Source organism: Diadema antillarum, unplaced genomic scaffold (assembly GCF_040938485.1).
Source record: "Diadema antillarum isolate AM-2024a unplaced genomic scaffold, OU_Dant_1.0 seq00000003_RagTag, whole genome shotgun sequence".
NCBI classification, from domain to species: domain Eukaryota; kingdom Metazoa; phylum Echinodermata; class Echinoidea; order Diadematoida; family Diadematidae; genus Diadema; species Diadema antillarum.
In genome coordinates this window covers 466,819-538,907 of record NW_027271125.1, presented here as the reverse complement: position 1 = coordinate 538,907, position 72,089 = coordinate 466,819, and the positions used below count along the sequence as shown (strand labels likewise).

The 72,089-nt window shown below is 38.7% G+C and overlaps 1 pseudogene; it reads left to right on the top strand.

The window, feature by feature from the left end:
- Nucleotides 1-23,633: 23,633 nt before the first annotated feature.
- LOC139724908 (calpain-5-like) lies at nt 23,634-50,528 on the top strand (annotated as a pseudogene).
- Nucleotides 50,529-72,089: the final 21,561 nt, after the last annotated feature.

Below are 72,089 nucleotides of genomic sequence, written 5' to 3'. Positions count from 1 at the left end.
GCATTATGTGACTGGGGCCTTACGTAGACACACGAACGCTCACACACAACACACATACGTAGGGCCTACGTAGCCCACGAACACAAACCCCTCAGATACTCATGCAGGCACAAAACTGCGCCTGTTGCGACACGGGTTGTCGCCCCTTCACGGATTGTCGCCCCCGTCACGGATTGTCGTCTGGCGACAATCCGTGACGCTTGTGCAGTTCCCAGTTTTTGACCTCGAAGGCGACAATCCATGATGGCAAAAAGATTGTTGCGACACGGATTGTCGCCCCGTCAAGGATTGTCGCCCCGGGCTTGGGGTGGTTCCTCCGGTGTTAATCTTCGATGGGATGGGTATGACTGGTAAGTTATGCGTATGTGTGTGTGTGTGTGTGTGTGTGTGTGTGTGTGTTTGGAGTATACTAATGCAATATTTTATGTAGAAACTGTGCATGTGTGGTGGTTGTATAGTGGCAGTGGTTTGTTTGTCTGTGTGTATACGTGTGCCTGTATGCTTACGTGTGTATGTGGTATATAGTGGTGTATAAGGGTATGTGATGGTGCGCGTTTGTGGGCGCAGTTTTGTGCCTGCATGAGTATCTGAGGGGTTTGGTGTTCGTGGACTACGTAGGCCCTATGCGTATGTGTGTTGTGTGTGAGCGTTCGTGTGTCTACGTAAGGCCCCAGTCACATAATGCTCTGCGTCCGGCGTTACGTACAAATAAGTCATTTTTTTTTCTGCGGCACCCAGGGATCTCTTGCTGTCACCAAAGCATTTTTACAAAACATACGGGAAAAAATATGCGGGCGATACGGAGAGATACGACCAAATGCGGATACTTGCGTCCACTTGCGGGTAGTCTTACGAATTGGCACGTAATTGTATTCTTTCAACTTGCATAAACTTCCGAATAGTTCGGAACACTTGCGGAGAGTTGCGACTATTTACGGAGAGTTGCGGATATTTTCGGATAGTTACAGATTGTTATGAATAATTATGTACAATATGACGATCCCTGCCAAGTCAATGTATTATGATAGCAAATTTGTCACATATTGGACTGTTTTACATTGTACACTGGGGGAAACTGAAATTGAATTTACGTAAAAGTTGTGAAAAGTTTTCTCATTTCTTTAATTTGCTTTGAACTTGAAGTTTGAATTTTATTTGTGCAGCTCAAATATGGACAAATATCATAAATGTAAAGACTACATAACATAATTATACCACAAATAGAATACTATCTAGATCGATAAGTTAAACAGAGTAAGAAATATTACTTACAGTCATGGAATAGACAAACTGTTGTTACGCTGTCATTGTGCAGCGATATTCATGACTTTCTGGGTTATGTTAAGGAGATTGTTATAATAAAGCAAAGCCTATCACATTTCCAGACAAAAAAAAAAAAAATCATTAGGACATTCGGACACCCCTCCCACACCCAATTACAATATTAAAAAAAAAAATGTAATATCCATGGAGAGTAAAGTGGGTAAGACTATAGGGAAATACTAAATTCGTTCTCATTTTATATCGTTTATCGCTGTCCCACACCTTCCCGGCCAGAAAAGTGAAAACAATGCTGTCACCTCATCCCCAACCACAAAATTGCTTTCCGAGATTCGAAAAATATACATTCAAATAGTTCAAGGAAAAAATGTTCAGCACCAATGGTCAAGCGATGTCATGCGTATATGGGTGCCACCTAAAATGACCATATGTGGGAGAAATTTAGTAACGACTGTGCGGTTCTGCCTCTCCACCGCTCGAGTGTGTTGTAGCATTCCTTCGGGTAAATGCGCTGCAGCTTGGAAACACGAGTTGTGTGGCTTCCCACGCGTCTCTGTGCTCCCATGCAAGTTGAAAACAGAAAACGTCGAAGGACTCAATCGTGTACAGCATCCGTAACTCTCCGCAAATATCCGTAAGCGGACGAAAGTGTTGTGATACGTTAACTTGCGGTTGATTTCGAATACTTACGGTGGACGTAAACGAACGCAAACGGAAGGGAGATAAAATGTTTTGCGGATGGTCTGCGTTCAAGCTATGGAGAGTTACGTCCAGTTGCGGGTGTTACGTTTGGTTACGGTTAAGTCTGCGTCCATGGAGTCCCTCTGCGAAATTTGAACATTTCAAAATTTCGCAGGTTTGCCGCCTTCATTTTACGTTTCTTTACAGACGAGTTACGGACAGTTACGTCTACATACGTCCCTGCGGATGCCTGCGTCCACTCATCTGCATCTATCCGCGGCGTACGTAACCCATCGTAAAGCGCTGTGTGACTGTTGCATTAGCACGCAGGAGATAATAGGGACGAAACATTTAAGCGACACAATTCCCACAACACGCGCAGCGCTCCATCACACACACACACACACGCACGCGCGCGCGCACAAACGGACACTTAATTATCATGTGCACGCGCACATACACACTTCCTTGAAACCTCACCATGACTTTTTACATGGCATGTTTGCATGGATGTAGCCATGTAAGTTATATGTTAGTATTTCAATGACTATGTCCAGAACGATATTACCCAGCAAAATGTGCTTCGAGGGCGGCGACAATCCGTGCCGCCAGCCCTCGTCACGGATTGTCGCCAGACGACAATCCGTGACGGGGGCGACAATCCGGGCCGCCAACGCCCGTCACGGATTGTCGCCCCGAGAAGGAGGCGACAATCCGTGTAGGGGCGACAATCCGTGTCGCAACATGCGCCCACAAACACGCACCATCACATACCCTTTGATATACACATACGCAGTGGCGGATCCAGAGGGGGGCGCAACCGGCGCACGCCCCCCCCCCCTTTATTTCTCGTCAAAAACAAAAGAAATAAAAAGAAAAAAATGAAATAAAACCCGGAAGTGCCACCAGAAATATTAGTCACGCCCCCCCCCCCCCCCTTTACAGAATTCCTGGATCCGCCCCTGCATACGCCACTATATACCACATACACACGTAAGCATACAGGCACACGTATACACACAGACAAACAAACCACTACCACTATACAACCACCACACATGCACAGTTTCTACATATTGTACTATTATATTCCAAACACACACACACACACACACACATACAACAGTACGGAAACCCATACACAAGTCACTTATTGTACGCACCTACAAATCATACACATCACATATCATGCAGCTCACAATAAATACACACACACACACGCACACACATACGCATAATACCAGTCATACCCATCCCACCAAAGCTTAACACCGGATGTTGCGACACGGATTGTCGCCCCTACACGGATAGTCGCCCCCGTCACGGATTGTCGTCTGGCGACAATCCGTGACGAGGGCTGGCGGCACGGATTGTCGCCCGCCCTCGAAGCACATTTTGCTGGGTAATATCGTTCTGGACATAGTCACTGAAATACTAAAGGGGGTTTCACACCGGGCTTTGCGTAGGGTTACGTAGTGTTACGTAGTGTTGCATAGTGACTACGCAATACTACGCCACTATACGCTGTAAAGGGGGTTTCACACCGGACTTTGCGTACAGTTGCGTAGAGTTGCGTAGCGTCTACGCCGAAATTACCTGCGTACTCATGAAAAATAATCGTGATGCTACGCGTAGGACTGGCGTAGTCCCGGCGTAGTCCCGGCGTAGAGTTACGTATGGTTGCGTAGGAAGCACGTATCCGCGTAGCGTATTTTGCGTATAGCGGGCGTACAGTTGCGTATATATACGTAGGACGGGCGTACAGACCGCGTAGAGTTGCTTGCAGTTGCGTAAAGTTGCGTACCGCCGATTTATTTATTTGATTTTGTTTGATAGGCCTAGATACTTTATTTTCTGCAAATCTATATACATAAGTAAATTTAAAACACAGTCGTTTGACTTGCATTCTGATAACAACGATATGATAGGAAATTAATGATACAATATACAGTACGCATGTCTATGCTGCAGGGATTACAATAACAATTGTAATTAAGAAGCGATTATAACAATTGTAATTAAGAAGCGATTTATTAACAAATTAATGAAACTGCGGAGCTACTTCAGCACATTTAGCCTTCTGCTTTTTAGTTCACTCTTGCATGCTGTTCGAACACGTAGCACAATATCATGGGGGAGGTTATATCCTTTGATAATATCTTTAATTCTTCAGCATTTTGGACGCCCTACAGATTCGCATCGCAGAATGCGAACGTTTTCAAGAACGGAAAAAGAGAAGAAAACGAGCTGTTGCAACAATGAGAAGGAGAGTGTGGGTCAAATCTTGGATCCGGCGTTGATCCATACATCCGCAATATGAACAACTGATGAAAGAACTGCATGCCGAGGATTTTTCTTCATTAAATAATCAATTTTATGCGGATGGCGCCACAGGTCTTCAATTAACTCCTGACACGAATTGCACTGAGAATTACAAAACAAGATGCCAACTTCTGGAATCTTTGGAACCTGAAACCTGCCGTAACTTTAAGGTTTACAATACCTACAAGACCCTACAATATGGATTTCGATTTGCTTATAAACATGTTGTCATCAAGAAACCTGCAAAGACCTGAAATTTGTTTTATAACTTCAAAGGTTTCTTCTCGATTAAAAGGGATGGCTAGTAACTGATCAGTGGGAATCAGTGGGAATGCTGGGGGATGATTGTTCAAATCCTTGTGGGATTCGTTTAAGAGAACATTATATATCTATTGTTGTGTGAAAATTATTATAATATTTCCAGGTTAGCATGCCTGTACAGTATCGGGGCGATCGCCCCGTGTTCAACCAGAGCCCTTTCAAGACAGCCATTAAGCCATCAAACTGAACCTCCCTGCAGCAGACCCCTGCCCCATGATGACCATGCAGCCATTTGACTACTTCCTTGTGGGAGATGCTCTTGCGCTGAGGACTTGGCTGATGAAGCCTCTGTCGTTTTGTGACATGACTCACCAGCAGCGAGTCTACAAGTATAGGCTTTCACGAACCAGATGGGTTGAAGAGAATGCGTTTGGGTCTACTAGTGATGGCGAATTGTCTGCATTTTGATCACTAGAGGCATGTATAACGAGCAGGAGAATTCTTGTTCCTACCACACCTTTTGTTCTTCCTTTTCGGCATTTTACAATTATTACGCCTACAGAAAGAATAGTGAAGTACAAGTCTCGAAGAGCACAGGTAAGTAGGCTATACATTCACCAGCAATTCAGAGTCCAATGGAATGAATGATTTCAAGCAGTTTTCTAACATGGGTCAGGCATTTGAATGCCAAATCTGCACCTATAATAATAGGCTACGCAACTGTAAGCCACACTACGCAAATGTATGCTAGGCCTACGCAAGTCTACGAAAATGTACGCCAAGTCAACGCAAGTTTACGCAAATGTCTACGTAAAAGTACGCAACACTACGCCACGTCATACGCGAGCACAAAAAGTGCTCTTGTGTGAAAGGGGTTCGGTGGCGTACTGTTGCGTATAGATGGCGCACAGTTGCGTAGTGTTGCGTAGACTTGCGTAAATCCTGCGTATCAGAGCTCTACGCGGAGGGTACGCGAAAAAATTAAACATGTTTAATTTTTTGCGTACATCTTGCGTACCTATTTTGCGTCCCTCGGCGTCCTCTTACGTAGAGTTGCGTTCTCACAGCGTATAGTGGCGTAGTGTTGCGTAGTCACTACGCAACACTACGTAACACTACGTTACTCTACGTAAAGCTTGGTGTGAAACCCCCTTAAGAACGCAACTCTTCGTATGAGAACGCCGAGGGACGCAAGATAAGTACGCGTGATGTACGTTAAAAATTAAACATGTTTAATTTTTTCTCGTACCCTCCGCGTAGAGCTCTGATACGCATTCTGCATTGCGCCCTCAGAGGCTGCATACACACTTCTTATGGGCTCCTGGTTAGGTTGTGGAATTTTGCTACAAAACCGTCTTTATAGGAGGAAACCGTGATTTGTGTTGTTTCACGTATGTAAGGACTCCATTCCAGGACATTTTGAGCAAGAATCAACGCTATTTGGGTGAAATGTAAGTAAGTCACTGACTGGTATGTTATTCGCGTGATTGAACTTGCCTCCGTACCATAGTACATTATCATACAATACAGCACAGTGACCTCACAGTGTATACCGGATACAATGACGTCACTTATTCGTTATACCATTCACGCCCTAAGGCAATTTGGAAAAGTGACAACAAAACCACTTCTTCCAAACGAAACATAGAACTTATTGAAAGACCTAAACATTGCTAAGGTCACGAAAAGAGGATGCAGGGCCGGGATACATAAGCAACGACCTATCTGTCCAATTCTGACTAGAAGAACGGCCATGTTTGCTCCTACACGAACGTCCAATCCTGCAAACCTTGTCACCATAGAAACCACAGTGACAAAGGGAAACTCAAACGAACAAAAGCAGCGAAAAAATCTGCCAGCCGTGCTGTTGTGTAACCCCCGGTCTTTGAACAATAAGCTAGATGAGCTCAGTGTGGTGCTAGAAAACAACGCTATAGACGTAGCTGCAATCTGTGAAACCTGGTTTTCACCTGACATGCCAACTGATCTGATTAGCGTTCCTGGCTATGACATGTTTTCCCGACCGAGTGCAGATCGCCGTGGCGGAGGTGTCGCTTTGTTTGCAAAACAATGCCTCAATGCAAAGGTGGTTGATTGTGTCAAAGTTCCCGATGAAGTTGAAGGATTATGGGTCACACTCCGTCCCCTTCGACTTCCGCGAAGAACGTCGAATATCACAGTTGGAGTATTCTACTACCCCCAAACAGCCCCAATGCCGCCACCTTAGTTGCACACATCAATACCACAATCGACAGCCTCCTTACAATTCAGCCCAACACGGGAGTGATCATTCTTGGTGACTTCAATAGACTGGATTTGCAAGAAATTGTCTCAAACTCATTTGTGCAAATCGTGAAACAGCCTACACGAGACAACGCAATCCTTGACAAAATCATCACCAACATCTCGGACATGTATGACAACCCTCAAATTATTTCACCAATCGGCCTGAGCGATCACCGCTGTGTGATGATCAAACCTCACAACCACGTTCCGATTGGAAACACAACACGAAAACGAGTAGTACGCCCGATGCCAGACAGTAAGATCAGGGAATGCGGGTCATGGATTCTGAACCATGATTGGTCAGAAGTTTACACCGCCGACGATGTATCTGAAAAATGCACTGCCCTCTACGACACGCTCCACCACACACTCCACAGGTTTTTCCCCTCCCGCACAGTCAAAATGCATCAAGGGGATAAAGCCTGGATTACTCCTTGCATCAAGCACCTCGTTGCCAAAAGACAGAGAGCATTCTCAGACAATAAGCGCTGCCTTTGGGCTCAGCTGCGAAACAAAGTCAAAGGAGAAATCAGAGCTGCAAAAGAACATCACTACGTCGATAGCATTCGACATCTGAAAAAGGACAACCCAAGTAAGTGGTTCCAACAAATTCGGGTGATGTCGGGGAAAATCCCTCACTGACAAACATCAGCGTTGATAACATCGATGCGACTGACCACGAGGAAATTGCAAACGCTATCAATGATCACTAATCTCCATTGCAGACGACATGGAGCCCCTTGACAACAGTGCGTTGATGACGTACCTCCCGTCTCTCCCCATTCGCACTATTCAACCATGGGAGGTATTCAATGAACTGAAGAAAATCAAAACAAAGAAAGCAAGCGGCCCAGGCGAAATCCCATCAAGATTCATCAGCCTATTTGCTTTAGAACTTAGCCAGCCCCTCACAGATGTCATTAATGCATCATTCGCACAAGCAACGGTCCCCATGCCGTGGAAGCAGGCGAATGTGACTCCTGTGCCAAAGTCATCTCCAGCCACCATTCACAATCTCCGCCCCGTGGCCCTCACAGACCACTTCGCGAAAATCGCAGAACACTTCATCGCTAAGGACGTACTACGCTCTATGATCAGTCGATTAGACCCAGCCCAGTACGGGAACCTAAAAGGAGCCTCAACTTCACATTACCTTGTCGACGTTATGCATATGCTCCACAGCCATGCAGATAAACCCGCCACAGCATCAACGATACTCATGACTGACTTTTCGAAGGCCTTCGATCGTGTAGACCACACGACAGTTATCGCCAAACTGCTGGACATGAATGTGCATCACGGATACGTGGAATGGATAGCAGACTTCCTGTCGTGTCGTCGTCAAAGGGTGAAATACAAAGGAAAGATGTCTCAGTGGCGTGAGACCATAGCCGGTGTACCGCAAGGAACCAAATTGGGCCCTCTTCTATTCATGGCCCTTGTCAACGATGCTGCAGCCGACATCGACGAAAACGACAACCTCGGCAGACATGTCCGACGTTTCAAGTATGTGAATGACCTCACCCTAGTAGAAACACGTGCAGCAAACGCCGAATCGCACCTCTCTTCAGCACTCCAAACATTGCAAGAGTGGTCTGCAACAAATCTGATGCGATTTAACCCCTAAAAATGTGTCACCATGGATGTGTGCTTTGGAAGGAGCAGCTGTGAGCCAAACACCCTCATGTTAGACGATGTAACGCTGCGCAATAGCAAGACAGTCAAACTCCTCGGAGTCTTCGTACAAGCCGACCTTTAGTGGGATACTCATGTGGAGTACATGGTGAAAAGAGCAAATAGCCGTTTGTATGTCCTACGCACGCTGAAGCATCACGGTATCCCTGTCTGTGACCTCGTTACGGTATACGCCACTTTTGTGAGACCAGTGTTGGAGTACGCCGTGCCAGTGTGGTCTAGTGGTCTCACAGAGCGGTAACGCCAGGTGATCGAGCAAATCCAAAAGCGAGCATGTCGCATATTTCTTGGGAACACATATACCCGATATTCTGAATCGTTGGCAAAGTGCACCCTGTCATCCTTGGCCGACCGCAGACAGCAGCTGTGTACGACTTTTGCCAATTCATTGCAACGCCCAACATCCAAACTGCATCATCTCCTGCCACCCATCAAAACTCATGATCACAACACTAGGAGCGGCACCCAACGCTCAGAGCCCCGGTGTAGAACAAGCAGATTCAGAAACAGTCCGATACCACACTTCACACGCATTTTGAATTCAGCAAGAGTTTTTATGCGTAAGATTATACATGTATATGTTATGTTATGGATTTCACAGGAGGGCTACCCATACCAACAATATTAATTAATCTTTTTGGTTATTTAGTGATTTCAGATTATTCAGGGTATAATAATGCTTTGATTCTATATATTTTTCCCTTATTTTTTCCCGTCTTTTCCCTCTTTTTTTCCTTTCTTTCTCCTTTTTGTTCTTCCTTTTTGATCACGGCAAATCTTTTGTATGACTACAATTACAGTGAATTTTGTTTATCAGTTTTGTATGATTGTATATTGTATTGTATTGTATTGTATTTTGTGTCTGTTTAAAAGAATATGTTGTATCCTATATGAATTCGACGATATCATAGGATATTGAAGGAGAATAGAGGTCAATACCTAGCATTTTTTTTAATGTATACTGTGCTTTTTTGTGTAACTGATAGATATAAAGATATACACGGGTTAAGGCATCATTTTGTACACATGTAATAGTGGTATCCTTGGTTTTTTATCATTTCACACTTTTGGGTCCTTGTCACTGATTTTGATAATGGCTTGTGTATCTTTTGAAATATCCAAAGTTATAAGATATCTATGATAATGTATATAATATAGAAAATATTTTTTATTGTTATATCAAATGTAAGTATTAGAAGAATTACCATATTGGCTGATATTGAATGATTTTAATTTGATATGAATATTGAGTTATTTATAGAGAGAGAGAGGGAGGGAGAGAGAGGGAGATGAGAGGAGAGGGAGAGAGGGAGAAAAGGAGGGAAACACAGACACAGTGAAACATACCTAGGAAAGAGGGATAGGGAGGGAGTGAGGGAGAAAGACAGAAAGAGAGAAAGAGAGAAATGGGAAGTAAGATAACAAAAAGATTGATAATTTTTCGCAATCTGAAATGTATATCATGATATTGTGCAATATTAATCTCGCGATTCTTTTTTCAACTGTAATATTTTATATTTTATAGAATAAGTCGTACACTTCATTCGAGTTTGTTATGGATATTTATGTGTATAGTTCATCTGTTTGTACATGTATTCCTCTTTTGAGCTTTTTTATGTATTCGTTTATATCATTTGCTGTAAAGGATCACAATTCGGCCTTTGGCTGCGACGATGTTGATATCAATAAAGCATTTCAATTCAAATCCATTTCAATTCAATTCAAAAAAGTCTACGCAACACTACCCAACTGTGCTCCATCTATACGCAACAGTACGCCACTGGGCCCCTTTCACACCATAGCAATTTTGGTGCTCGCGTATGACATGGCGTAGTGTTGCGTACTGTTACGTAGACATTTGCGTAGACTTGCGTTGATCTGGCGTACATTTTCGTAGACTTGCGTAGACATGGCATACATTTGCGTAGCGTCGCTTACAGTTGCGTAGCCTTTTATTATAGGTGCAGATTTGGCATTCAAATGCCTGACCCATGCTGGAAAACTGCTTGATATCATTCATGGGATCCCATTGAACTCTGAATTGCTGGTGAATGTATAGCCTACTTAAATGTGCTCTTCAAGACTTGTACTTAAAGGACAAGTTCACCTTCATAGACATGTGGGTTGAGTGAATGCAGCAATGTTAGTAGAGCACATCAATGAGAGTTTGGGGAAAATCGGACAATCCATTCAAAAGTTAAGAATTTTTGAAGTTTCTGCTTAGTCACGGCTGGATGAGAAGACTACTATAGCTTGTGATGTCATATGAGTACAACTACAGAGACTCCAACTCTCCCGTTTTCGACGGGAGATCTCCCGCCGAAAACCCATTTATGCAAAATCTCCCGTTCTCCCGCTTATGGTTCAATTTCTCCCGCCCTGGCTCCGTGTCTTCCGTTGGAAAGGATTTCTTACTTATTGCTATCGTATGTTGAAAAAATAAGCCTTAGATAGCACCAGAGAGCATCTAGAACCCTGGGAATTTCGCGCTTCGCACACATCAACTTGGAATCTCCCGTTTGCTAGGGGTTGCAGGCGGGAGAATCTCCAGATCAGAAGGTGCTTTGGGTTGGAGTCTGTGCAACTATATAAAGAAAGTATAAAGAAAATTCAAGATATTTTCACTTTTCTCACATAATAAAAGGACACTCGACTTCTCTCTTTCAGAAAGCAGGGGAAATAATATTACCCCTAACATAAGTCAGTAATATGTCGAAGAAATGTGCACTTTATTCAAAAAGTCAAGTTTTGTGAAATTCTCTTTTTATTTTCCTTACATTGTTGTACGCATGTGACATCATACACTGTAGTAGTCTTCTCCTCCAGCAGTGATTGCACAGATACTTTAAAAGTTCATAATTTTTGAACGGATTGTCGGATTTTCACCAAACTTTCACTGATGTGTTCTACTAATATTGTTGCTTTCACTCAAACCACATGTATATGAAGGTGAACTTGTCCTTTAACTATTTCTTCTGTAGGCCTAATAATTGTAAAATGCCGAAAATGAAGAACAAAAGGTGTGATAGGAGCAAGAATTCTCTTGCTCGTTATACATGCCTCTAGTGATCAAGATGCAGACAATTCGTCAGCACTAGTAGACCTAAACGCATTTTCTTCAACCCGTCTGGCTCGTGAAAGTCTATACTTGTAGACTCGCTGCTGGTGCGTCATGTCACAAAGTGACAGAGGCTTCATTAGCCAAGTCCTCAGCGCAAGAGCGTCACCTCCCACGAGGAAGTAGTCAAGTGGCTGTATGGTCATCATGGGGCAGAGAGTCTGCTGCAGGGAGGTTCAGCTTGATGGCTTAATGGCTGTCTTGAAAGGGCTCTGGTTGAACACGGGACGATCGTTAACGGCCGTTAACGATCGCCCCGCCACTGTACAGGCATGCTAACCTGGAAATATCAAACTGCACATTACTTGAATATGAGACCATTCTGAAGCAAATAATTTTCACACAACAATAGATATATAATGTACTCTTGAATGAATCCCACAAAGATTTGAACAATCATCCCCCAGCATTCCCACTGATTCCCACTTATCAGTTACTAGCCATCCCTTTTAATCGAGAAGAAACCTTTGAAGTTATAACACAAATTTCAGGTCTTTGCAGGTATTTTTATGACAACATGTTTATAAGGAAATCGAAATACATATTGTAGGGTCTTGTAGTTATTGTCAGTGGCCAGAAATCTTGAAGTTACGGCAGGTTTCAGGTTCCAAAGATTCCAGAAGTTGGCATTTTGTGTTGTAATTTTAAGTGCAATTAGTGTCAGGAGTTAATTGAATACTTGTGGCGCCATCCGCATAAAATTAATCATTTTAATGAAGAACAAGGAAAAGTAGAAATTACGCGGTGCGTAATATATGTCCCCGCCAGAAGTAGCATTTTGTAGCAAAATGTACAGTATAGGTCAAAAATCAAGGTCAAAGGTCAAAGAAGTCAAAGGTCAAAATTCTGTGTAGAAGTTTTGAAGCCCTCACCTAGTGCCATCACATAATGCAAACGGAATCGAAATCGGGTTAGAAATGGCGAAGGAGTAGCATTTTGTAGCAAAATGTGCAATATGCATAGGTCAAAGGTCAAGGTCAAAGGTCACAATTGAAATTCTGTGTAGAGGTTTCAAAGCTCCCATGTAGTGCTATCATATAAAGCAAACAGAATCAAAATTGGCTCATAAATGACAGAGAAGTAGCAAATTGAAGATTGTGATCACACACGGACGCACACACAGACGGACAGACGGACACACGGACACACGGACACACACACGTACGGAGCCCGTTTCATAGTCCCCTGCTCGAACTCGTTCGGCGGGGACAAAAATCTTCGGCATGCACTTCTTTCATCAGTTGTTCATATTGCCGATGTATTGGTCAACGCCGGATCCAAGGTTTGACCCACACTCTCCTTCTCATTGTTGCAACATCTCGTTTTCTTCTCTTTTTCCGTTCTGGTAAACGTTCGCATTCTGCGATGCGAATCTGTAGGGCGTCCAAAATACTGAGGAATTAAAGATAGTAGCAAAGGATTTTACCTCCCTCATGATATTTTGCTACGTGTTCGAATAGCAGGCAAGAGTGAACTAAAAAGCAGAAGGCTAAATATGCTGAAGTAGCTCCGTAGTTTCAGTAATTTGTTAATAAATCGGCGGTACGCAACTTTACGCAACTGCAAGCAACTCTACGCGGTCTGTACGCCCGATCTACGTATATGTACGCAACTGTACGCCCGCTTTACGCAAAATACGCTACGTGGATACGTGCTTCCTACGCAACTATACGTAACTCTACGCCTGGACTACGCCGAGACTACGCCAGTCCTACGCGTAGCATCACGATTATTTTTCATGGGTACGCAGGTAATTTCGGCGTAGACGCTACGCAACTCTACGCAACTGTACGCAAAGCCCGGTGTGAAACCCCCTTAACACATAACTTACATGGCTACATCCATGCAAACATGGACAAACATTTCAGAAATGAAAAAGGGATTCTAAAGACACACCTAATCACACTATTCTACCAAAAATGTTCGAGATAAACTGCTAAAAAAACACTTTCCTGCCCGTTTTATGATACCAAATTTTAGCATAATGTAAAAGAAGACTCTCTCTTTCAGAAAATATGAAAAAGTCAAGTTCGGCTAGATTGACCCACTTCACTTATTTTCAGTTCTCACGCAAAATGAGTGTGTGCGACTTTATGTTCGTTTTGAGGTGCACGGTCACATGTTATGTTTTTTTCTTTACAAATAATTATGTACATTTTTCGTTTACCGTTTTTTTTTCTATTTCTTTATTGCGTGACCAACTGTGCGGGCTGTATGAATAATTGTCTCTTTTAACATGGCTCAATGGATATTATCTACGCAGCGATATGACATTTCTTATTTTACAGTCGTATATTTGCTAAAGTAGGCCTACTGATAACAATTGCTATGCTTTTTTCATAACAAAGAACTACTTTTATTTAACAATGAACATTTGGGGAAAGTACGTCACTTGCAAAAGAACAACGTTTACAAGGTCTGTTTTTTTGTGTGTATGTGTGTGTATTACGCTTTTCCATCACTGTATTTACTTTTCAATGTCAATTCCGCAAAGCATTCATTGCTTTTCTTATACTTGTACATTCGCACATAAATTTTGTACTGTACTTGATAGCTTGTACGTCTGTATTTCTTTGCTTGATGTAGTTTGCATTATGCACCATTCGATGAAAAATATGTTATTGAATATTATTGACTTGCAATGAATTGAATTTGTTTGAATTGGAAGAAGATTAAATCAGAAAAAAAAAGATAGTTTAGAGACTGTGATACTTAAGTCCATCCCCTCCCCCCCCCCCCTCCCCTCCCCCCTCACTCCAGGTGGTTTTCAATTAACAAATAAAAATGTTAGGACCTTATGCTGTCACCCGGTGATGTTGTTGTTTTTGCTGTTAATGAAAAGATATAAATGGGGCCCTATGGAAAAAACGATTTGCCGAAGACAATGGTAAGACCAAATCAGGCGATGTTCTAAACAGCTCAACTATTATCATTATTACATGTATACAGTACTACAGTAATTTAATGTCTGCACGAGAGACCCCATAATACCAAATGTCTCATAACGATGTAGAATTATTGTAAACAAAGGTATACAGTTTGATTCGAGGAAAAAAAACACAAGGCGTTTTATAGCACTGAAGTGCATTGTAGAATTTTTGAGTTGGCTTGAAAGAAACGCTACTCAGAAGATTTTAATGCACCTGCCAAACTTAATGAAAATCTGTCGAGGAGATTTGATAAAAAAAAAACGACAATGGTGAATGATTCACGGTCAGTTTTAACACAAACTTTATTTATTATCTATACGTAATATTGTTGCCCCACCAGCATTTTTTTTTTTTTTGCATGAAACATAGGAATAATATAGGGTCTAACAACTTGGGCACGACCCCCCCCCCCCCCCTTTTTTTTTTCCCAGGACGTAACATCGAGAAAAAAAAAAGGATGTGGTTAACCTTTCTTGTTTGCTTCAACAGTTATGAAGTGAACGATTTGAAGATGCGTTAGCACATTTCCCATCGAAACCGAACGCTTACACAGTCCAATACATTTCACCGTTAATGCAGTTTTTGTTGTTTTGCAGATTTCCTGGAAAGACGTTTGCATTTTTTTTCCGGTTTTTTGCACACTTCTAAGATCTACGCTGGTCTTACTGAAAGTGTTTTGGTGATTTACTTTTTTCTTCTTCTTTCTTTTTTTTTACGTACAGCAGCTGTAGCTGAGCAGATCACCAACATGCCTGAAACCACTCTTCCTGCTGGAACATCAATATCTATTCCATGTGGATATAATGGTACCGTATCTTCCGTTGACTGGCAGAAGGGGGAACGAGGAAGTTTGGAAGCAGACGGGTGCCTGGAGCTGAACGATCTGCTCCTGGCAAGAGAACTTATTTCCTGGACCGTTTCAACATCACGGATGATTACGCGCTGACTATAAACTAGATGATGTTAGCTTGAAGGACGAGGGACGATACTTCTGCACAGTTTAGAGTGATGCCAGCGGAAAGTCTCGTACCAGTATCAAAACAGATGTCCTTATAGAAAGTAAGTGTTTTGGCTGTTTAATTACCAGGTAAACAGTGTTTGAGGCTTACTATCATCGAAGGTAACCTAAAATCAGGAGAAATTCGCTATGCGAGTTTCTTGAAAAAAATAATGCATCAAAATATATGAAACGATCAATTTTATCTTTCTTGTATTAAACTTTCAAAATTTTGTGGGAGTCATCCTACAGGCCCGAGACCTACGAGTCATACGGCCCACGACTTCGACGTTGTGTCGGACTGATGAGATTTTGTTTACTATCGTGTCGAGCTCATGGAACCCATGTCTCATGGACTGTATGACTCGTGGATGGCGAAATCGTAACGTGCACCAAGTAATCAATTTGCTGTAGATGTAAAATAATGTACATCCGGCGTGTGCATGGATTATCTTGGATTTACCCTCTAGTATTTCATGGTATAAGCCCTCCTGTAACATTGGTACTCAACACACACACACACACACACACACACACACACACACATACACACAAATTATGTAAGAACAAAACACTGAGACATAAAATGTTGGGCATGTTAAGTCTGTGCCCCAAAACCCTGCATGGCTCCCAACTTTTTGAACAGACCCATAAACAAAAATTTCAAACTTTGTTGCAATAATGTGCCAGTGCTATGCTGCATCTACATGTAAAGCAGTACAAACTGTATGTACTGTAGGCCTACAGCCATTTTTGATGTCTTGTTTGTGATACAACATGTTTTTTATTGAATCTGCAAAATCAAGCAGTGATGGTCTGTGTGCCAGTTTATTATAGATTCCGGTACTGGGAAGCTACATTGTACACAATTCAATTGTACGGCTGCTGAGCAAACTATTAAAATCAACATGTTTGGAGAATGTAGACTATAGATTTTAATAATAATAATAATAATAACAATAGTGGCTACTTGTATAGCGCACAGGTCCACTTTTCAGTGTTCATGGCGCTTCAAAAATGAAAAGATATCATATATTTACATGCATATACATATTCAAACATTTCAACAAAGAAGAAAATGGTAAACAAAAACAAATATATACCAAATAAAGAATACAACAAATACCAATTAAAAATACAATATTGATCCAATATTAATGGCATACAGCAATTACAGTCCTCAGTATGAAAGGAACAAATAAGTTTTAAGATTGGATTTGAATGACTCTGTAGATGACAGTTCCCTTAACTGAAGAGGTAACTGATTCCACAATTTTGGTCCCATAACGGAAAAAGCACGATCACCATACCCATACATGTTTTACTCTGGGTGTTTGGAGTAAGAATGTATCTGATGATGAACGTAGCCTTCGTGTGGGATTGTATTTTTGAACAGAATTACTTATGTATATGGGGGGAAAAGAATGAACTGAATGATGTACTAATAACAGAATCTTGAAAATAATCCTTTTTTTCTACAGGTAACCAGTTTTATTTTACTATAGATAGGTATGCTGTGTTCATCCCTGTACACACATAAACAATGTACACAAACACCCACTTGTTGCACACACACATCAAGAACTCCATATGATTTTCAAACTTTGCAATGGAACATTTATAAATTGGTCATACTGGGTACTGAGTTACAGAATTAGTGACTGTGATAGGGCATAAAAATACAGTGGTCACTGCTTCGGGAATGGTCAGGAGACAAATCCTACTCCCGTTAAAATGTTGCTACCGCTTTTAAGTGGTGGGTAGTATAGGCTTCTGCAAACCACACAACATGAAACCTTGTATACACGTACTAGGTTATAATTTAGGTCATGTTTACCTTTGGGAATAGTGATTTAAAAATGTTCAAGATATCACATTTGATGCATATGTGTAGGTCTGTTGTATCACAAAATCCTACCATATACATTTGTTTACAATAAAACCTAAAATATAAGAAGATATCAGTATTTTTCTCAATAAACCATAACTGCAGACGGTTTAGTCTGGAAACATTTTTATCATAATTATTGTTAACATTTTGTGTACGGTATTTATCAATACTTAACATTGATTATACGGATTCAAATTTTTACAGTGGTTGTTTCTATCCCTAACTCACATTTTAGAACTAGTTTAAAGCACTTATGCTGGGGTTTTGTTTCATCTGCAAATGGTGAATTATGCCTTTAAGAACAGTTATTAAAACCCAATGGGGTAAGGGGGTGTTAAAGTTAGAGTCCCAGTACATGTAGTGTTTCCAAAATTCCGCTAAGATACTGTTACAACATACAGTTGTACATAATTACAAGCTGAGGACAGGCTATGTTACATTTTATCATTTATCTTATTGATGTTGTACAGCTGTAGTCACTGCAGTTGGTTCACATTGATGTAGATCTGTACATATATTTTCTGTCAGTCTAACAATGCTTTAAAAGGAATAGAAGTTATTTAGATTTAAACTCTACTTTTGTTAAAGTGGAAATTTGTGTGGTATTGAAATCTATAATGCACTTCTGCAACTACGTACGTAAAAACTGGAAAGAAAATACAAAAGCTTTTGGATATTTTTACTTGTAATCTTTCACCATCTAATATTGTGATTGTGTGTAATTCAAATCATGCCGAATGCATTATACATGTGCGTATCCACATGTACTCAAACCTTTTGGTTTGTAACAAACATCATCGGAAATCTCTGTGATATCGCATGTTAGTCGAGTAGAAACTTTTTAGACCTGGAAAAGTTTTTACGTACAAGTTTTTTGTTATTGTTGATGTTGTTGTTGATTCGTGTTCTACAAAGGGTATTGGAGTAAATTTAGCTTGGTTGCCGCCTTGGCAACCTCGGGCAACTTTTTTATTAGCCTAAATAGCATAATTACGTAATTAGCATATATAAAATATGCAATATATTGTTAATCTTAATACAGGAAACCTGAAAATGGGAAATGGGAAATACAACTTTTTAAGGGTTTTCTATACGAAGGAATCCATTCATGATATTTAATTTTCAATTTCAAATGATGTTAGTGTTTTAAATATCGTAATTTATGCACAATGAGCGTATTTGCATAGATACAAAAGTGAAGCAGATGGTAATATAATTACACCATGTATAGATTATGACCTGAAAATGTTAAGCAGAAGGTTTTATTGTTGTGGTTGAATCATATCTAAGATGGGTATCGAGGTAAATTGAGCCTGCTCGGTACCATGGCAACCTTACGCAATCATTGCTATCAGTCTCATAATAGCACATTCAGCCAATCAGTGCAATGTGTAATACATTGTATTGTTAATTTCATTGCAGAATGTCTGGAAACACAGTTATAACAGATTGTTCAAGGGCATTCTTTATGACAATGGAATTTATTCATAATACCAGTTTGTTCTTTCAAACGATGAAAGTATCTTGAATATATTAATAAGCATGATGAGATAATTATCATATTAGGTATTGCATAGTGATAGTCCAGTAGATGGTACCATTCGCCCCATGTACCGTATAACCTAGAAAAGTTGGTATAATTATGTCAAGGCTTTTGTAGATTGGTGTTTTAGATGAGTACTAACAGTGCAGTAGGCTACTAATCTAAGCCTGGTTTCCACCCTCTCAACCTTTGGCAATTATCTTTGATTAGCCTAATAAGTACACGTATAATGTTACCTAAATTACAATAATTATGTAATATGCATATTGCTACTGTTAATCCAGGAAGCCTGAAAACTCATATAATATGACTTTTCGAGGTTTTTGAAATTTGTATTCAAGGGTAGATAAGGCTTCGTTGCCACTTTTGCAACCTCAGGCAATTAAGATTTAGTAGCCTAATTCGTATCCGTATAATTACCATAAAGATCTGATTAGCTTTATATAGAATATGTTGTTTAAGCTTCATAATAAAGAAAGCTTGAAAAGAAGAATAGCACATTTCAAGGGTTTTCCATAAGTACAGGAATCCATTTGTGACACCAATTTTAATGGGGGTGGGAGGTGACTGAGGTGGGATGGCAAGGACATCCCCCTGCAAAACAAAATATATTTTTTCATTGTTGTATGATTAAAACATATATATTTTGTATGTAACAACTCGTCAATTAAGGTCACATTAAATGGTATCTAGTATCGTAAAATAGACTATGGTAAATAGGCAAATAACCTCATTGTGCCAATAGACACTTTGTACCATTTGCAAATATGTGAAAACCGATGTTAAAACGGATTCCTCTCCATCGACAACCCTTGAAAAGCTGTTCTTTTTTGTTTATGCGTTTCCTGCATTGAAATTAAAAACATATTACGTATAGTACTAATTAGCTGAATATGCTAATTAGGCTAATAGAAATAATTGCACTAGGTTGACAATGTGGTAACCAAGCTTAGTTTACTTCAATACTTGTCTAAAACAAATAAAGCAATAAAACGCCTTGTACTTAAAGTGAAAACAAAGTTCTGGTAAGGGCTTGAGAACCCGTCTGGCACCATTTCATAATTATTTGCTTGCAATATATCGAAAGAATCTACAAAGAAACTTACCTGGCTGACGCGGTTTGCCGGAATGATGAGTCGTTTTGGAGTATTTTGAGAAAAATAATAAAAGTAGGAAAACCGACTTCTATTCCAGAAGGCCCCAGACTACCTCGGTCTCAGGGAAAACTCGACCCTATTTCAGACCATTTACACGCAGTTCGTGATCGTCATAGCGAGGCCGAGTTATCCCCGAGTCCGAGTTTAGCCTGACCCCGTTCGGGTAAGTTCTGAGACGGAACCTTTTTGGTTAATATTTCGCATTTCCGTCGTTACCCATCGAATATCTTGTTATTACAGCGTTATTCCGCACATTTCTTAGGCAAACGTGAGCGAAATTTGACAACTTTTACAGGCTTACCAGAACTATGTTTTGGCTTTAACAACTTTTCGAGATCATACATATCAGCATGGTATATTTATGGTGCTATCTACTTTACTTTAGTACACATGCAAATTAGGTCATTACGCCAATTATGATATTTAAGACACTTGCGTCATTTGAAAGTGGGAACTGGTGTTACAAATGGATTCCTCGTTAAGGAAAACCCTGGTAACAAGCTATGTATTTCGTGTTTTCAGGCTTCCTGTATTAAAATTTGCAATATCAAGGCGTCCTGGATTAATATTAACAATATACGTATTATGCTAATTAGCTAGATATGTTTCTTAGGCCAATCAAAGATAATTGCCCAAGGTTGAGAGGGTGGCAACCCAGCTTAGTTTACTGCATTGTTAGTACCCATCTAAAACACCAATCTACAAAGACCTTGATATATACATACCTACTTTTCCCGGTCATGCAGTACATGGCATAATATGCCATGAAGTGGACTCTTGTAGAGTGCACATACATAATATGCTAATTATCTCATTATGCTAATTAAGATATATAGACACTTACATGGTTTGAAAGTACAAACCAGTGTTACAGATTCCTGGTCTTAAAAAAAAAAGAGCTGTGAAAAATCGTATTGTGTTTTCAAGTTTTCTGCGGTGAAATTAACAACATATTACATATTACGCTATTTTCAGCTGAATATGCTAATGAGACTAATAAAAATGATTGCTTATGGTTGCCAAGGTACCAAGCAAGCTCAGTTTACTTCATTACCCATCTTAAATTTGAATTAACCACAGTAGCAACGACAAAACCTGCTGAACAACATTTTCATGTCACATAGGCCTACGTGGCATATATTACTATCTACTTCACTATAATTGTACGTATTTTTTCATGCAAATACGCTCATTATGCTAATTACAATATGTAAGACACTTACATCATTTGAAATTGAAAATTAATGTTATCACTGGATTCCTTGATATAGAAAACCCTTAAAAAGTTGTATTTCCCATGTTTTCAGGTTTCCTGTATTAAATTACCGATATATTACATATTTTACATATGCTAATTACGTAATTAGGCTAATTAGGCTTATACAAAAAAAAAAAATTGTCCAAGGTTACGAAGGTGGCAACCAATCTAAGTTTACTCCAAAACCCTTCTAGAACACGAATCAACAAAAAACCTTTTACTTAAAAACTTTTCCAGGCCATATACATGGTCTATGACACCGTCTACTGAACTATGTGGCATGCCAACAAAATTATCAGGAGTGTGTGTATACAGGTATCTATACAGGTACAATGTCACAATCGTTTTGAGGAAATCATAGGAATTTTGATGCATGATACCTGATAGGAAATCTTATGAAAATCGATATAAAACGATCTTCAGATTTGTTCTCTCTGTTCAAATTTTCAAATTAGGCTTACAACATGGAAGTATTTTCTTTTACTTTATGAGAAGTAAAGCTACGGTCACAAGGGTTCATACGAACGGTGTGTTCGTACGAATGTCACTGTTTATACGAATTCTAGAGTTCGTAGAGATTCGTAGATGGGGCACATATTCTTGCGACCTTCTTACGAATTTCGTATGAACGCTGTTTACTTCGCAAGAACAACTTAAGACCTTTTAGAGAGACGAAATGATTTTCAGTTATACAATGGCCCTAGAATTCGTACGTTTTTCGTAAAAATGCCTTTAGTTATTCTTTCGTCAGATTAACGGCCATCTTACGATTTTTTTTTTTGTCGTAAGATGGTCGTACGTGCAACTTACGACACTCTCAAGTCATTCGTAAGAAGGTTTTGCGATTTTTTAAAATATTTTGTCGGGTTGTTAAAAAAGACGCTGCCGTGTCCTGTCGACAATTCTGTAACAGTTGAAAGTTTTATACTTCAAGATGGCAGTAGTGCCAAGGAGACTACAACTGCAGCTGCATCTGCAAGTAGAGGAGGGGGAGGAGGAAGAAGAAGATCGGGTCAACGAGATTTTGTTCTGTGGTGGCATCAAAGTCATATTTCTCCTTTTTGGGTTTTCCCGTTATCTCATCTTCATCACTATCACCCTGCCGTCTTGATGATCCTCCCTCCTCCTCCTCCTCCTCTTCCTCGTAATCTTCCTCCGCCTCCTTCCTGTCACTTTGGATGTCCACCATCTCTTGAGGTTGTTGATCCAACTCTCCCCCTCTCGCTCCTTCCTCCTCATCTATCTTCTTTCTTTTCTTCCCCTTCCCCTTTTCCCTTTGATTGCCTTCCATTTTGGTTCCATGCTTAACAGAAATGCTTTCTGGTCAAACACCTAGAACAGAGTGAGGATTTGAACTTCGCGCGTTTGGCTTTATACCCCCTAAAACTCAACAGTTGCACAAATTATGTACCTACGCCTTACGAGTCCCTTACGAACGGCTTACAAACTCGAAGAGTTGTTCGTAAGAACGCCGCACAAATTTCCGTTCGTAAGGCATTTTTACGAAAGACGAAAGAGCCCTCTATGAACGACTTAATGCGTTCTTACAATCATAGTAAGAATTTAAGGCTTCTAGAATTGTCTTTCGACCCTACAAAATCTTGCGTAGTTCTTACGATGTTCGTACGACGTTCGAACGGCCGCCTTACGAAGAGAGGGTTTCGTACGAAGTTAAAAAAAAAAAAGCGGACAAGACCATCGACCAGGCTACGAACTTACGGTCTACGAACGGTCTACAAACGCTGGTTTCATACGGCCTTCTTAAGAAGATCTCACGAAATTGTCTGCAAATCGTTCGTACGGCGTTCGTAGCAGTTCTTAATGGTATTTGTGACCGAGCCATTTATTTTCCATTTTGGGCCAACTGCATTAAACCCTGAATACAGTGTACCTATGTCACCCATTAAGAAATCTTGACTTGTCTACTGCATTTACGTGTACTTCCGTCCATATTTATTTTATAGTTGGGAGGAAAGGAGCATGCCTATATAGCTTCTGTGCGATGATAACAATTTATACAGGATATGCCTTGTCCTTGCTCTGCTACTGAATGGTGCATACAATGCGCTTTTCTATCGCCTTCTTTACCTTATTTACTCTATTTTTTTTTCAAAATTAACCAAATAATTTTTGCTTTCTTTGAATAGTCTTCCCTCATTTTTCCTTGAAATGTCTATTTTTATCATTGTCCATTATACAGTTATCACTGAATCATGGATCTCTTTGGCAACAATGTTGCGGCTTTCAAGGGCCAGAACTATGATCAGCTGCGAAAGACTGCCCAGTCTAGCGGGACCTTGTTTGAGGACCCAGAATTCCTGGCTGCTGACTCGTCCCTCTCCCAAAAGCGAATGTCACCTCGCCGCATCAAGTGGAAGCGACCTGGGGTAGGAAATTTTGTTTTGTAGTGCAAGGCTTAAAATGACAAATAGGCATATCCTTGCTTGCTCATTTATGCAAAGTTGACAATCAGGTCTGTATTAAATACAATTTGTACCTCTCGTTGAGCCATGAAGAATGAATAAAAACAGATAGGAAAGTATGGTATTTTCATCTTTCACATTCATGTGGATGAATATTGAACATAAAGACACTGTTATCATGGAAAGATAGACCTGCTTCATTAGTACCTCACCCCGATGCGGTTAGCTGTGCTTGCCAAGGCCAAGGATTTACAGAATGTGATAAAAACGATAACCAAATCAGGAAACATTATCTGCAAACTGCATAGCGGTGAACAAAAGATTTTACGCAACCCTGATGACTTGTTTGACATTTAAATCGACGATATTGATTACGGTGATTTCAAACTTCGTATTCTTGCCTATTAAGATTGCATTGACACTGTATCATACTAAGAATACACATAATACGTTGACATGGCCGATAGCCCTCCCAATGACTACGAAAATATCTTAATGTTAAATTGTACCGTCTAACTCCTAATAATATTGATAATGTTTTACAGGGACATATGGCTAAATATCAATGATTTTTGTCATGGCTACTGCTAAAACACTGATTAATCCAGTGCTTATTTACGTCGATGTGGGGCAATTTGTCAATCAGTTGGAATGAAAAGCTTATAGCTTATTATTGGCGACCGTTCTGTATGGTAATTCATAACACATGTATTGTAATTTTGTCTTCAATGTATTTGTAATCAAAATTGTTGAAATTGTTGAAACTAGCTATGATGAGTTTTATATTTGTATATCATTATGTTTGATTATGTTGAAAATAAAATGTAAATGTTGCCATACGGAGAATGAATAAATCAAATCAAATCGAATAAATCAAATCAAAAACATCTCAACGGAAAAATTCCATGAATTAGCATAATTACGCAGAATACCCGTTGCATGCTGTAAGGATTAGAACCAACACTGGCTGTCGGGCAGGGCTCGGTGGTCTGGTGGGGATGGCGCCTGTCCGGTGGTCGGGAGGTCGTAGGTTCGGGTCCTGCTCGAGTGTGTACGACCATATCTTTTTGTCATGGCTACTGCTAAAACACTGATCAATTCAGTGCTTATTTACGTCGATGTGGGGCAATTTGTCAATCAGTTGCAATGAAAAATATCTCGACGGAAGAATTTCATGAATTTGAATGTTCACGTTCACATTACCAAATGATGTCATCTTCAATATCAGAATATTTGTTTGACGTTTCATTACCTGGGGCATTTTGACATTTTACAGCTGTGATATTTCAGATCTTCTTCAAGAAACTACAACACTATTCATTAACAGAAAAAAGGAAGAAATAAGAAGATCAGTGTGATGAAATCATGTAAACATGGTACATCCCTAGCATGTACCATGAGTTACAGTAATTTCAGTCTAGATTTGTTCATAGAATCAGTATATGTGTATATGTTTGTTTCAAAAAGGATCAGACACATACATATATAAGTATATTACATTCTTGTATAAAACAGTAGGGTACAATGTAGGCTACTTTTACTTGTGAGACCTCTATACGTGTACAGTGTACGTGTATATGACTGCATTTGCTTCGCTTTACATGCGTTTGATAATAACACTTCATGAAGAGTTTTACCGAAAATTAGAAAATTGGCTCAGTGTCGTTTCGAGCATTTTTTTAAAGTACAGTGTATAGGTCCTACAGATAAAGTCCCCCACTTTTTTTAACGCCGGAAGTGCGTAATTGGCCCAAGAAAGAAATAGAAACCTTGAAGTGTGAGAGTGGTATTAAAGGTTTTTTTTTTTTGTTTTTTTTTTGCTTGTCAGCTCAAAAAACCCGGAAGTTGAACGGAAGTGGCACCAGAAGTTGCGCTGAAGACCTTTTTTTAAATTTTTTTGCTTGTTAGCTCATGAAACCCGGAAGTGCCCCCCGGCCCCCACTTTCAAAAACGTTCCGCCGGCGGTGAGGTGTACTGTATATAGTATGTGTGGCAGATTTTAACATTTGTTTGTTTTAACATTTTTTTTTTGCTTTAACAATGCCAGATTGACATTTTTTATTTTGTATATCATGTACACTACATTGTAGGTGTTGATTTCACACTTCATTGTTTAGTGTTGTATTCAGAAATGTGTACCCCTTCTTTTGCATACTCGCATCTCATCTTCCTTGAATCTTATCCTGACAAAATGAACTTTCATCTTTGCAGGAATTGTGTGCCAACCCCCATCTCGTGCTGGATGGCACAAACAGTGGAGATGTAACCCAGGGTCAACTGGGAAACTGCTGGTTTGTTGCCGCAACTGCCAGTCTTGCTCAGGAGAAAGAGTTGTGGGACAAGGTATGTGCACATGGCTTAAAGGGTGTGTACAGTTCAGGTTGAGGTGAAGATTTAACTTTTAATGTTTTGCGAGATATTCAGAAACCACTCTATGAGATGTCAAAGAGCATGCAGTTCTAAGGGGTATCAAAAGTTTATTCGATGAAAATCGGTTTTGAAATGGCTGAGATATCTAAAAACAAGGTGAAACAAAGAGATCCTAATAAAGTTGTGGCATGTCGCCTTTTATCATTAGCACTTTTTTGGATATCTCAGCCATTTGAAAACCAATTTTCATCAAATAAACGTTGAATCTTTCTTAAAATTACATGCTCTTTCATATTTCATAGGAGTCTTTTCATTATCTCACTTAGGAAAGTTCAAAACATGAATCCCTACCTCAACCAGCACTGTACAGTCCCTTTAAATATTGCAAAGATCTACTTGTAGGTTTTCTTGTGACTACACTATATATCTCCATGGGTCATTTATAAACCTCTTAGGCAGACCACGGTGAAGAAAATTAATTCAAATATACAGTATGTGTACGCCTACTTGTACAATAACTTTGTGTGCACATGATATTGAAAAAAAGTACGTAATAATCTAATAAATATTTGTGTTTTCCATAGGGGCTATAGCCTTGATACTGCAACCAAGTTAAAGACTGATCATCATTCTTGCTTTCTTCCTAATATGATGACACATATGATTTGTTAATGCAAATTGCATTGCTTTGAAAATGGAAAATTCTAATTCTACATCAAAGAAGAACAAAAAAATTCTCGTGGATTTGAACTGACAAAGAACAGTGCGATAGGGTCCAGAGTCCTTCGGTAGCAATTACAGCTACGCGGAGTGGTTTTTAATATCTCTATGGCTGAAGAATGAGTTTTGATGTGAATGTGCAACTGTTAATAGCCTTGATATCAAAGCTGCACCCTCACTCATTAAGGGTGAACATACCCTGCCGGCAAGGTTGAAGGAAGTGATTTAGACGTGTGCCGAGCGTTTCAGTCTCTAAAAACTGTTGGTCAGTCGGGCCACTATCATCCGCTAACAAATTACTGTACAAAATCATATTGAGAGTAAATTCATTTAACCTATTTATTTACCAAGGACTCTGACCCTCCTTTGCCAAACACTTAGTACTCATAAAGAAAAAAGAAAAACAAGAATGACACATACAACACACACTTTTTTTTTTTTGGTTTTTCAGTAATCTTTACTTAGTTTCCATAATTTCACATAACAACAACATTCATCTCGATGTAAACACAATATGCAATCGGTTTAAATGTTTGGTTGAAGAGAATTTAAAAAATCAAATAAAATATACACACACACACACACACTAGATATTGATCATGAAATATATTGATTATGTAGGTCGTAGAAAAAGTGACATACAGCTGTACACACTTTTTTGGCATATTTCCTTGTAATGCTTTCTTTCAGTAATGTTTTTAAGTTCATAGACAGCATTATCAGTATAAAAAAACAGAATTCTTTCCTGACATCCCCTCCTCTTCTTAAAGGCTGAATTACAAACGTGGATCTATAAATCGTGTGGCAAATATTTTTTTTCTTTTTCACCCTTTGCATTTCTTTTTAGCAGATCAGATTATGTATGGAGGTGACTGTATCAAATGCCTTGAAAATTGCAACGTCTCTGCAGTTGGTGTAATAAAATGACATAGTATTTTACATACAGTGGTATTTACACATAAGTTTTAGTTTTACAGCCTCATAGAGCATTATTGTTAGTTATCTGTTATCTGTTAGTGTAAAAAATGTCAACCATTTGAAGTGATATAAGGATTCAAAACGACCAGCGTATCAGGAAAAAGAAAAGAGTCCCTATTCCACAATATGTGACAGTTGCTACAAACTTTAAACCAGCAATCAGTCTGCTGCACTGTGTATTTTCTTTGAGAGTCCAGCTGAACCGAAATGTTCATCTCTCTGCGATGCACTGCCATTATGAATTGGAATGATAATAATAAGTCTTTGGATCCTTTCACATACGGTACAACTATACAGTGGATGATTTTTGTTGACTTAACCCAAATTTTACATGACAATATTGTTCCATGTTATGAAGACCAGTGGGCCTAAAAAGAAGGTATGAAATGTGACCCTGCATCTCAAAATCAACAAAAAGTTGCGAGATATGGATTTTTAGGTAAGGGCAGATTCTGAAAGAGCAGACTCTAAACTTTAAAGTGATTTATAGCTCAATTGAAATAGACTCTCCTAACCTATCTAAATATTGGAAAGAAAAACACACACTCTGGTAAAGTGTGAATCAAGAAAAGAGGCTCTGAAGTTCAGGGTCTATTCAAGCACTTAATCTTTACCAAACCGTGTTAGCCTCGCGATGAATGGGACAAAAAAAAGCAGGATGTAAACCATCGGAGCAACAGCAATGAGGAGATTATCGGAATAGGCTGAAATAAAATATTCTCCATTTACACATTCTGTCCATGATTAATGCCAACTTTCAAAGCAGTAGCGTTATCCCTTGAAAAATTATTAGACTTGAAAATAAAGCTTGTTGAATTAGGGTTATCAAGAAATGAAAAGGGGCCTCTAAGACATACCTGGGGGGCATTTCATGAAGCACTTTTGTCCGACAACTTGTCGGACAAATTTGCTCTCAGCCAATCAGGTGCAAGGATTTCCGTAGCTTTTAACATTTTGTCAGACGAAATATCTCACAAAACGCTTCATGAAATGCCCCCCTGATCTCACTACTCTACAAAAAAACATATATATATATATATATATATATATATATATGATGCCAAACTTGAAAATAATATAGAAGAAGGGTGCATGTAGCTCTTTCTGAAAATATGAAAAAGTCAGTATTGACTTGGTTGACTCGTTTTACCTTTTTTGAATCCTCACGTAAAATCAAGGGGTGCGACTTTTTGTTTGTTTTGTGGTGTACGGTCACAAATGAACAAAATATCTTTTTTAAGTCTCTCATGGAAGCTGTCTGTGTACATGAAAATAGCATTACGAAGTTGGGGGGAGGTGGGAAGACCAGCAAGGAATAATACAAAGGATCAGTGCTCAAAGTCAAGTTGCCATACCATTAGTGCTCAGTTTGAGAACATTTTCATAAGACCAGTCATTACCACACTCTGGCAATGAGTTGCATTTTAACAGTGTATTGATGACTCACTGAAAGAACTATACATTGTAAGTGGTTCAGGTGAAATATTCTTTTTTCTTGTTTTTTATAGTGGCTAGCATTGCTTCATTGATTCTTTTTGCAAACAGAGTCTTCTGTATACATTCATGTATTCCAGCCTTCACTTTCTTACTTCCTACTTTTGTTGCATTTGTTGTCATTGTATTATCTTACCTCTTTGTGCCTCCGCCCGAAGGGTGTCGGAAGCATTGTTTTCGGGTTGTCCGTCCGTCCGTACGTACGTCCGTCCTCATTCGTTTACGCGATAACTTGAGTAACGTTGAGTGGAATTTTACTAAACTTGGTCCAAATACAAAGTATGAGGGAATAATTAGGCCTACTTGAGTAAATTTTTGGTGAAATTGGCCAGAGGTCAAAGGTCAAGGTCAAATCATGAAATTGTATCCGTTTACGGGATAACTCAAGATGGATCAAGCAAATTTCACCAAACTTTGTCCGAGGATGACGTATGATGGGGCAATTAAGTAAGTAGTTTTTGAGTGAAGTTGGCAAGAGGTCAAAGGTCAAAACCAAATGCTAAAAATGTTGCTATTTCCCCCATATCCACATATGCAATGCCTGAAGGTATTTTCTTGAAACTTATTGTAGATATGTACTACTGAATAAAGGTTCTCCAGAGAGAGTTTCAGGTCACGAGGTCAAAGGGCAACAGGTCAAAGGTCATGTGACAATGTTAAAATTTCCTATTTTTCCATGTCAAATGGTTCAAGGTATCTTCATGGAACTCGGTACATCCGTATGTACTGACTGGCAGGAATTATCTAGGGAATTTACTGGTCATGGGTCAAAAGTCAAGGGCAACCCCTCAAAATTTCACTATTTGCCCCATATACATGTTATGATTGCAGGATTTTTCTTGAAACTTAAAAATACATGTATTACCTAATAGAGATTTTCTGGGAAATTTCCTGCCGGAAGGTCAAAGGTCAAAAGGTCAAGGGTTAAGTGTCAAAAGCCACGCTAAAATGCAAATATATATATATATACATATTATACTGAAATCACACTTTTTCTTCATATCTTGAAAATTACTCAATGCATAAACTTGTAAAAGGGTCAAAAGTCAAGTAAAATCTTCAAATCCCCAAATACATGTACCTGCACTCTTAGACAATATATAGCAAACCTAGTTCAAGTGAACATTCAACACATTCATGACAAACCTGTCTTTTCAATATTTTGCCAATTATGTGAAACTGTCATCACAAATTGTGAAGACATTGTACTATACACCTTTAGGAAAACCATGTATTATGGCGGAGGCATACCAGTCGCCATAGCTACATTTCTAGTTTATTCAAACTTCATGCTCTCATGGCTTACATGTAGGTTGTCCCCAATGCTAAGGATCAGGACTGGGATGAGGAGAAGAAGGAGAAATATGCCGGCATCTTTCACTTCCGGTTTTGGCGCTTCGGGAAGTGGCAGGATGTGGTCATTGATGACCGCTTACCCTGCAACAACAACAACAAACTCATCTACACACATTCCGAGGAGGGAAACGAGTTCTGGAGTGCGCTGCTGGAAAACGCATATGCAAAGTAAGCCATGAAACGTGAAATTGCGTGTCATATAAATTTATAGATTTTGTTTTTGTTTTTTTGTTTTTTCATTCATTCCTACAGGGAGTATGGATCCGCACGCGGGCGTACAGATTTGCACGCAGGCGTTCGGATCTGCGCGCGGGCGTTCAGATCCGCACGTGGGTGCACGACTACGCACGGGCGCGTACGGGGGCGCACGGAGCCACACGCACCCGTGAGAGGTCGCACGAACCTGCACGCAACCGCACGAAGCGGCCCCGTGCGCAATGCGTGCGGGAGGAACATAACTTAATGGTCTGACTGTAGTCAGTAGGTGGGCCCTGACTGAATAGTATTGTGAGCTCTATGTTGTTTGGGCCTCTGTCAGTTTGTAGTGACTGTGTTTCTTTTTGTAGGGGAACAAATGCTCTGCTATACATGTATGTGTCCAGCAGCAAGCTATACATGTACAGTCTTTTCCTCTATAGGCATGGAGTCGCATGTTCACCCCACATGTGGAAGAGCCCAATACATCGTCATCCCACTTCGTTCCGTAAAAGGTCCCCTGATATCCATTACATCCTTTTTATGACATCATTGCTGGGTCATTGCAGCCTGCATTCAGTTGACATAATATAGATTTATCATTAACATTTTTCAATGAAGTTTAGAGAACGATTTTTGAAATTTGTGATGGCAGTGACATCATAACCTAAATCTGATAGATATGATGCAGTTATGATGAAAATTCTTAAAATATGTCATGAAAAGCTGCCAAATTCTGATATTCCTTAAAGGCAGCCGATCGCCATCCCTAATGGTACGTAAACTCCGAACGACCGAAGTTTGTGCATGCAATTGCGCAATGCTAGCTACCACTGAGACAAGTGTGTGTGTGTGTGCGTGTGTGTGTAAGCATCATACACAAACATTGTCACCGCGAGCTACGGTGATTGGAGGAGAGAGGCCAGAAGACGCTGCGGCGTGTGTGTGTGTGTGTGTGTGTGTGTGCGTGTACGCATCATACACAAATATTGTCACCGCGAGCTGCGGTGATTGGAGGAGAGAGGCCAGAAGACGCGTGGCTCTTTCGGCCTCTCTTCATGTGCATGCGCACTGAGAGTGTGCGTCCATTCGGAAGCTCTCGTGGCTCGCTTTGACCGCCATTTTGGGTTGGGAGATAAGCACAGGGAGCCCTCTTGTAGCCTACCGTACTTTCGCTGACCCATTGAGCCATCGCTATTCTCATTCGGGGGTCACTACATTTGATACAGAATGGGGGAGGCAGCGTGTTGCGTTCGTCTCCGTGCCGCACAAACCACTCGCCACGACTGAGTGTCTTTAAGTTTCTTAAAAGTCTACGTGAATAAAACTTTTACTGTTCTTTTTGCTTGAGTCAGCGCTGTGAGTGTTGTCTTCTCATAAAGTCAACTATGGTATGAAGTGGTTTTCTATCAAAGGGGTTAAGATGTATCACATGACTTGTGCAGTGCTTGTCTTCCAGAGATCATGCTGAACAGACATCAAGACGCTCTACCAGCATGTGCTCGAATAGCTATAGTTGAGACTTGAAATACCTTTGTGGGATGTTCTATTTCGAAGATGTTAAAGCATCTCTGCGTCACATGAACACATGGATACTTGTCAGTTGGTTACTTTTTTGACATATTGATGCGATACTTATGAACACTCATGAAATGAATCTCTGCTTCATGGTGCACTGGGCCCATGTTGAAGTGGCCACTACGATCCGCATATATGTGACCGTGCATCTCAAAACCAACAAAAAGTCTCACCCCTTGATTTTACGTGAGGACTCAAAGAAGGTAAAATGCGTCAACCAGGTCAATTTTTAGTTTTCCATATTTTCTGACAGAGCTATTCTTCTTCTACATTGTTCTTCAGTTTGGAATCATCAAAATGAATGGGAGAGGCAGTGGGTTTTTGAGCAGTTTTTGGTAGTGTAGTGTGATCAGGTTAGTCTCGTAGAGGCTCCTTTTCATTTTTTGAAAATCCGTTGCACACTCTTCACTTTCAACTCTCATAACTTTTGAAAGGTCATTGCTACGGCTTCGAAAGCTGACGTTAATCATGGACAGAATGTATTAATGGAGTGTCTTAAATCTCAGTTTATTCTGATCATTCTTTCATTGGTGTTGCTATGGTGGTTTACATCTTGTTTTTGTTCCATTCATCGCACAGCTAGCACAGCTTAGTAAAAATCAAGGGCTTGAACAGATCCTGTACTTCAGAGCCTCTTTTTTTTCAGTTCACACCCTTCCAGGGTGTCTATTTTCTTTCCAATATTTAGGTAGGTTAGAAGAGTCCATTTGAACTTAATTATACACCATTTTAAAGCTCAGAGTCTGTTCTTTCAGGATCTGCCCTTAATTAAATATTCATCTCTAGCGATTTTTTGTTGGTTTTGTGGTGCAGGGTAACATATGAATGCTACATCCTCATCGTTGTATTTCCATTGATTTTTTAATGGTTTAGTTGAATGTTCTCCTCTCATATGCATGTTGCAGGATCTGTGGCTGCTATGAGAACCTCGATGGTGGCAACACGGCCGACGCTCTGGTGGACTTCACAGGGGGCGTGGCCGAGCAGATCAGTCTCCAGGAGAAGAAATTTGTGGATAATTTGGAGAAACATAAAGAGCTTCACGCACAAATGAAGAAGTACAGCGATAGAAGGTTTCTCATGAGTGCCTCTATCAAGGTATATCTTTGCTCCCGTTTGATTTGACTGCCATTTGTCAGGATTGGTGAGACGATGTGAATTTCTCTCAAATACATTTGTGCCAATAAGAATTTTGAAAAGTTGATGCTAAAAGAATATAACAATCTCCTATTGCAGATAGTGTTTATGTTGAAAAAAACAACATTATTTCCTTTGCATTTTGAGGTGAAACAAAAGAACATTTCAAAATAATGTCAGATTTGTACCATTTTATGCAGCCACTAATTTAGGGGGTCTTGTTTGAGACCATACAGTGGAATAAAGCTCATGATAAACTAGACATACATATGTTGCAAGTCTCTCAGAGTCCCATAAAATATTTAATGGTGGGGGGGAGGGGGAGGAGGAGGAAATTATTGTAAAATATAATGATTAGAGATTCCACATGACATATTTTTATGAATCATTTAGCCCACCATATTGAATTATTTGTTATTGTCTGTGTGTATTACATGATATATTTTGTATTACTTTCTATATTGGATGTATATTTATCACTCATAGGCCTCATTAGGCCGGCCGTCCGTGTGACGGGTGTGATTTTTTAATAAAGAATAAACTAAACTAAACTACTTTCCAAATATAAAGTGAAACTGAAAACTTACCAGCAACTTTGCTGATTTATCATTGTGACAGAATTGTTTGATCTGAGCTGCTTCAAACGTGGAGCAAACGTGTTCATAATGTATAAGCTATTTTTTTTTCGCAACCTGGAGTTTAATTTTCGCAAATTTCGCGAATCGCAGTTGGACCGCGAATTCAACAACACGCGCTAGGTAGTGCATTTACAATAGCCTCGGTGTCAATTTGCGAAAGCAACATCTCGCGAAAATGTCTGCCACAATGTTCGCGAAAATAACAGCTCAAACAGTAATCATGAATGACCTCTACTGGCATAGGGCAGACTTTCAAACGCTTTCTTAAATATTCACTAAGGCGTCTCAAATATCCAACTACATTGTACCTTCTTGCACTGGGCGACCAAAAAGTTGTTATCATGCCAGTAACATGTATAGACATAATTGTATTGTATCCAGCCATAAACTGATTGGCATATATTGATTGATTGACTGATTGATTGATTGATTGATTGATTGATTGATTGATTGATTAATTAATTGATTGAAATGGTTTTGATAATAATGTCATTGCAGCCTAATACCAAATTGGGATAGTTTACATCAAATTAATTGAAACAAAAATTAAGATAGCTTCAAAAACAACAAAAATACACAAAAACAACAAAATATCAATATATACATGAACAGGAACATTATTGATGAAATGAAGTAGATGATATTAATTCCTTTGTTGAATATGAAATATCTTCTAGGAAATTATGTTTGTTTTTCGCTGTTTTTGTGTATACCACTCTCCAAACATATGCAAGAATTAATATCAATGAACTGCAGACAAGACAACGCATACATCTGTTCATGACTTATTTTTCCTGCAGACCAAATCTGGGCATGGACTGTACAGTTTCTCTGTCTTGATACCTTTAAACCGTCTGAAAATGATATTTCTTATCGCAGATTGGGCCAAATATTTGCCCATCACTCCAGGTTATCCTAGCAATACAGGATAGTCAACATGATTGTAAGCATTGGAAACACTGAATAGTGCAAGTTGTCATGCATCACACGAAGCATGGAGCAAAATTGACAAATTTTCACATGAGATATAATACGCAAGCAGCATGTGGGGAGTAAAACTCTATGCCCAAGCAAAATTGATAAAAGTAGCAGTTTCATTTCCATGTCTGCGTGGCTAGTAAATTGTGAAAGAGAAAATTAATAATGAGTAAATAGTGAAAATGCATGTAGTAATAATGTGTCAATTTTCAAAACAAATAGGAAAAAGTAACAGTTTTCAAATATTAAGTACAGTCTAAACCTAAATCAAAACCTTTTCAAGGGAAGCAGAAAAAAGTGGCCTTGGTGGACAGCTTCCTGCTGTAGAAAGTTTGGCAGCAATCGAGTGTGGTGGATGCATGTACACCGTAGTGAATGTGAACAAATGCATTGTATGTATATGTCAGGATGCATGTATTAGTTTGCAGATGAACCCTTATATTACAGTTGACAGCTACAAACACGGTTTTCAGTCAGAGAAAGAGAAGTGATTATGAAACCAAGCAGTCTCTGTTGGTAACATGCATTTTTCTCACCTGACTGGCACTGAATGAACACTTGTGGCCTCTTTTAATGCTGTTTACAATTAACCATGGGTTGCAAATTGTGTGGCTACTGTCCGCTTCAGACCAATGGCTGCCATATGCAGAGCCTTTAATACCATATACAAATGTACTTCCTTTGGGGGGGGGGGGGATTTTCGGTGACTGCAAAAATTAGATGGCAAGTAAGGACCGGTGGCAGCTATAAAAACAGGTTTGACGGTACATAGCATGTGAGTTCTTTAAAACGTTTACGTGCAACTTGATTTCATCTATGTGTATCTTGCCTGAATGCATTCTTTTTGTAGTATTCTATCAAATCGTCCTTCATGTCTGTCATTTCAACAGGTAACCAGTGCAGAGGAGATGGAGGCCAGAACTGATGTTGGCCTGGTCAAGGGCCATGTCTACAGTGTGACAGCGGTCAAGACTGTCAAGCTGGGTGAGTCCGGCTTGCTGAACCTCTTCAACAAGGAGAAGGTGTATCTGGTGAGGCTGAGGAATCCATGGGGCAAGAAGGAGTGGACCGGCCCCTGGAGTGACGAGTAAGTCTAGAATATGCTGGTCCTGACTGAAAACAGGTGCTACACATTGTACATTCTTGTCAGACTTTAGTCCAGACACCTGCTTTTGCAATCATTCACATTTAGTAGGCGTCCACACTTTTCTGTAAAGTTGCATACACTTATTTTCGGATACATAGAGTGGCAAGAGTAGAATTGCATATTTATTGACAGGCATTGCAGTGAAGCTGTGAGAAAGGAATTTTTTGATTGGTCAAGATATTGTTTAGTCTGTGTAGGACATCTAGCAGGCATCAGAATCGAGATGAAAACTTTCTAGAGATCTGCATTGGCATCAGTTGATTTGTAACGTATATGTATACATACAGTAGTTGTGCATGAAGCGGCAGAGAGTGAAAAGCTACTTGTATCATCTCATAATTATTCATTTTTCTTTTCTTTTTTCTATATTTGCGATGTTTTGTTTTGTTTTATTTTGTTTTGTTTAGGTCTCCTGAGAGGCAAAAGGTCAGTGAAAGTCAGCGCCAGAGTCTTGGCATCGTTAATGAAGACGATGGAGAATTCTGGTAAGCCACTTGCTGAATCTAGAATTTGTGTTGCTGTTCTTAATGCGCAAGCCGGTATTTCCAACCTGGCCTTCATTGCCTTGTGCTATCTCAGAGAAGAAGATACTTCTCTTCCAATATTCAATCGTAGTCTACTTCAATATTTTCATCAAGCTGGCATGACCTAATGGAAAATTGGGATCTACGTTAAAGTCAATATCATATCATAATTCAGTAGAAAGGTATTTGTAACCTTTAAAACCTGTCCTCAGTTTCAATTATAATGATTGCTCCTTGTCTTTTGCTGAAGATCATTATTCTTATTGATACCCAATGACCACACTAGTCCCCACATCATGGGGAAAGTCCCAGGCCACAGAACTTTCCCCTCCAACACCATAGTGTGGATGGTTACCGGGACCTGGAAATTTGGAGGGGAGAGTGACCGTGGGCTGTGATCGATAGCACCCAGTTGTATTCATCAAATATGCGCATGCGCAAAGTCCAGTCTCAAGTGACAGGGCTCGCCCCAAGCAGGGAGGTAAAGCCATGTTCAGACGCATTTCTAATTGGAGTAAAATCTATGGCACAGCAATTAAAATTCCAATTGAAACTTTTCTTACCACGACCCTGTGTCCACACGACTGTCGTGGGAAGAAACTCCGACCAATTTACCACGGCCTTCTTGGGGATCACCGTAAAGGCTCGGTGTAACCATGGAGGTAGAAAAGAGAACTTCCGGAAGTGGTAGCGCCGCGCACGTCGCGCCCATACGATTTTGTTTTTTTTTAAACCAGCGGCATTTGTCTTCTCTATTCTTGTTCATGAGAAATTCTGAGCGCTAGCTCTTTCGTCGCAATCGGTTAGGTTAGAATGTACTGCCTGCGCACGTGTACTCGCAAAATGTCAACATTGCGATTGACCCCGAAGTTTCACCTATTAAAGTCGCAAGGTATGAAAGGCCATAGATACTCCGAGGGATGGTCCGCACGGGCAATTTACTCCGACCGGCTAGTCGTGGTAGCGAGATACTCCTGAAAAAACTCAGGACTATCTTGGTCGGAGGAGGAGGTCTTGGTAACATATCTGTTCAGAAAGTAACATAGTGATTGTAGATGATGATTTATGCAGCATTCTACTGTTTCTGTGAAATTGTATCTTTTTTGTATGTTTCTTTGTCTCCCTCCAAAGCGCATAGAGACCTTGCCAAAGGTATTATGCGCTATATAAGAACGGTAATAATAATGATAATAATAACAATAAGTTCTTCCGACCGGAGGAAGTTACCACGACCTTGTTCAGACGGGCACTACTCCGACCTTTCCTGCAACCAAGCTTCCTCCGACCCTTCCTCCTAAGTTACTCCGACCAAAAACGGCCTTCGTCTGAACGCAGCTAGTATATATTTCCTACATACATTCCCAACCGCCGTTAAAGAAATAATTGTACATTAGGTGCTCGAAACAGATGTAAAAAGAAACAACAACAACAACAACAGCCATAGGCCTAATAATAATAAATGTACATAATGCCACATCAACTGATCACATGATAGAAAATCTGTGTATACTGTTGTAGATGTAAGAGAGCCAAAAGTTGCCTATATACATTTTAGTCTGTTCTGTGACTAAAATGGTGTGACGATGTACCTGAGTCTACAATGTAAGTGCATGTAGCTTGATATACTATGTAGGATGTATCCTATATTGTATACAGCATGATATGAACACAAGAATGAGCTGCTTGTTTTGGCAACCTGGGTCGACGTTGCCATGTGTGTGATTTTTAGCTTATGTTGTGGTTTATGAGGCCAATTCTTATAAGCACCCAGCCATGTGGCAGGAGATTCCAATGATTTCCTGCACCGGTACGTAAAAGTGTGCAATGCCCTGAACGGAGTTACACTGTGTTTCCTGTCACCAAGAAGCTACAATATGTGAGCAATCCATGAATTGATATAGCACTATTGAAACAGTGACAACAAAAACAACTAGAGGAGCACTTGGAGAGTATAGACCTCCGCCAAGCAGCTCATTTCCACCCATGTATATACACACATGCTTATTTGATTTTCCAACGATCCTAAGTCTACCCAAAAAAAGATTTAAAATTTCTTTGAGTTTACATTATCTTAACCCTAACTAGGCCGGGCTATTTAGGTAGATGATAGAGCTGGGGGGGGGGGGGGGCGCCTCCGGATCTCGGCCGTCGACCCAGCATTCACGACGAAAATTGGCACACACATTGCCTGTGACGTAGTCTAAAATACTGTCAAGTTGATTTTTCCAAAAAGAAATTATGATTTATGCTATTGTGCTAATTTATGCATAGTACGATGCATGAAATCAGACTATTTGGTATAAATCACTAAATAAAGCTCAAAACAGGCAATTTTTTCCTGTAAACATTCTTTTTAGTGTCCTTAGCAAATGTAAGAGAAACAGAATTGTGCCATCAGAAAAATTTCTGAAGTATTATATTGTTTTTTTAATTTGTTATGAAAATATGTCATTAATTGATTTTAATCAATACAACCCTCAAAATAATCATGCTTTTATGAAATTTGCCTGTAAGCACAGTTTGCATTGAATTTGTACATGAATTCACGTTTTTTAGCAATTTTTGGTCCGACATGAATGTACATATATATGCGTAACTTCAGAACCGCGTGCCCGGGCGTCGCAAATTAGGTGCCAAGAGATGCGGGAGCCTCGAAAAAAAAAAAGATATGAAACATCGCTGCGATAGCTTCTTGCAATGGCGATATATCGCACTGAACGTGCCTAGTTAGGTTTAATAGGCCTGCCTGGTGTACCTTGAGCTCACACAAAGTGCATGCATGCATACCTCAAATATGCATACCTTGAACTCCCTTATAATTTGGCCCTATTTGCCAATGATCATCTTTAAAAACAAAAGAGAGGAAAAATCCTGGATCTGGGCAGTGATCCCGATAATTACTAAAATCTGTTTCTTGTGTCATTAACAGCTTTTCCTATAAGATTCATCCAAATCCGTTCACAACATATTTGGGTTATTTTGCAAACAGACTACCTAACAAGCCAATGCTAGCAAAAGCATAACCTCCTCGACAGAAGCAATAATGGCACCAAGAACAAAAACAACAACAGAAACAATAGTAGTGCCCTGCAGCAACAGAAACAAAGCTACATGTACAGCTTCTTTCAGTATCACAACTACCAGCTATACATAATATCATGGAAAACTTTGTGGATAGATTTATAGTATTTGTTACATTGTAGATATTTTTGCCTCCCTTCAGATATGTGATATCCTGGAGACTAACAATTGTTATTATTATTATCATTACTATTTAATCATTCATTTGGCATTTCAGTTTCACTAGTTGTTGACAATTTTTGCTGTGGCTATGTAAGATGAACCAGGAAGGATTATACCCGGGTATGATGTATTTGAAAATGTCTTTTGCTGCATCCAAGATGAAACAGTTGCATAAACAACTAGGTGTACATGTACTCTCTGTTTTATTCTCCAGTTGTAAAGTGTAGCATTTCTCCATTTTTATGTTTCGATCATTTTTTTTTCTCGCATAGATGAAATCTGATAACCATGTGTCAAGGCTAGACCCCACAACAATGTCTTTCTGTAAAATGTTATTTGAGTTTGCAGTTTCATCAGTGCAGGGTTTTTTTTTTTTTTGGCCATTTATTAAGAAATACTATTCACTCTTCATTACGGTTTAATATTTTATGTGATTTACAACATTCAGTGTGTTTCTTGTCTTGTATCAAGGGATTTAGTGACAGTAGCATTAATTGTGATAGATTTTTTGACAGTATGATGCATGCACTGAGAGAGCTTTTGTGAGAAACGACTAAAGCATTCAAGAGAAAGGGTTGATACAACTAAGTGCTATCGAATTCTTACCCAAGTATATGAGTAGATTTCTGTATTAAAGTGAAGTTTGGCCTGGCGGTTAATTTTGATCCCCTTGTAAATGTGCTTTAAGAAATGTGCTTTAGTGGAAGAAACATTTCAGATGAACCATTACCCTTGTATTGAAGATTGCTTTGTACTACATCTGTTTTTTGTGTTTGTATGTGCATGTGCATATTTCTAAGTCTCTGCAAAACAGTGTCTGCATTGAAAGGACATGTACACTATAGTGTAGGTCATCCTTCAAGATACAGTGGACTCCCGTTATAACGAAGTCCTCGGAACCGGCACTTTTCTTCATAATCAAACAAATAAACAATAAAAAAACATAGAGCTGATAATATTACGGTTTAAATTTTTACTTTGTTGTAACCGAATTTTGTTATAACCGTGTTCGTTATAACAGGAGTGCACTGTATAAGTGTGCTGAGAGATAACCATCAATTAAAGATCTTCAGGTCAAATTGGGTGGAAATTATCAATAGGAACAAGCAACAGCAAACCTTGACAGTGTGATGCTCCAACTTGCTCTGCTCACTCCAGGATGCCCTTTGAGGAGTTCTGCTCCCACTTCACAACTCTGGTCATCTGCCGCATGCCCAACCAAGCTTTTTTTAGCCTTGACCGCACCTGGCACGAGACGCTGCTCCTCAGCCAGTGGAAGTTCAATTCCAACGCTGTCCAGAACCGTGCTGGTGGCTGCATCAAGAACAAGGACACTTTCCTGCAGAACCCACAGGTATGCTCTCATCTTCATCCTTCTGATTTTATTTCCCCTTCTTCTTCTTTGATTATTTCTAATGTGCTCATTTAATACCTAGTCTCTTCTTTGTGTTTCGCAGTTTGTGTCAACAGCTCAAATTCCTGTCTTCTATTATACGATACAGGATCATATTGATAAAGGTACACCCAGGGCTGTCAACTAGTTTGTTTTGGTAGTCAGTATTGAAAGTATGGTCTTTCTTTATCAAAATGGAATTCCATTTTCTTTGCTCATTTTTCCACTAATAAAGAATATTAATAGCATTTTTTTCTCTGAAGGAAAAATATCCCCTTTTAAAGTCTTTTGTAGTGTGCTCATTATGTACAAGTTTCCTCTTCATTATTTTTCATCAAGTATCTCAGTTTTCCAAATTTGTTTTTGTCTGTGCAACAGTGTTTGTTTGTTTGTTTGGTTTTTTCTTGCCTTTTTTAACCTGCAGAGGTTAACAGTACTGTGCATCATAAAAAAGATTGTGTTACTTTTTCCATTAATTTGATTATTCTGGTAATTGTGATTCTAGAGAGTGTACTCTTTTGCATGGTTTTGAAGGAAATTACAATAAAAGTCTGAGTAGATAGAAATGATATGAATAGGTGGATCCCTAAGTGTAGACTGTGACATGATAGAACCACCTGTAAAATGTCTAGAGAAGTTAAATAGAAATGGCATTGTACAATTATAGAGACGTTAGGGGAAAAGCGAAGTCAATCTTGAGTTTTTCATATTTTCTGAAAGAGCTATTCTTCTATATCATTCCTGAGTTTGGGATCATAAAATGAATGGGAAAGAGTGTTTTCAGCAGTTTTTTTACAACCCTTTTTTTTTTTGTAGAGTATTGTGATCAGGTATGTCATAGAGGCCTCTTTTCATTTCTTGAAAATCTTTTGCACACTCTTCACTTTCAACTCTAATAACTTTTGAACAGATAACTGCCTTGAAAGTTGGCATTAGATATGGCCAGAATGTATCAATGGACCATGCTTGATATCGGCTTAATTTGATAATTCCTTCATTGTTGTTGCTCAGGTGGTTTACTTCTTGGATTTTTTGTCCCATTCGTCGCACAGCTGGCTTAGTATAAATGATAAAATGCTGGAATGACCATGTACTTCAGAGCCTGTTTTCTCAGTTCACTCTTTTCCAGAGTGTGTGCTTTCTTTCCAATATTTCTTTAGGTTAGGAGAGTCCATTTCAATTGAGTAGTACATCATTTTAATGCTTAGAGTCTGCTCTTTCAGAATCTGCCTTAACTAAAAGTCCATGTCTGGTGGCTTTTTGTTGGTTTTGTGATCCAGAGTCACATGCAGTTACAGATAATTTCAATAGGCAGATACAAGGGAGATGATTTGACACCCTTAACATTGCAAACTTTGTAAATGAGGTAATTGTAGGAGTTTGAAATAGCCCCCCCCCCCTCCTCCTCCCTTTCAACCCCTGATTGTAGATCCCGTCTTCCCCCCTTAAAGTTTCTCCTGAGTGTGGATACGGACAAAGATGACATCATTGTGTCACTGTCACAACCGGACACCAGAGCTGACCAGAACGAACAAGCAAAGACCATCGGCTTCTATGTCATTGAGGTGAGTCGGTGATTGTGTTCATCTGAATGGGTACAGCTTGTCTGATCTTACGACCACCAACTTTAGAACTTATGTTTGTCAACTGATTTGCTAGAAACAAAGTGATACTGTATGAAAGAGACATTGAAAAGAGAAGCAAATTTCTCGAGCTACAGAGAGCGTGTACAATCCATGCAGATGCCTATCAAACAGTGCTATAGTCTGGCTTCTGCAGTGCTGGATGTTCATTCTGTCATAATACCTTCGTATATGTATGCAGGACCAAATTGGTGAACCACTTTCAGTATCTATATTTCACCTGTTGAAGACTAGTCACGAGTAAACTCGGGCAGGTGTCTATGGGAAACAAAATGGTATAAGAAAATCAGCCCGTCCTCAACGGGTTAAGTGGGGAAATTGAAGTCATATGTCTTGTCACTGAGTTGAGCCAAATGACGTAGACATATATAGTGGTACAGGGCGCTCCAGCACACACAGTTGTAATAAAACTTTGTTACAATGAAGTATAAATTCAGACCCCAAATTTGGTAGCACAAACTTCTATGGTGCAAAATTTCCTTTCAGTTATTAAAAAAAATGTATTGTTATAACACTGCTGGTCCCAAGGGTGTCATTATAACTGGAGTTGCCTGTATTATTTTACGTTTTGATTGAGAATTTGGAATTTGCTGAAGGACAAGTCCAATTCTTCTCCTGGGTTAAGTTCTTCTGTACACTGTCATTCCTATACAAACGTCAAAGACATTTATCTTATGTAAAGCATCTTATATAAAGCAAACTAGTACAATGCTTGCATCTGAAAGATAATTTCAGAGGCGTCTTCATAAAGTTACACTGTAAGATTTTGATGTGAAAAATATAACAGAATAAAGTCCTTAGAAAAAAATACCAATCATTTTCTTGTTTTATGGCATGAACTTGGTAATGGTATGGTCCAGAATTCAATGGATTTGACACGGAAAACCAAAGCTGTAAACGAATAAAGAGACAAAGAAATGGATAGATGTAAACAAATTGGGAAATATGTACAATAAACATACAATACCTGTGTTCAGCAACAATGCATGATGTTTGAGTTCTCATAATTTTATGAAAGAATAAAGTAGGCTTCTTCACTGTATCCTGTCTGGAGAAGAGAATGTTTTCCTTATCTTTAAGTGTGCTAAACATTTGGTCATATTGTTGTTGTTGCTGTTTTTTCTTGGCAGGTTGAGAGCAATAGAAAGCACAGGGTACACTCTATCAAGCAAGAGCCCTTCGAGTCTACATACATCAATTCTCGAAGTGTGTTCGCCGAGCAGACCCTACTGAGAGGGCGCTACATCATTGTGCCAACGACCTTTGAACCCAAAATTGAATCACCTCTAATGCTGAGAGTTTTCTCAGACAACGGGGCCGGAGTGAAGTAAGTTTAGCACTTTCTTCATTCCAGCTAGTTCGCTCCTGTTTTATAGTGTTCATTGTTTCTGTTTTACTCTGATGTGATGTTTACATCTCACCATTAGTGCTTTGTGTAAGTTTTACGAACTCCGAGTCTGTATTAGGTGGCACTTGAAGTCACCTAGCAAGAAGCATCAGTAATCATTGTATTATTTTTCGTTATCATGCATATTTTCTATATTATTTCTATTAACATTATAATTATAATTATCCCCATCACCATCACTTTAATTATCATTTTACTTTCATTATCTAAATTGTGGGAATGTTAGTGGTAATGCGTACAGTACAATTTTGCCCCCTTTGTTGCATTTTTATAGTATTTCCTGGCAGTTTTCATAACAATGAGGTTGTTTACATTCATAATCTTATACTTGCCTTAACTTGCATTTATCTGAAAATGTATTTTGCTGTGTTTTCATGTGAATTATGACCATATTTTTTGTCCTGTATTGCTTTTGTTACAGAGAACTGAAAGAAGACTATCCTTCCCCTGGAGCAATGGAATGTTTTCGTGATGGAAACATCCAAGTTGTGTCACAAGTCACTGTTCTTGGGGCAACCAACCTTCCCAGGCAGGACCATAGAGGAGGTATAGAGGGGGAGGGATATAGGAAGAGACACAAGAAAGATAAATACGAACATAGATAGATAGATAGAAAGATAGATAGATAGATACATACATACATGCATACATACATACATACATCCATAATACATACATGCAGACAGCATAGATACATACAAGTACATATGATACGCTGTAAATGCATACATACATACATACATACATACATACGTAAATACATACATATACCACACAGAGATCGATAAATAGATAGATGGATATATAAGCAGATAGATAGATAGACAGATTGTATCATTTCTTTATTCAAGAAAATGTTTATACACAACCAGGTCAATTATCCCTTCAGATAATTGCAGGTATAGGTAGATAAACAGGTGGATTAATAGATAGATGGATAGAACCTGTAGATAGATACACGTAGGTAGGTATTTGAACAGGGAGATATCTTGTAAGTTTTATTTATGCTGAGAGATATAGGCAAAGGGTGGGGGAAGTGAATGCAGTAGGTACATCAAAGTAGATATTTCATGTACACACATACAGAGTTATAATAATTTATGTATAAGTGTAATATCTCTATATATTGAATTGAATTGAAAGGTTATTTTATTGATCCATTGCAGCCCGCAGGCTGAATTGCAGACATTTTACAGAAATAAGCATGATTACTATAAAATATGTACAAGATTGTATAAATACATAGAATGAAAGAAAAAAAAAGATATCAAACATATTCATTATACAATATCAACATTTACTGCAAAACAAGCACATGTTCTACATTTACAATTTATAACATCACTATTTTCATTATTATAGATAATCACAATTGCACAATTACCCCCCACTCAGTGAGTGGCAAGGTTTTCTTTATGTATCTCTGTACCTGGGGCCATCATCCTCGTCAAGCTTAGCTTATGATGATGGTCCCCTGCATTTCATTTTTATCATTTCCTATTGCTTCCTTTCATATATGATATTCGTTCTTGAAAAAAAAGAAAATATATGTAAGATCCAAACGTTACGAATATTAGCTGTGTAAATGACTATGTAAGTATTTTGTTGATTTGTTGATTTGTATTGATTTTGAAATGCAGAAATAAAAACTGAACTGAACTGAACTGAACAATTACTTTAAATACACCCTGTAATTTCAACCTCTTTCTCATCTTCCTCTTTTCTCTTTTTCTCTTCTTTTTCTTCTTCATTTTTTCTCCCTTTCCTTTTCCTTTTTTCAAACTTTACATTCTTCATCTCCCACTTTTTCTACTTCAACCTCATCTTATTCACTGACAATATCCAAAATTAATTATCATTATTAAAACACATTTGATACTATTACAACAAAACCACCGTTTACACTATTACTTTAACAACAATCAGTATCACATTCACACACACACAAAAAAAAAAATATATATATATATATATATTATCATTCTTACTGAAAACATTAAGTTTACATATCAAAATATCAGCATAAAAAAGGAAAAAAAACCTTGGTATATCTCATTACACACAACATAAGAAGACGAGTATTGCACTATTGTGTATGCAGTATTGTACTGACTGAATCAAACAGTTTGCCCGAGACTAAAAAAAAATGGCATATGAGAAAAAAGATTAAAGGGGATGGCTAGTAACCGATCGGTGGGAATCCGTGGGAATGCTGAGGAATGATTGTTCCAATCCTTGTGGGATTCATTTAAGAGTACATTATATATCTACTGTTGTGTGAAAATTATTTGCTTCAGAACGGTCTCATATTCAAGTAATGTGCAGATTAATGCCCCGTCACTGACCAGGGACGCTTACCTGGAAACATTAAACTGCACATTACTTGAATATGAGACCATTCTGAAGCAAATAATTTTCACACAACAATAGATATATAATGTACTCTTAAATGAATCCCACAAGGATTGGAACAATCATCCCTCAGCATTCCCACTGATTCCCACTGATCAGTTACTAGCCATCCCCTTTAAGAATTGGAGATAAAATCAGTAATGAACATAAAAGAAAAAAACATATTCTGTACTTAAGTTGTATAGCCTGGTTACTTGCACTTGTTAATGCAGATGATGTTATAAACATTTCTCAATTACTATATGGCAACAATAAATATTGCATTCATTTCATTCTCCAGAAATAAATTACACTTATATCAACAGACTTCTTGAAACATAAGGCAGAAAAAATACCACAAGAATACAAAACTTCACGTATCGCATGCCTCAAAGTATTAAAAACAAGAAACAAACAAACGTGCAATTTCAATCAGATTAGTACAAAAGTAAAAAAAAAAAACTTGCTCAACACTGTAAAAAAAAAGAAACGGCAGATGAGAGAGAAAGAACAACCAAACAAACCATATGTTTAGAGATCAGAAATGGACCTAAAATAGATATACTGCACATGAGGTTCTGACAAATACATAAATAGGTAATAGGCTGGTAGGAAAAAAGATTGATCAATAGGTAGCTAGATGTGAAGAAAATAAATAAATGAGGATTGAAAAACAATTTGGGTAAAGTAAGAACTAGATCTTTAATTTCATTCTTCATTGCAAAGGCAAAGCTGCGTAATGGCCAGAGTAATTAATCCACGATTGTTTGTTGTTTTGTTTAAGTGTATGATAAACACACACACACAAAAACATGTACATGAAATTTCTAATGAAGCTCTGAAATCCTTATGAATTAGTACTTCAAGACCAATGCTCCAAAAAGGTTTTGACCGAATTACAAAAAGAAACCAAGTTCTACTGATGTTTATTGCAAGCAATGACCATTGACGTGTCAAATTGGATTTCCTAGTTGTAGTAATAATACAGTATGTCCCCCTCCCCCCCCCCCCCCAAAAAAAAAAATAAATAAAAAATAAAGAAAGAAATACAATGGGATTTATCAATGCGAAAGCATTGATAACACCCAATATGATTAAACTGTCTAATGCTGCTTCAGAGTCTTAAAACACAACATCTTAGCTCTATTTTGCAGAAAACCCCATTCAATTTGGTCAAGTGGTCACAGAATTAATGTAAAACATGTCATGAGTCTCATTCTTTGGATGCTCTTAATGTGTGAACACAACGGGCAGAACTTGGAGGGAAGGGATTCCTGATATGCTCTATACAAAACTCTTCATTTCTCTTTGACCACTGAAGCAAATCGCATGGGACCTTCTGTAAAATGTGGGCAATGAGTTATACTTTCATACCCTGAGATATAGTTTCATTCGTATTTTGATTGATTCATTATCTTTAAAGTTATCATGGCGGAGGGTACCGTTATAATTTTTGGGGGGACATATGATATTGTTAGTTCAAGCAATACAAACCCAAAAAAGACGAGAGATTAGAGATTGGAATTCTCAATGTCATCCATACCTGTCTTCCATGCAGGAGCTGACCCTTATGTGTAAATCAAGTGTGAGGGGAAGACGGCCAAATCACGCGTACAAGAGAACACTCTCAACCCAGAGTTCAAGTACAGCGCCATCTTCTACCGCCGAAAACCACAGTTCAGTTCAGTTCAGTTCAAATTTATTTCATATTTCCATTTTCTCAATGATGACATTACAAAATTATTGACAACAAAACAAGAGTACAAAATATATACAATCATGTCTTTTGATTGTAGAAGAAAAAGAAAAAGAAAATATACTTGACACAAATGTACATGGTCACATCGTATGAAAATGTCACTAGTAAGTAAAAGAAATATGATGGGGCCTACATAAAAGCTTTAAAGCTTGTAAAACTGTAGGTTCCCGAGTTCATAGGCATACAATTTTACACGGAGAACGGATATGTTTGTCTTGACCAACTAAAATTACACCAGTACAAAAAAAAAAAAAATAGATGAGTAATAAACTAATGAACCACATAGATATCGCACAAACCAGACTGCATACAAATCTCGCAGTGTTTGAATAACAAAAAATGCTGTATTATTAAAAGATGTATAGGTACCATGAAATAACTTAAGTAACTTGGTGCTGCGGACAAGGACAAAAGACTGGGAGCATAAAAAGGTTGCTAAAGGCTTGGTAGTGTGTATCCACTAAGTAATAACTGTTTTAATTTGCGTTTGAAGGTGAATAAAGATAAGGAAGAAGTGATATCTAGAGGGAGATCATTCCAATATCTGGGTCCAGTAAATATAATTGTCTTCTTTGCAAAAATAGTGCGAGTACGGGGAAGGTGATAGGCGTCACTCTGGCGAGTAGGATAACAGTGGATAGAACGATTCCTTTTGAACATGTGGATAAAAACAGATGGTAATTCATTAGTTGTTAGTTTATACATGAAAATTCCGAGATTATGATAATATAAGTCTGAAATTTTCAGAATTCTGTTTTGATGGAAAAAACAATTGGTATGGGCAAAATATCCGGCGTGGTTTATGATTCTTATTGCACGCTTTTGAATACGGAGAAGGGAATCTAGTAATGAGCAGCAGCCCATCATCATTGAGGTGAGTGGTCTGTTTTGATACTTGTCTTCTTTGTTCAAACTTTGCAGCAGATTTTTGGTAAGGCTGCCACATCACTGGGAACAGGGTCAGTGTGTTCAAATAAAAGACAAAAAAATACTCATAATGGATGATGATTTAGCATCACATACCTCTGTGATTTTCGAACAGATTCTAGCTGCATTAAAGGGATGGTTTAGTTTTGGCAGAGATGGGGAGTCAGGTGTAAACTGTTTGCAAAATAATTTTAATCACTTTGAAAGAATTTAAAGAGCTTACGATTCAAGGAGGAATTAGAAGTTTACTTGATAAAAGTTGTTTTTGAAATAAATGGCTGAAATGTCCAAACACAAAGTAAAACTAAGTGGTCCTAATAAAAGGTGGAACCTGCAAAATAAAAGATGTGAAGGCAACTGTCAGGGAATAGCATCTAACCAGCTGTATAGCTGTGTTGCAACAGTAATAACTGTTGTTTGCGAGAGAAGAGAGGAACTAGGACATTCATTCAGTGCTGAGCTGTGTACATGTAACGTGATCAGAGTAGCAGTCCTGTAGCATATAGTCAGTAGTGATCCCTACACTTTCAGGGGCATCTTATTGGTTGTGACTGTACGATGACTGAAGTTAGGACAGTGATCACTAACAGCGTACGCCTGCCTTCGTCCATCTCTGCTTGTAGGTGCGGAACCATAACGTTGTCAAGGACACCTTCATGGGCCAGGCCATCTTCATGGCTCAGAACAAGGGACAGACCGAGAACATCGTTGAGGTCCTCAAGAAGAGAGGCTGCGACTCGGAGGAGGCCGCAGGAAGCAACATCTCTGTTGTCATAACAACCACAGATGACCTGAGAGCTCTGTAGAGGGTATCCAAAGTTTTTGGAAAAGAAAACTGCGGTAACAGAAAGAGGATTCTTTTGGCCAAATAGCTTTCTCGTGATGGAGAGTAAAGTGTGGCGAAAATGCGATAGGGCACCTTTAAAACATGCGGCTCATGCCCTTAATTTCTGATCATGTGTAAAAATCCCATAGAGTTTGCCCCCGTGCATTACCAATGGAGTAATTGTATAGAAGGTTTTTGAACACCCTATAGCCTTATGAAACACCCTGTACAGAAACCAGGGTTAACGAGGTCCAGAGTAGGGGAAAAGGCCAGAAGCCCTAGGGAAAAGGGCCTTGAAAATATTAAGCCATAGAAGTAGAGTTGTATAGTACCCCAATACATTTTGATACATGATGGGTTAATAAGACAGGATTGGTCACGTGACCCTGGCTCGAGAGGGTATAAATACCGCGAGCTCATTGCACAACTTTTTAGTTGGGTTGGGGGGTAAGTGCGGGTCCACAGCACTCTCTCTCTCTTTAGGAATAACTATAAAATTAATGGGGAACCACTAGGCCAGTATAACAGAGCTTAGCAGAGAGAAAACCATCGGTTGTAACAGCAGGAACTACAATATAGCAATGCTGCACTGAACCGTATTTCGGACTGTCGTTTCAACACTAGCCTCCTTCTTGCAACTGGTAGTCTTTGGTACTAGACCCTGTGGATGGGTTGCTGTATGGTTGATTGGGAGAATGATATGCCTGTGTTTCTAATGCGCCTAGTGAGTCCGAATGCACGTATATAGACGTGGTGTATGAGATACATGTAGGCTGCATACAGTATGAGAGCTATATGAATAAGGTGCTGATGTGCTGCTACACATAGTACACATTATACCTGTAAACACAAGAATTAAGGCTCTTGGACCGCTCCCCGGCTACGCTACAAAAGATTCAGGAATCAGAATACTTGCCCTGGTAAAGAGAGAGAGAGAGAGAGAGAGAGAGAGAGAGAGAGGAGGGATCGACATGATATGAGTGATTTTGATACATGTAAATATTTTGTTCATTCGAAGGTTTATGTTATGTGCAGTCATACTTGGATTTTGTGGCAATTAAAAAAAAAAGGCAAAACAAAATGGATATTCATCAATTATTGTGTGCAAATACTTTTAAACTGCTACCCCTTGCAAAAGATGCATGTGTTGTATGTACACGTAAAACTCGATACAGGTTTTTGAAAGATGATATTGAGGGATTTGCCGACAGGGAACAACAAGTGGCAGTTTTGAAATAAATCAAGTGTTTGTAGCCATCATCTAGTGCAACTGTTACACGGCTCAATGTAGTACAATTAACTTGTTGTGCAAACCATACCATAAAAGATTATAGTATAGAACTGAATGCCTCTTTGATTATTAGTGTCATGTATCTGTAGGTACCATGATGCATCGTAATTCAAACATCATATAAAAATGACCTAAATGTTTTTTATACAAACCTTTTTTTTGTGTGTGTGTTGTTGTTGTTTTGTTGTTGTTGTTGTTGTTGTTTTTATGCAAGAAAAAAAAAGTGGGAGCCAGTAAGATATCTTTGTGCTTTGGAGTAAAATGCATGTTTGTTAATTTCTATTTTTCCCGGACTTTTTCAAATTATGATATTTCATGTGTAGGCTTTGTAAGTGCATTAAATATATTTATGAAATGCATTTACAATGTATTTTGCAGGTCAGGGCTTAATGAAAACAAACATTTTTTTTTCTTTCCGTTTTGTATTCTTTCTTCTTAATAGGTAGGAATTTGATTACATTACTCAATTCAGCATCATTTTCTTCACTGCGTCACCTGAAATATATATATTCCTATTGTGCATGCTCTTCATTCCGGAGAACTGCTTACCTCCTTTCTCTCTCTCTCTCTCTCTCTCTATCTCTCTCTTTCTCTCTCCCTTTCCCTTTGTGCAACTGAATATCTTTTTCATCTGTGAAATAATAGAGTTTAACATTTATACATACAGTAATTATTTTCAGAATTTACTGTAAATACAGTATTAGAAATTTGCCAAGGAAACCTCATGGCACAATGTATTTTGCAGGTCAGGGTTTAATGAAAGCAAACTTTTTTCTTTCCGTTTTTGCATTCTTTCTTCTGAATAGGTAGGAATTTGATTACATTACTCAATTCAGCATCATTTTCTTAACTTTGTCACCTAAAATATAAATATTTTTCACATTGTGCATACTCTTCATTCCAGAGAACTGCTTACCTCCTTTTTTCTGTCTCTTTCTCTTTCTTTCTCTCTCCCTTTATCTTTGAGCTGCTAAATATCTTTTTATCTGTGAAATAATAGACTTCAACATTTATACATACAGTATAATTATTTTCCGAATTTACTGTAAATACAGTAGTAGATATTCGCCAAAGAAACCTCATGGTACAATATAGATGTATATTTTAGTAGAGCCATGTGCAAGCTGTACTGAAAAAAAAAAAATCTGTTATGGAAGTTTCTTATTACAGAATTAATTTTGAGAGAATGAGGATTACTATCATGATTGTCAGCACGGTATGATTCAGTTTATATCGTGTGAGGTTTTAGGTCTTGGAATTTGGTTTTATTTGTGACCATGCATCACAAAACCAGTAAAAAGTCGCACCCCACGATTTTACATGAAGACTCAACAAAGGTGACACGGGTCAACCAAGTCAATCTTGGGTTTTCTCATATATTTGCTAAAGAGATATTCTTCCTCATACATTATTTCTAAATTTGGGACTGTAAAATGAACGGGAAAGTCTGTTCTCAGCAGTTTTTCTACAACCTTTTTTTGGTAGAGTAGTGAGATCAGGTATGTCGTAGAGGCGCCATTTCATTTCTTTAAAAGCCTTTGCACACTCTTCATGTTCAACTCTAATAACTTTTCAAGGAATAACACTACTGCTTTGAACGTTGACATTTATCATGAACAGAATGTGTTAATGGGGCATGCTTAATTTTAGCTTAATTTGATAATCCCTTCATTTTTGTTGCTCCTGTTGCTTACATCTTGTTTTTTGTTCCATTCATCGTACAACTAGCACAGTTTGGTAAAGATTAAGCCCTGTACTTCAGAGCCTCTTTTCTCTGTTCATACGTTTCCAGAGTGTGTGTTTCTTTCCCAAATTTAGATAGGAGAGTCCATTTGATTGGGTTTTACATTATTTTAAAGCTTAGACTCTGCTCTTTCAGGATCTGCCCTTTAACTAAAAATCCATGTCAGGCGACTTTTTGTTAGTTTTGTGATGCAGGGTCACATTTGTTAAAAAAACAAAACAAGAGTAATGTTCTCCAAACGTAAAAAGAAAAGGTCCATGCAGTGTGGCTATTAATTGGTGGGTGGGGAAAGGAAAGTTCACTGGATTTACATATCGGTGTTGATCTCGGCTTCGTACTTTGCATATCAATTTTGGGCCAAACCTTTTCTTACAACCTGTGTGCTCATAGAGTGTGGCTTTAGAACTGTATGAGTGTGATTAATATAAAATTGATATTCATAGATGCATTTACATGTAGTTATGGTTCTAGAGTGTTAGTGTTCCCACACTCGATAGAGAATGATGTGAGTCTGGGAAGTGAGGCAGAAATTAAACTCAGTGACACTTCAACTAGATTTCCATGAATATCACTTGAACAGTTTCGCAAGTCACTTTCACAGCTACTTCCTCAGCTCTACGGAGTAATCACCATCGTTGGATGGCTAATGGTGTGGGAGCCAGTCTTGTTGGAATGTGTAGATTGCAAGGGAGTTTCTAGATGACCTGCTTTCTTGTCTTTGTTTTTCTTTTTTTTTTTAGGGATAATTGTTAAGATTAGTTTGTTGACAAGATCGAAGACTGTTCTCGCAGTAGATGTATGTATATCTAAACTTCTTTAAACGTATAGATATAGACTAATAGTGATACATTACACTTTTTATAATGGGTGATTTATACGTAATTATAGTGTGCACATTACTTCATAGCTATAACTGACTGTGCATGAAGTCGTGACAAATACAATTGAAGTCTTTGTAAGTTTGCCCAATGCTGAATACAGTGTTAACTATTTTTTTTTTCTTCTTTAGCTTGATGCAGCTTAATCTTTGTAGGATTATCATGAGAAAAAGGTGTACTTCCCTACAATTTCAAACTGAAACATGTCTCTGTGGCATTTTGTGATATTAAGATACCACTCATGGTAATAATAATTTCTCGCTCAGTGAGCTTGAGTGCCTCATCTCTGTTTGAGCGTGCTAGTTTAAAGGTTATTGAATTCCAGAGGAGGCCATGGTAAATGTGTATCATGATAAAGTAGCACTCATATCAAAGTTCCTTTGCTGACATATAGGTTTTTGGTTTGCTTCATTTAGTTTGTTTTTTGTTTAAATTCTAATGGCCAGTGGGGCGTATCTTTGGTGAGATGTGGCTGTGATGCACTCTATTTAGATTCAGTACCTAGAACTCTCCTGCGCAAGTATAGCAATGATGTGAATGAATTTATAAATTTAGGGGGGTTATTGTTTTTGTGTTTATAGGCGAGGAAATGAAATTTTGAGCACAGAATTATGTATTCCCTCAATTGCATTGAGTTATGTTAGGTATGATCATCATTACAAATTTTTAGGTTCCATTGATGGAATAGGGACTGGTGTTTGTGTGTGTGTGTGTGTGTGTGTGTGTGTGTATGTGTGTGTGTGTGTGTGTGTGTGTGTGTGTGTATGTGTGTGTGTGTGTGTGTGTGTGTGTTTATTGTGCATTGGTATTTGTGTGGCATGCTGGCAAGAAATTGTAAAATATGCCTTGCACTTTATCAGTTCTGTATTTCAGGTACGCATGAAGAGTGGCTATGCGTAGGTATGCTTTCCAGACAAGGGCAACTGCCCTGTTTATGCTTAAACTACATACAGTGTAGGCCTATCATAATTGTGTTCTTTCTGTTAAAAGTCGCTCTGTGAGAGAAATCAGACACTGAGATGTGTTGAAACATGTTGGCATTGACTGGAAAAAAAAACACAATAACTGATGCTGTAATGCAAACTCATCATGAAGGAAGAATGGACTGTGCCATACCTCAGATCTAGGCAAAACATTAAAAAACAAACAAACAAACAAAAGAAAGGAGAATTATAACTTCAGGAAGGACAACCCCCGTACAATTTAGCGGATAGCCTTCTACAAACTACTCTTTTAATCATCAAACCAACCCGCAAGCCCAATGCCCAAGGGAACTAATAACTCTAGACGGGCTGGTAGTGCGTTGAAATACTAATGTATGTTAAAGGGTGTGAGCACGGGTTGCATAGTGCCGTTTGCCCAAATTCTGTTGGCTGACGGAGTTATTGTTCGAGCAGGGGACTATGAAACGGGCTCCGTATGTGTGTGTGTCCGTGTGTGTGTGTGTGTCCGTGTGTGTGTGTGTGTGTATGTGTGTGTGTGCTTCCGTGTGTGATCAAAATGTTCAATTTACTACTTTTCTGTCATTTATGAGCCAATTTCGACTCTGTTTGCTTTATATTATAGCACTACATGGGAACTTTGAAACTTCTACACAGAATTTCAGTTGTGACCTTTGACATTGACCTTTGACCTATATTGTACATTTTGCTACAAAATGCTACTCCGCCATTTCTAACCCGATTTTGAGTATGTTTGCTTTAAGTGATGGCACTAGGTGAGGGCGTCAAAACTTCTATATACACAGAATTTTGACCTTTGACTTCTTTGACCTTTGACCTTGATTTTTGAACTATATTGTACCTTTTGCTACAAAATGCTACTCCTTCGCCATTTCTAACCCGATTTCGATTCCGTTTGCTTTATGTGATGGCACTAGGTGAGGGCTTCAAAACTTCTACACGGAATTTTGACCTTTGACTTTAGTAGACCAGCCAAACCTCAAAAAAGGCTCTAGATAAGGATTCGACGGCATTTTTTGTTAATGCTCCGTTCTCATACTGAAAGTCTTGCAAAAATACTAAGGAATAGCGTACGGCCGGATGTCAAGCGTACTTTTGCCGAAAAATGTCATTTTTACCCCAAAATTCAGAAGCATGTCAAAAATCACGATTTTGATTTTTTGCTTGCATTCAATTCATATTTGAAAGATCATGAGTTTCAATTGTCCCTTTTAATGAAATTGCAGTTTAAATGTGTTTCTTTAGCATTTTAAAAGGTTATTTTGTACAGCCATATATGGGGCTCTCAAATGTTTGGGTGTCGTTTTCTCGAAATAATATTCACAGATTAATTAACGTTCTGTAAAGTTTGTTTTTCCAAGCTAATTAGATGATCTTCCAAAAGTAATTCAATGGTTTATAAAACTACAAATGCTTCTTTAATTGAATGTGTCAATATCATTTCTAGTTTTCTTGAAGAAATTTTTACTTTTAATAAAAACTCTGAACATGTTGGAACTCAGAAAATGCATTTTCGAGCATTTTCCAGTAGCCCCGCGCGGCTTGTGTGCGCGCAAATACTTAATACGTGTGCGTACGTCTATTAGCTACAGGTACTAGGTACATATTTGTAAAATCTCTCGCGCGAGAGCTTAGAGCTGCATGTTTCGGTCGTTGAGTTGGAAACGTGGTGAATGAAAAAGGGACAATTTCCTTCGAATGTAAGTAGGTTCTATAAATCAGTAAATAGATACATAGTTCTTTATTGCACTATATAAGGGAACTTTAAAATCTGTTTTGATCTAACAGTTAGATATACACCTTTGATCTGAGACTTGGTAAAAATCAAGGTTCAAGCACTAGTAGAATCTAACGTTAGGCCGATGTCTTATGACTGTATCGCAGCGATCCCGTGGGCATGCCTACCAACCCCCGGGCCGCCGCCCGACCGTGCCGGCGGTGCTTGTTAGTGGAACACCGATTACTAGTATTCCGTAAGGCACGTCTTGACACGGTGCGAAAAGAGGCCTACATTTATCGGTCTACGTCTAGATTTAGGTGTCTTGTTCGTTCGATCTAGGTTTCTAATCTATGGCCTCATCACATGCAGTTAGACTGAATCCTCGTCTAACGTTAGGTCTAATCTATCTAACGGTTACACTCTCTCTAACTGTCGACATTTGCTATCGTTAGGGGTTACTGTTCAGTGTTTAGATGTACACGTAGGCCTACGGCAACGCCTGTTATGCCAAACCCAATACAATTATTCAATCGGGCTAGGCCCTATTAAATCACAATAGCACTAGAACTAGCTGTTGTATAGACAGTACAGGCCCACTACTACTAACGTTAGATGTATTTGTAGGGCTAGAGCTAACTGCGACCAGCCCCAACACGCAGTGTTGGGGCTGCGCATTGTAGCAGACATGATCATGACAGGCGAAGTATAGCGCCTAGAAATCAATATGAAATCGCAAAAATTCTGCAATATGAAGACTTACAGGTGAAGATGTAATGTTGAAGACTGACTGCGTTCAACTTTTGGTTCTGGCAATAGTCCCTTTCTGCTCGGTTTGATGAGTTAAATGCGACTCGGTCGAGAGGAACTCGGGAGAACTACATCTTATACAGTCAATGGATTTGAGATTTGTGCGCATGCGCTTGCCGTCAAGTCGTGTAGCTTTGTGGCAAGGCCTTATCATACTGTTGGCAAACCCTCTCGCTGTATATTGCGTTGCTTTCTGGGTGGGTGCGCGCGCGCAGGCCTTGTCAGAAGGCTAAACGCATTGCGACTCCGCCAGCACATGAATATTTACGTGCGCAGTGTACTGCATACTGATTTCGAAAATGGTGAATGGGATGGGGAGCTAGGACTACGGACCCGTATATGGCCGTGAAAAAAACGTTTTTTCAAGATCATTGGACCAGTGTGAACAAGAACAAGGTGAACGAAGGGTATTAATTAGATAAGAATCTTATGTATACTATAAAAGTACGTTTTTTCCTCGTGATATTCGAAACTTACGGAGGTGCGAAAATCTGTGACAGACTGTGTATGTTTTTCAAGCTTACCGATATAGCACTCTATTGACTCAGGACGCTCCCACAGTGTGTAACTGTATACGGAGCGTCCCGGGGTTAGGCTAGAGCCAGGTCCAGGGCAAGGGACTGTAGTCTATACAGAAGGTGTACATGTATATGTAGACTAGATCTGCGAACGTTTAGAGTCTAATCAAATACTAGACCTGTATAAAATCTAGCGGGTCTGAAGTATAAATAGCTGGCGTCTTCTAGTGTTAGGATCTAACCTTAGTCAAGATCTGGGCCTCTGATTCTACCTAACGTTAGAGGTGTCTAGTAACCTACTAGATATCTAGGCAGTTTTGTTATAAAGACCCAGCTAACAAGGCCTAGCTAGACCTAAGTTTAGACATCTAGAGGTTCTAAAATCTATGCATAAATTTTATATATCTAACGTTAGGCTAACTTTTGATCTAAGTAAAAGTTCACGTTAGATCTAACATTTCTATCTTGATCTAACATTAGAATATCCTAACATTAGCTCTAACATTAGCACTAATACTAGTCTCTAGAGCAGAGGTTTAAGGTTGACTCCACTCTTTAACAAGTGTTATGGTACTGTAGACCTACATGGGTTTAGAAAAAGAGTCTGGGAGTTAGGCCTAGGTGTTTTATATATAAAAGCTAGTCTACAACAAATAAGTGATCTTGCCATTTAAATATGCCCGAAAGAGAGAGAAAGAGAAAGTGTTCAGTCCTGACTGCCAACCTCTCCTAATCTGTGAATCATTTCACATGTACTCTTCTAGTTTATAAATAGCCCGACCAGACGCTGTAAGTACGCTGTCGCGACGTACCTACGTACAGCGACTGGGCTGTGTGGGCTGTGTATAATAGTTTACAAATAGATCTAGTCAAAAAGGAACTATTTAGAAATGTCTTTAATACTCATAAGTACCAACTTCTCATGTTAATGTCTCATAGAATAAAGGTTCATTTATAAAAAAAAAAAATGTATATTACATTTTTAATGGATCGTTTATACTGACTCACTGAAACCTGAATATCTTTCTTCTTCTTTTTTAAATTTTCAGAAAGCTAAAAAAAAAGATCACATCTCAATGAAAGAGATATATCTATAGTTATAATTGATTTGCATGGGGAATAAAGAAAATTATGTCAATGCCAAGATGCCTTTTCAAAACAATCAAATTTCAGATTAATTTTTTTTTGTTCACTGTTAGCTTATAATGCTCTGCTTTAAAGATGAAAAAAAAAATATTTGAGTCATGTTGATTTCTGTTTTCAGCTAGATGTACCAACAAGTGGACAGACTGAGTCTTGTCTTCAAACTTCGCCAGAGAGAGACATATCCTGACTTGCAAAAATCTAAGCTCTTTCTACCTGCAACAAAGTGCAGAACAACCAGAAGGTAAGAAATGGTAAATGTGTGAAATATCTTTTAAATACTAAGTTACTAAGTGTTTGATTATCAAATGTATCAGTTAAGTGCCCAGTTGAAAATAATGCCAAATCTAAATACATTGAGTATTAAATATTCCTATTCCATTTGAACAAATTGCAACAAGCATGTTTTCACTTTGACAGTTGCATTGCAATACAATGTACAAGTACTTTGCAAACAAAGAGAGGAGAAGAATTTTATATCTCCATTTATATACAAAGGGGAGCAAATCTATGATCAAATGTGTATTCTTGTTTTCTTGTAAATTCATTGCATGTTCTATTGCAGAGGATCATATGAAAGAACAGTATTCTATCCACTGAAGAAGAGATGATATAAACATAAATGTAATCAAGTAAGATATTATATGTAATGGAATATTTCTCAACCATGTCAATTGGAAATGGCGGTGGCACAAGTGTTTAATGTGTGCACAGATGAAAATACGTCTGTAGTCTCAAATCAATTTACTTTCCATTATTATTATGTTGCGTTAAGTATGACGTAAGGGTAATATATGCTGTGATCTATTGTTCTTTATTTCTATCAAGGTGTCAGCAATAAATGGACATGCTGAGTTTGAGATCACATCTACTAGAGTGAGGGGGAGATAGAAAGATGTCTTGACTGCGATATAAATGCCCTTTCCAGCTCACAAGTAAGTGTCAACGATTTGAAATTAGGAATATTGTCCCATGAATTCAAACCGATTTATGCAAGGAAATCATATCCTAATCCACATACAAATGAGAGCATGATACAATCAAATATTTGTGTACAGGAATTACAGGTGTCAAGATGACTTCCATCCTATATATATTTCATTTTCAGTAAGATATGGCTTTAGAGCATCAAAGATGATGATAACAATGACATGATTAATGTATTACATGTAATACAAATTAATGTTGACAGTGACCTGAAGATCCAAAATCTCATACTAAGGGATTCATGAGATCATGATGATTAATTCTCTTTCATGATGAATGTGTTTGTTTTTGGTTGCAGTATAAGTACATGTATCCTGTTTCACTCATAAAGATGATAATTCATTTAAGTTTTCATTAATTATATTTTCGACCAGAATTAGCACAAAGTGGACAAAATGGACCCTGCAAACCACAGCCAACTACGAACAAGAGAGAAAAAGAAAGAGACAAATGTCCTGACTACCAACTTCTAATCTGTGCATTCTGTACTCTATTTCGAAAAAAATACGGGAGGTAAGCGATAATGCATGTAAAATGTAAACCCCAAAGAGGTTGGAATATTTTGTCAACCCTTTGACATCTTCACCAACTTTTTGACTGTCGATCGTTCATTGGGCAGAAAATTAATGCATGTTTTGCTAAATGAATGCAGTACTGCATATGCATGTAGTCAATCACTCCAACAACCAAGATTCACATGAATTAACGCTGATTTTTTTTTTTTGAGCCTCTGTCAAAAGGGGGTTGCAGGAGTCTTTATGTTGTTGCAGTCATCCATTCCCACCGTGGCACATCTGTCCTATTCTCATCTTGCAATAACTTAACATGTACTCAGCAGATCATCTTCAAATTTGGTTTTATACAGAAGAGATAATTACCTGGGCCTTTTAGCATTTTAGTTTCTGTTGTGACTTTGCTGCTGATTGTAAATTACATGGAAACCCTGATTTCTATTGACTGTAGAGCATCTCTCTCTCTCTCTCTCTCTCTCTCTCTCTCCAGAAACAACCCTGCCAGGCTATCCGGTCGGCATCCAGATTCCGTATGAAGGATGTCATTAGAACCTGAACTTACACGTGGAATGCATCCATCTAAAGTTCTCAAATGTAATCACAATGTGCTTTCAGGACTATTATAGAAGTTGAATACAGCTGTACATATTAAAGACTTGTGTATATATTAGGAATTTCTACAAATCCAGATTAAATGCTTCTTTTCTAATCTTTTGTGTTCTTTTTTTCTTTAGTGATGAAGTAAAACAAGGCCTTATATCAAAATGTGCACAACACTACTTGGCAAACAGAATTTACAATATGATTTGATATAGATCTTCTTCCAATTTTGATTGCAGCATTATAGGGATGAGGGATGGTCTACTTTTGGTTGAGATGGGGGCTGAGATGGAGATTTTGTGAAATAATGAGAACCCTGTTATGAAATATTAAAGAGTAAACAATACCAAGAGGAATTACAAATTTATTTGCTAAAAATTGGTTTTGAAAAGGCTGAGATGTACAAAAACAAAGAGGTCCTAATAAAAGGTGGCACCCACTTTTAATTATTATCATTCTGTGTCACTTATTTAAAAATTTCTCGGCCGTTTCAAAACCAACAACTTTAATCAAACAAACTTCAAATTACTCTAAGAATTTGATGTTCTTTCATATTTCATAAGTTGTTTTTAATTTGCTTGCAAAAAGTTAAAGTCTGAATCTCCATCTCAACCAAAACTATACCATGCATTCGAGACTAACAGTTACAAGCCGCATACTAGTAGTTCATGAAAATTGATCTGTTATTTCCTTTGGAGCCCAAACGCCAATCCTGTCAGATTGGAATGTCTTTTGTTTTTGTTTTTATGGGGGGGGGGGGTCAACAAAAGGGAAGTGAACTTTGCCTTTCTTCATCAGATGGAGGAAAATATAAGACATGTTGGTCAGAAAAAAAGAAAAAACTGCACGTTGAAGTGCTTAAAAAGAGAAAACTTCACAAAGGAACAGTTGGTGAATCTGAAGGTAAATAGCACAGAGCATGTTTTTTCTAGTTTAAGATATAAAAGACATAAGTAATAGGTTTCAATCCAAACACCAAGTACAAGAAGTAGTGAAAAGAATATGATCTGGTCAAGATGTATGTTTAGCCAGTTTTTTTTCACAAGTGCCATAATTGTCATGATGTTGGTAATACTGTAATATATGTTAGCTATTCAGGGCCCCAGCAATGTATTCTGGTACTTGGAATAAGGGAAAGTATTAGCAGGAAGCATTACCCACGCGTGTTGGAGAGGTGATTTCTTTTTTTCTTCACTGAGAGACGAATACTCGGTACAGATATCTTATCACACTGGTCTGCAGAACACAAAAATAATATCAGACTAAAAGTAGAATTTAAAAAATGTGGCAGTCATCATTCTAATTCAGTTGTACAGTGACGAAAGTTCAATGCAACAGCATACAGTCATAATTAGCTAAGATATGTAACCACAAACTGTGAAAAGATAGAGATATTGAAATATTGCCTAAAGAAAAAAAAAATTGTTTTTCCAGCTGTTGTAACGTTTGTGATGGTGGACACATAGTATATGTCACATTTAAAAAAAATTGAGTTTATTAATGCAGTTAATGTAGTCAGCGCAATTTGTATTGTTGATTTTCAAGGTCTTTTGATGTATATATGTCACAGAGACTTGTTCATGGTAAACCTTTTCACTGAGGACTCATTCTTTTTTAAATTTTTTAATCATTTTAGAAGATTGCTGTCAGATGGAATTTTTGTTTTTGTTTTTAGATATCCACAAATCGATACTGAGGTTCTTTACCTTTCAAAACGAAATACCGTTGAAGACAAATAATTATTTATATTTTGCAGGATTCAAGCATGTTCTTACTGTGTATAGTATTTTTATCAGCATTTTGGTAACCAGCAACATAGATGTCAAGATCTGCTATTCTAGTAAATGTACGCTAATGGCAAATCATCATTTAAAAAAAGAGAAATTGCCTCGTTTACTGTTTACTGTATTTCATTGTGTGTTGATATAGTCCGTGAACGCTGTTTGAGACGGTGGTTGCGGGCGTGTGCACATTGTGTAGTACGTTTTGTTGGTTGACTGGGAATTTAGAGTGTTGGTGATAACTAAAATGATTTTTTTTTTTCACAAAGATGTGATAATATAGCAAAAAAAAAAAAGAATCGAATTGCAAACAAACAATTTGTTGTACTTACATGTCTGCTCTAAGGACATAGAACTTGGCCAAGGATAAATATCTGCACTATAGAATCAATGATTTAACCGACTTAATGATGGGAAGGGGAAATGAGGCTGTTTGCATTGTACGCATTTCAATTCTACTTCCTTTTTACTTCTTGTTTTCTTTTTTGAGGGTGATATTTGCCTTACTTTTTCACACAAATATCTGGGATACATAATATTCTGATGTCGCCGAATAAGTGTGCGTTCCAAACAACGTTCATGTAAACAATCAACCATCATAAAAGAAACATTTAGTAAGTCTTCTGCGGGAGGATAGATCAAAATAAAATGCAAACACCTCGCCTTAGAACATTATAAAAGTAAAAGTGATTTCGTGCCTATCCCTTGCAGGGCTGCGTTTCAGGGCCTGAGAATGCAAACTATAGCATTGTATTGATAACCATGAATTCCCAAGCATTCTCGGGGGAAGGGGTGAGTATGCAGGATGGGAGATTTGGTATCGTAATTTCTCCCAGTAAAACGTGATTTGTTATCACGGTTTCCATGACAACCATTTCCAAACACAGTAAACAATTTGTATATAACTTTTAGGTTTCATTGTTAAACATAGATTAGTTAGATGGATACATTTTTCACACACACACACACACACACACAAAACATGTTTTAACACTTGCACGTTTTAAAATCATGAATATTTGACATTTTCAGGGAGTGAACTAATAATGATCAGTTGCCATGGTAACAACACTACTGACCACCCCTCTTTGTATTTTTTTTTTTTTGGGGGGGGGGCAAATAAGCGCATTTAAGTCATATCAAGGTGCCATAAAGGGTTTTTGCAGTCAGCTATCCAACCTGTCCATTGACTTCGCCGATTATGTAAGATAAATACCTACACTCACTATAGCATGTACAATATATATGGGCCTACGCTATACATTCGATTTTTCATTCAAAATGCGCGTCCAGTAAAAATACATCGTCCCATTTAGGAAAACATAAAACGAGTTATCTTTCGCCTTATCTTATAATTTCTTTGCTGCATAAGATATCAGGACATATATTATATTTCGAGAAAATAAAAACTTTTGAATAGATTGATTTAGGTAGCTTAAAAAAACTTTGAAATATTGGTAGATTTTACAAAGTACAATTTTGAGTAAATCACGGTTTTATGTTTCATTGCGCCATATATGTGCGTGTAATATTCTACATTCAAATGTATATTAGTCAGGTTTTAAACTTGAAATGGAAGATAACACATTTCTAGTTTGAAAGTTACTTATCAACCATTACTTATTTCGATAAAAATATAAAAATCGTGATTTTTGACATTCTTTCAAATTTTGGGCTAAAAAAGGCATTTTTCGGCAAAAACGCGCTTGACATCCGGCCGTACGCTAAACTTCAGTATTTTTGCAAGACTTTCAGCAGGGAAACTTAGCATTAACAAATTTTGCCGTCCAAAGTAAAAAAAAAATCATCTTGGCTGGCCTACTACTTCTTTGACCTGTGACCTTGATTTTTTACCTATATTGTACATTTTGCTACAAAATGCTGCTTCCGGCGGGGACATATATTACGAACCGCGTAATTTCTACTTTTCCTTGTTAAAAGGACGGTATAGTATTGGTGGAGATGAGAATTGGGCTTTTAACTTTTTTTGTGTGAGATATCAAGAAACCAATTATGAAATAGTACATACCATACCATTCTTAGAGGAATTCAGAGTTTATTTGATGAATCGGTTTTGGAATGGCTGAGACATCCAAAAAACAAAATAAAACAAAAGGGGGTCCCATCTTTTAGTAGGATCGCTCTGTTTTGGATATCTCAGACATTTCAAGACAAATTTTCATCAAATAAATGTTGAATTCCTCTTGTGATTACATGTCTTTCATATTTCATAAAAGATTGCTCATTACCTCACCAAAAATGTTTCTCAAGTTAGGTCTAAACCAAAACTATACGATCCCTTTAAAGGGGAATTCCACCCAAATATTAGGATAGAGAGAATGCAACAATAGCAAAACACATTTATAAAGTTTGAGGAAAATCGGATAGTCCGTTCAAAGTTATGAAGATTTAAAGTTTTGGTACTGCCATCGCTCGATAAGAAGCCTGTAACAGTTCGTAACGTACCTGCTAGCGTACCTGCTGAGCAACGATAAAAAAGTAAATGTAAAGAGATTTTAACTTACTTTCATTATGACATAATGGATGTCTAATGAAAGAGAGTATGATTTAGCTCTTTCAAAGAGCAGGGGGAATAACTAGGTGTATGTTCAGTAACATTAACCAAGGAAGACAAAAGGACAGGTATACCATCCTACGAGAACAACGCTGACAATGATTGCATGGCTGTACAGTCTTAATTCAACTAGGAAGAAATGAGCATTGAAATCACATATATGTGTCCTCAAAAATGTAGACACAATCCCCAACACATTAAACCTACCACATAAGAGAGTAAGTACCGAATCATCATCCATGTACATCATGGCTCTGATTTAACTCTCTTACTACATGCAATTGTACCCTATACACCACTTCATGACTTGTCATCATTTATACACATCACATCCTTTCAAAAACATTCTGTAGCATTTGGTTAGAGCGCTCCACACTCTCTGCCGTCTATATAGAAAGAAAGTCGTGACTTCGTCCATATGAAGAAGCATAATTATATGTTTATCGTAGTTAGGCACATTATGCCACAAAGCATAACTACTTAAACCACGACTATCTAAAAGGACTTTCATTTTAATTTTCTCCAAACAATATTGAATAAAGTCCATTGCAATCGATTACAGGCTCTTCGAAAAATGAAAATAACACTCTTGCATATTAATGAACAAGTCGTCATTTATCATACACTTAAAAGATAGATACATCTGCATTGAGTAAGCAGTAGGTTCGAGACAAATAATTTCAGTCCAAAGTTCAAAATCGAAACGCAGTATAACCAGTATAACAATTGTCATCTGTTTTACTCGTGTTGTACTGTTTTGTAGCTACGAGGCAAAGATGAACTTTATTGTGAAGCTGCTGGAAATCATGTCATATCTTACATGATATTTAGCATCATATAAATTGCCATCTGGTGTTAGGAGCAGAGTACAAACTGAATGTCATATAACTTCCTTCAATATAAATTATATTATACCCATAGGCACTCGTGCTTCATTTGGCTCTTATGGAAAGCACTGTATTACTGTACTCAGAAAACATTAAACGCGACAATTATGACCAAAGTTCAAAGTATGCTTGCACAGGGGCGGATCCAGGGAGGACCGCAACCGGCGCACGCCACCCCCCCCCCCTTTATTTTTTGTTGAAACAAAAGAAATAAAAAGAAAAAATGGGGGAGGGGTGCGTGCGCCCCCCCCCTTAATTTTGTAAACGCGCCCTCTCTTCACGGAATTCCTGGATCCGCCCCTGTTGCATATCATTAATGAATAACTGTACCGACAGCGTTACCTTTGAAAAAGGAAACATGCAGATAAGAAGGCACAAACTCCATGACACCCTTCTTACGTTGTTTGCATGCGTTCAATGATATATTGATTCTCACATCACCACTCCTTGCATGTTAACTTGATTCAAGATGGCTGACCTGCATTTGATTTTCATGATACTCGCTGTTTCATTAGTCACACCTTTATCTTGTAAGTATAATTTGCTATACAGAAATTTTACGAATACTACCATACGGTGAACTAAAGAATAGTATGGGTTTGTTTGATAGGTTCGATTGAATTAAACATCATACCGTACGTTGCATTGTCATCTGATTACCTCATTATATATTATTTAGTTAGATCAGAGGGACAAAAGACACCAAACGAGTTATCATGCCGACACAATTATTCGAAAAGATGCAGTAATCTTGCTGCTGCATTACTCTGGATTTTATCTCTGGTAAAATTACAACTCCTCGGGGCTTTACTCCACTAAATCAAGTGAGTGCTATGTTAGACTGTATTCTAAAGCCTATGTGATTTTTTTTTTCAACGCACAGGTGAAGCGCAACAGGTCATCAACATGCCGGGCATCACTCTTCTTGTTGGAAAATCCACGTCTATCCCTTGCGGATACGAGGGCAGAAAGCCTTCCGTGGAATGGCAGAAGGGCAAACTAGGAACTTTGGAAGCAGAAGGATACGTGGTGATGTTGGATGACCGATCTATCCCGAGCAAGCGAACCTATTTCATGGACCGTTTCAATATCACAGATGACTATGCGCTGACTATAGCAGGCGTTCGCGTGGAGGACGAGGGACGATACTTCTGTACAGTTTTCGACGATTCCAGTGGAACGTTTACTTCCAGTGCAACAGACGTCCTTGTAGAAAGTAAGTTTATGGTATGTTTAACAATTAGTAAAGAAAATGCTCATGCGCAAAAGGTAGATGAACTAGCAGTCAACGTCTTTAAGAAATCTGAAGGGAAAATATAGTGGAACATCATAACAGAAGAAATCAGAATACATAACAAAAGACCAAGGAAAAGTACAAGCAACAGAGAGGGAGGACCAATCGCAAGCTAACAGAAAATTCAGCACGTAGGGATTAAAATACAGGACTTCTTTTAATGGAAGTAGACAATCATGATAGACTAAAGATGTATTCAATCCTATAATTTGAAAATATAAAGTTTTTTGGAGAATCAAGTGGTAACGATTCATTATAGGCGTGACGAGTTACATACATTAAGCACGCTCCTGGCGACAAGAGTTTGGCTGATGATGTTAGTAGAAATAACAAGGAGATGTCCCTTACATCAGTAACTACTATCATTATAAAATCCGAAGGCTGGTTGTAGGGCGCTTTTTCTGATTTGATGATTTTGTAACAAAGGGTAGGATTTTTCTGACTATACCTGTGTATTTATAGCCTATAATAATTCATTAATTAGGTATACCTATCCATATCTATTTTATCAAAGGAAAATTGAGCAAAGAAAATGGGATTCCAGTCAATCCCGATGGAATCCCATTTTCTTTGCTCAATTTTCCACTGATAAATAATATTCATTTCTGGTCAGTTTTTCTGTTTTAGTTTGTTATATATTTATTTTGATACCATTATATGCAATATTTCAATAATAAATCTTGTCACAAGTTTTGAAAAGTACACCCGTTGTTTTGATTTTAATTACAACCGTTGTATGTAAGACTATTTGTAACAGAGTTGAAACACCCTATATCATCATGACTCTCTTTGAACGATAAGTTCAAGGGTCTTTGAAGGGGTTGAAATTCTGCTGAAGGAGATTATAAGCATCCCAGAGTCGTCTTGGAACCTTTAATCTTTTTGCCAAGTATAGGCCTAGCATATACAATTCTCAGGTTTGACCATTCTGCCTGTCTCAGATATCAAATGTCAACGCTTTGTATTATAATCCTTTGATGAATGCCCAATTTTCATTAAAGCTGCAGTCGCTAATTTTGTTATGCTGCCCTGCAGTCAGCAGTTGTTCCTTTTTTTCAATTTCTCATACCCTGCGCGCCTATTTATATTCTGTGCGTTGTAAACTTTAAATGATTTTTTTTTTCACACCTTAATACCGATGCCCTGATTTACCATAAATATCTTACTTAAAGAAGGAAGTAGTACATAAAATATCGACTCTTATTACGGTGGTTTCTCAACAGTGCTATGCCCCTCGAACTCCCCTTGTGGCGTATCACTGCGGAGAAATCCCCTCTGAACACAAAGAGATTTACCCGTCCTGACTTCGTTCAACCCACCCCGCAGAAAAGATTTGACTGCATGGGATGGTGGGTTGGACCCTCTGGAACACCCCTAGGTAGTATGTGATTCCAAATTGTGGAATCAATAAAATTTTACAGGCCACTTAAGTTGCGACAAGACCTAATTGTTCAAAAAGGAGTCTGCGCACACCAAGACTACTACACGCACCACTAGCACTGCTACAGGCGACAGTGCCGTGGTGCGTGTAGTAGTCTTAGCGCTCGCAGACTTTTTCTTCGACAAACAAGGGTTTTTGCCTGCAACTTAACTTTTCATGCCAAGCTGGGGTTGGTGTTGTATAGTTTCTAGACGTTTTTATTTCGTCTTGATTTTTTTTCCGCGTTGCAGCGAGCTGAGTAAGGGCGCATACCCAGCGATTGACACATTCGAACCGTTTTTGTTTTTGTTTTTCGGTCGTCGCAATCACTGGGTATGGGCCAGCGGGCTTCTACACATACATAAGCTGCAAGAGAGAAATAAAGACGCAACAAAAACGGCTAGAAACTAGACTAGGGCCGGTGATGCTGGTTGCTATAAAATGACAAAATAATCACCGTTTTTGCATTTACTTCGCGAAGAATTCATCAAAACTCCATTAAACCATATATGTACATGTTGCTAGAAATGTCAGCAATACAATGGGACACAAGGTGATATTGTGCTTGGTTACCATGGTAACCAGATGCCTACAGGTGATTGGTAACCCCAAAATGCCTACTGCTGCAAACTTTGGTATTTTCGTTCATATTATTTTTGGATAGATGCAATTAAAAAAAAATTATTGATTATTGTAAGAAAAGATTTCCCGTTGCCATGGCAACCAGTATTATCCAATCATGATTCAGCTGTCAATAACTTAAAAACTAAAGCCCATAATTTCAGAAAGCTCGATAAGTATGTCCTTCTGCATAAGTGTACCGCATATGGGAAGAAAATATTGAAGCATTCTCAAGTTACAGCAAAATTTGTAAACAAAGGCATATAAAAACACATTTTGAGTAAACGGCCATTGAAAGGAAGCTATCATTTTCGAATAGTAAAATGCATGAAAAAGTTGCACCCGTCGTACTTTCAACACAAATTTGACTTCAAAGTACACGCAAATGTAGTTTTTAGCAATGTATGGACACAAATTTCCCTTAAAAATATATGTGAATACAGAGAGCTAATAAGCCAATGATATTCTAATGTTAGATCTTTTGAGTATTTACAGAGCGATGATTATTTGAAACAACCTTGGATAAGAGCAGAGGAAAGGTCCCCGCAGATTACCCGCACATGACAGTACCTAGTACGAATCTCGCCCGTATTTTTACCCGGAGCTGCGCGCGCAAGTCTCATTTACCCGAAGTCAAGTTTAGGCCCTGTCACCTTTCCGGGCAAGCTACGCGGGCTTGTTACTTGTGGGGATTTTCCTGCACGCAGGACAATTTTTGCGGGCGGACAAGGCTTTGGGAGAGTTTCACGTGCGTCCTACATGCTGGACCCGTCCCACTTACGTTCGTCTTAAGTGCATTCCATGTGACCTGCGTGTCAGGCGCATGGGTGGCGAATGAGGGCTGACAACTTGGTGAAGGTCTCCTTCTAAAGGAATTCAATTTGCATAGATTCACGGGCAACTTACGTACTTCAAGCGGATCAACTGCTTGCGACTTGCGGCAGCTACGGGCCTCCTATCTTGGTGTTCTGTGTAGACCTCTGCAGGCAATCTCCGCGACTCACTCGGAAAATGTTTTGGTCATGCTCAAAACTTGGCTGCAGGCAAATGTATCGGATTAGCGTCCGCACCTCCGGGCAACTACGGGCGATATACCAGATAAGTACTGCCAGGTGCGGGCCAACGGCGGGGAGCTCCGGGTAGCTATTTTTTCGCGCAAGTCAACCCGCAAGGCTTACCCAGGCACGGTTTGACAAGGCCTTGAGCATGCTCAAAACTTGTTCCGGGTGAGTCGCGGGGGTTTGCCCGCAGAGGTACACGCAGAACACAAATAGGAGTCCCTTAGTGGCAGACTTCGAAGGCGATTCGCACCCAGGTACTTCGCAGTCCTCGTATATCGCTCGTAACTGAAAACGGGTCGGCTTCGAAGCTTACACGCCGGTCACAAGGAATACACTCAAGTAACAAGTAAGTAGCACGCGTCTAGTAGATAGGACGCAAGTACAGAACTCGCCAACATCCTTGTCCGCCCGCAGAAAATTCTCTTGCTTGCTGGAAAATCCCTACTCGTTACAAGCCGGCATATAGCTTACCCGGAAAGGTGTGACAGCTCCGTTAGTTTGCAGGCACAAACCTTTTTTTGATCGAGAAAAAGCCTGCGACAAGACTACTGCACGCGCCACTGGCACTGTGCGTCCCATAGAGCTTCCTGCAAGTGCCTGTGGTGCGTGCGTACGCAGACTTTTTAAAGTTTGTTTCAACAAATAATGATGAAAAGTGGCCTGTAAAATTTTATTGATACTGTACCACAATTTGGAATAACATACTACCTGAGGGTGTTCATGGAGGTCCCATCTACCAC